The sequence below is a fragment of the Strix uralensis genome, chromosome 1 (genome assembly GCF_047716275.1).
Source record: "Strix uralensis isolate ZFMK-TIS-50842 chromosome 1, bStrUra1, whole genome shotgun sequence".
Classification (NCBI taxonomy): Eukaryota; Metazoa; Chordata; class Aves; order Strigiformes; family Strigidae; genus Strix; species Strix uralensis.
Genome location: NC_133972.1, coordinates 131,602,460 through 131,663,407, shown reverse-complemented (window position 1 = coordinate 131,663,407; position 60,948 = coordinate 131,602,460). Strand labels below are relative to the sequence as shown.

The following is a 60,948-nucleotide window of genomic DNA, read 5'->3' as shown; positions in this document are numbered from 1 at the left end:
TAGACTGGTTGCTGAGCTATACATACTGCAGCAAGTCTTCCACCTGCTGGACAAAAGGCAGCACTAAGCTTCCTTAACAGGAAACAGATGCAACAAATATCTGTGAGCTACACAATGACAAAAAAAAAAAAAAAAAAAAAAAAAGGCAACATCAAGGTTCCCTTGTTCTTGTCTAAGTGCATTAAGTAAATAAATAAAGGTGAAAATGCAGCCATCTGATTAAAAGAATACAAAGAGGTCAAGCATTTGTGGCCGAGGAGGACCTGTTCTACTTTCCCAGTACTCCTCTTTCAATAAACTGCTCCTACAAGGTCTCTTTATTTGTGCTCTTAAAAAGGACCTGCATTACTTGAAATGGAAACACTACAGACCTTCTGCCTTTTGGGCTATTCTGGATTGATAACTGCCCTAATAAAGCAAGTAGAGAGATTTCCCTCTTTCTCTTCTTTGTCTAGCTCAGGCAGTTGGCTAAATCAGAACATCATGTGTTCTGTGATCCTAAACCAGCTGAGCGATTGCCAGACCCCCATGTCCTCAAGCAGACTCAGACTGGATGCCAGACTAAGCACTGAAGGTTTTTCAATCCCAGATCTGCCCCAGAGGGAGACTGTTCCCCTGTGCTCCTGAGGAGATGGGGACGCTGCTGGGACCGGCCGAGGGGTGATACTGTGTGTTGCTGAACTTGCATCTCAAGAAGATGTGAAAAACCCTTTCAACAGTGTACAGCTCTGCACCAAACTACAGGGTGTTATCTACTGATTCAAAGAAACAGGAACATGATCATCACTAAAGTTCAATTCGTTCTGTCAAAGATCAACTCATTTTTATTATGTAGCTCCCTTGAGACTTCCAGCAGCATTCTTCCCTGAGGTATTGCCTAAGCCCTGAGCAAATCAAGGATGCAAATAGAGAGTAGCAGGTTTCATTTGGTGTTATCCACTCTCTTCTAAAACCTACACTTATGAAGACGGGGGAAGGTTGTGAAATTGCAACTACAGTTAGGAAAAGATGGGTTACAAAATCTTGTGAGAATGTTCAGAAATCTTAAATGGGATTAGGAGGCACTACCAATAATAAGACCTGAGCTTTACATGGGATTTATAGTTTTTAGATCTTGAAAACAAAAGTTTGAGAATTTTTGGCATAGAAAAATTACACTCGTTACGCTGCCCTTAATGATAACAAATATAAACAGGGCTCAGTGTTACGAAATTTATGCTTAGAAATTAAAGACCAAATAAAAGGTGCAAATGAAACTGGTTGGAGACCATTTTATGCTGTGAAAGGTACCACAAAACAGTCATCTGCATATATACGTATAGTAGTTAGGCGTTGGAATGGGCTGCCCAGGGAGGTGGTGGAGTCCCCATCCCTGGAGGTGTTCGAGACGTGGGTTGACATAGCACTTAGGGATATGGTGTAGTTGGGATCTGTTAGTGCTAGGTTAACGGCTGGACTAGATGATCTTCAAGGTCCCTTCCAACCTAGATGATTCTGTGATTCTGTATACATGTGCATGCACATGCATATAGAGATGCATATATGTATCATTTAAAGGGTCAGCTTAACAAAGCTAAACATAGTTTAGTGAAACAAGTTGCAAGAAAATTTTTTTTTAAAGCATAATAATTTGGAAATGAGCCAGTTGTTCAAAAAGCCACAATCTGAGAGACAATTTTACAAGTAAATAACATTACATAGAAGAAAATTAATGACAATCATAAAAACCAGCAATAAAAGAACTGTGATGAGAAAAGATTGAGAATGATTTCTAAGTAAACTAAGAATAAAGGCAATGGAATGGTATTACTATCAGTCCTCAGTGATAATGTGGACACAGTAGAAATGTACAATGAATAGTTCACTAACCTGTTTTATGCATGGATAATCAGATGCAGTCATACAATAAGGTTGATGATATTCTATTTTATTTCAATGGTAATGAAGAAGTCTTCTGTAAAAAGCTTACTAAAGTTGGATATATTTTGATCAACAGGTCGGGACCATGAGTTAGAAAAACATATGGCAGAAGAACTCTGAAGAATGCTTCTCAATTTTCAGGTCAGAGAATGATTCAGGACACTGAAAGAAAGACAGTCTGTGTCACTATTAACAAATATAATTGGGATAACTTCAATACTATAGGGCCTGCCAATCTCTTAAAAATCCTTGATAAAACAGTTCCTGAAGCAGGACTCAGTCAATAAAAATGCTAAGAATGGTAATTATATGTTACTTTAGGTGTGTTTACATTAGATCATGGCAATTGGTTTGATAGATTTTTCTGATGACATTAAAAGTCGGGTTGATAATAATAAATAGTGTCAGTGCAACATATTCAGATCATCAAATGAAGGCACTTTCATACCTGCTCCACCCATATGCTGTGCTGGCCAGTCAAAGGTCAGGCTGGCTGTGTAATTCCCATCTGAAACAGTGGCACGTGCTTATAAGCACAATATTGCTCAGCACTGGACTCACATAGCCACATAGTATCTGGACATAAGCTGTGTTTTTAATGGGATTCCATAGGATCAGTTCTTATCTCCTACAACTTAACACTTCTGGAAGAAAACAAAGTCATCACAAAAGATGTGAAGGCTAAGGAGAAGGCAAATAACAGTAAGGGTAGAGTTCACTGATACAGAGCAATCAAGATCACATGGTAACGTGGACACAAGCAATCCCAATGCTTTTTAAGATAAGCAAATGTAAAGTCATGCATAGGAACAAAGACAATGACTTCTGCTCTGGTAATCAGAAACACTGAAAAGGATCATCAAATGAACATGGATTTTTTTTAGACAATTCTGTGCCCAGAGGGGCTACTGTGATTCTGGGATGTTTAAAAAGAGGAGTATGAAGCAGAAGCAGAAAACAGGAGCACAGAAGTTGCATTATCTCTGTGTCTGGCAGTGCTGCATCTTTTTTAGAAAAGCGTAACCCATTTTAAAGCTAACATATTAAAAAGAACATTGATCAACTACAATGACATCAAAAACAAGTACAGGAATGATTCAGAGGTTTGATGGTGCAGGACTCCAGAAACTCAATCTTTCCAGCTTAACAGAGAAAAGCTGAAGCGATTTCTTTAAGTACCCAGATGGAGAACACTGGCACTATAGCATTTTTCAGGCTAGCAGCAAAGATACAGCAAGACTCAGTGGCTGGAAGTTGAAGTCAAATATTCAAAAGAGATAGAACATAAATGTTAATAATGACAGTACTTACCTGAGAGCCAAAAACTTTTTTTTTTCCAATATTGAAGAGTAAATATCTAAGACTGTAAGCTTATTCTGAATATTGAAGTAATATAAAAAATAAATGGTGCACTTATATAAAGCGGTAATACATTGTATCATGTATTATTCAATTATGTATTAGCATAATTTTCACCACAGGACACAGTTTTAAAATTACAATTAGATTAACAGTATCAGATTGTATTATCTAATTATCAATTACATAAAGCTAGACTATTTTATTATAGTAGAAAAATGGCAACAATATTTGTAAAAAAAAATAGATTCAAGATGCAAATGCCTAGATACGATGTCTGTCAAGGTACAGTTCAATTTTTGACCAAAGACTACTAACAATGTCAGACAGTGATTGTTTTTGCTGAGACTTCCAAAACAAACCACCCTCAACCACAGATGAGATCTGGAAAATAATACTTCCAAAAGACACATTTTAACAAAGGAAGGGAAAAAAGTCCTTAGAATAAAATTCTCGGGAAAGCTTACATGAAGGTTTTGCTGTACAATTCATAGAAAAAATATATTGAGAAGATAATGAGTAGTGTAAGCAGATAAACATCCTGATTTACACACCTCAGGTAGGTAAAACTCTCAGTATTTCATTTCCAGAAAGAAAATTAAATATCCAAAATATCTTCATATCTCAATGTATCAACATGTGTGCACTGAATGCACTAAAATGCTGTTTACTGGCAATGATTTGCATTGCTTTGTAAATTCTAAATTAAAATCAAAACAAAAAGGTTAAAATTAAAATATCGTTCCTGTCCTCAAAGATCAATTGTTTGGCCTTTTTTAAACTTCCTGTTTTGCTATATAGGAACTCTTCTTTATCACACTCGATTCACGGAACATGCTATTATTGTTTTGCTTTGCTTTACTCCCCATCAGCAAAAAACTACTGCACCTGAACAAGACACTAAACCCCTTTTCCATGCATGTTTTCTCACAGAATAAACTGACATCAGTAGATTGTTTGCTTTTAACCCTGACACCCCCCTGACCTATTTTTGAAACAAATTTTATTTTAGGATGTCCTGACTCTGATACTAAATTGGAAGACCTGGTGTGAATTTTATAGAACACTATTTCCTTTTATAGAGGATGTTCACAGCTAATCTGTCATCTACAGGGCAGACAGAGGCCAGAAGGCTAGGAAACCAAGACAGGTGGTCTAGCAGAAGCCTGAAACCTAAACTTTTTTGGCATTTTGTGCTAAATTAAATTGCACGGAATCTGAGTATTTTCTCAATGTACCTTGTCCTATTAACACTAAAAAAACCCAGCCCTGTAACAGAATAGGCAAACATCAATCAGAAAAACTTCCTTGCAGAACAGTTCTTGCCCTCAGATAAAGATGGGCCACAAAATCCCAGTTTCCCACAGATCTTTTCACAAGAAGTTACGCCAGGAAATGAAGAATCCCGGTTTGTTCAGGCTCTCCCCGCTCAGCCCTGCAAACACCCACTTGTGGTTCTGTTTTCCACATGCTTTTAAAAAATGTATTTGCATAAAGTCAGCAAGTGATGCCAATCCCTCCTCATTCTATTATCAATAATAAAGTAATTGAATGACATTATTATGCTATTAAGTATCACTTTTTAATCATTAAGAACTTGTTAGCTATTACTTTTGTACAGTGCCATCTGACTCAATGTAAATGCAGCGCACGGCAGCATTGTCACCAAAGCAGCCATAAACAGAAGGTCTTTGACTCTTCCCTTTCCATAGCACATCAGCTGTCTCCAGGAGACACACAGTATGTAGTACCACACTCCTTATTGTCCTGATAAGACAGTGATTCTGAAAACAAAGCATAGTTTTTCCCTTGTGCAGACAAGATAGCTTGGAGATATGGGACCTAAGTCTACAGGAGCAATCTTGGGTCTAGAGCAGCAGCAGAGAGAAATGGGGTTACATTAGTCCACATGGAGCTACTGTGCCAAGATTGTACTACACTCCCTGAGCTAGTTCATTCAGGCAGCAACCAGCAATGAGATTTCTGCTGAGCCCCACAGTGTGCAATGTAGACATCACCCAGATTATGCAGTGGAAACCTTCTCTTGCTCCCAACTTCAACAAAAAGATGTGGAGCAGCCTCAAGTCCTAGTTTGGACTTAAGATGATGCACGAGCTACTCAGCTCAACACTTGCAAATCTACTGCATCCACAGTCCCCAACACCAGTTCAATGAGGAGCCTGGCATTTTCCCACAAACCATCCGAATAGTGTGGAACACCCAAAGATGCTCCAACAGCACATTTGCTCCTTCTCTTTCATGTCAGCCTTACATTATATTGAAGGTCTTTATTTGAGCACCAGATTTGACTTTGAAGGCATCAGTTAGCAAATTTTCACAGAAAAATTCCTCCTGAAGGCAGTGCTTTACAGAGAAGCAGCAGGCTTTAACTTAACAATGTGCTGAATTTAAACCTAAAGGAAGAAATACTGCTAAAAGTACAACCTAGAGTAGTTAACTTACTGAAAAGTTTCCCACTATGAACACAGTAATACTGTTTTCTACTGTTATCATATTAAAGGCAGACACTAATCTAGTATTTGGGGAAGGGGCTTGCAAAGCATAGAAAGACAATACAAATGTCTGTGTTTATGTGTATGTCTGCAAATGGGATGGAAGTATCAGTGTCAGTAAAAATAATTGCCACTACACAAAATAACTGTTCATCTACATTACAGTGTTTCCATTTATTATCTACAATATATAAACTATTTTGCTAAAAAAGGATACACACTGCAGAGAAAGCACAGAAAAATGAGATAGCATATACGTTTTGAAAAAATTCCTGGCTTTCTGTTCCTGGCAATTTCTCTGTCTTCCCAGACATATAAGATAAACATAGCTAGACTGACTTCAGCCCACAGTCCCAAATTCTGCCAAAATCTGCGTGTACAGAGAAAAGATATCAAGAATGAAACAAACAAAAAAATGTTTTTCCCACTGCATTTTTCTACACTATCCCACCTGTTAGCAGTTTCTCACAGGAGTATCTTTTATTTGTAGAGGATTACATTATTTAACTTTTCATTTTGGACTTCTGCTAATAACACCACATGAAATACTGTGTATATCTACCTAAAAAATGCTGCAGCATTCTGAAAAGGTAGCTTCTTAGTCAGTAGTTTTTCAACACTAAGTTAATTTCTGCTGTTAACTTGGGAGGTTTCTGAATACAAGAACAGGATGTCTGGCACAGATGGAAGACAAACGTTGTGAACTTGAGAACCATGACACTTGATCCATAAATGCTGAACTAATAGGCTTTTTTGACTGTCCCTCCTCCCAGTGACCCTATACTCATTTTCTGCACCAACTTCCTCATCTGTTTTTTAAGGTAAAAGTAACATTCTACTAATTAAAAGGTTCTGCAATGATTCTAGAATTTCTATGTGCTGTACTTGGGGCATCCTATTTTATATGTTATATATGTTATCTTGAATCATGCTTTTAAAGCAGTTAAATATAATTTGTCAGCAATTACACACTTATTTTGGATTACCATGTCCTTTGTTAATTAGAATAGTCCCCTAATATATATAAGCTTGCCAAGTATTTTAGCTCTGGAGCTTGTGAGCCTGTAAACTATCATCAACTCCACTAGCTTCTTAATTTACACCTGCTGAGATAGGATCAGCAGACTTGGGTTTGTTTAAGTGAAAATTTCTGTTTGGATTACAGACTGAAGCTGTCTACCCAGAGATGTACACATCGGGATAAACAGCCACCATAGGTGGCCACTCTCCCAATGAAAAACATTACAGAAAGTAGGTTGGACAGATAAAAGAAAATAAATGAAGGTATACTACAAGACAAGCATTTGCATTTACTATATTTTGAACAATACAAAACTAATTTTGTTAAATTCAGCGTTGTACTCCCATAAGCGTTATAAAGTTCTTTAAAGATAAGGTATTGTAATGATGTGAGTTTGTCTATGTGAGAACAGTTATACATAGACCAAAGCTTTCAAAACTGACTAGCAGTTGAGAGCCTATTTGTATCAATTTAATGCCTTACTTTCAAGAGACAAAGTTTTTGTTTTTGAGAAAAACAAATCAGACAAAATTATTTCCATGTATATATAGCATAAACGCAGCTAAAATTATTTTTAAAATAATAGGAACTTTATTTTCAGGTTTCTTATTAATAAGCTTTAGCATGAAGGTTAGTTTTCAGTGAATCTTTCTAGTAGGAAGAAGTCTGTTATTCATGAATTATGAAAAAAAAATCCAGAAAATACCTTAATGATGCTTTTAAAAAAATAAAACAATCAATGAAAAAAAATCATAAAATAGCAATTTTTTTTAAATGAAAGGAGGAGTTGAGTATTATAAAGTCAGGTTTCCAACTAAAGAAATCTGCATTAAGTAAAACTTTACATAATACCATCACCTTTTCTGCAAATGCATTTATGATGAAAACGACTAAATTAATCCAATTTAAAATGTTTGAATTACTCTTCAGAAAATGTACTCCTGACTTACATTGCCTACAGACAAATATTCCATTGCAACTGGCTAAATCAGATACTTGATTATACTGTTGGTTTTCCTAATATGAATCAACTACCATGTTTGATTTAGAGATTTGCTCCCTACTGCAACGTATTTAAGTAAAGTTGGCAGCTAGGAACATAACATGATAACGTGGCCATGTGAAAGGTTAAAATCAACAATTACAAAGTGTTTAGTTGCAAAAACAACCAGTAAATCTTGAGGCAAGCCAGAAACATTTTCTTCTATTTTCTCACCAATTAAGTGAGATCCTCCTTTCTAGTCTGAGGTGCATGTAGGTTATCAGGTGTTTGTGTGCTTTTAGGATTAGCTGTGTTCATAGCAATACAATTACCTTGAGGAACTGGGAAGAGTTTGCAGAGTCTAAGTCCAGCTTTTCCATGTTCCATTTCTCACGTCACAAAATACTATACAGTCAATTGATTTCTACTGACTGCTGCCTGAACATTCACCTACAGCAATAATTATGATTCACGGCTAGAGTATATCAGACAAGGTAAGTGTCTGTGGCTCTAATATATACTAAATTAAATGACTTGCAGTAGGTCATCTCCGTTTCTCAGTCTATTGACTAGGCATGACTATGGAAAAATTCACAGACACATGGGGGTAGACTCAAGAAAAACATCCACAATGGGCAGGCTTTATCAGCAGTAGAAAACTGTTCTAGGACCATCGTATTTTTCCCTACAATTCACTAATTATTTTTTCTTTATAAAGAACTGTTACTGTAGTGGTCCTATAACCACGAGAAATAGTGTGGCCAGCAGGACTAGGGAAGTGATTGTACCCCTGTGCTCGGCCCTGGTGAGGCCACACCTTGAATGTTGTGTTCAACTTTGGGCTCCTTGTAGTGTGTCCAAAGAAGGGCAACGAAGCTGGTGAAGGGTCTAGAGCACAAAACCTATGAGGACCAGCTGAGGAAACTGGGGTTGTTTAGCCTGGAGAAAAGGAGGCTCAGGAGTGACCTTCTTGCTCTCTACAACTACCTGAATGGAGGTTGTAGCGAGGTGGGTGTCAGTCTCTTCTTCCAAGTAACAAGCAATAGGACAAGAGGAAATGGCTTCAAGTTGTTCCAGGGGAGGTTTAGATTGGATATTAGGAAAATTTCTTCACTGAAAGCATTGTCAAGCATTGGAACAGGCTGCCCAGGGAAGTGGTTGAGTCACCATTCCTGGAGGGGATGTGTAGCTGTGGCACTTCAGGACATGGCTTAGTGGTGGACTTGGCAGTGTTAGGTTTACGGTTGGACTTGATGATCTTAAAGGTCTTTTCCAACCTAAATTATTCTATGATTCTAAGGACATGCCCTTCTCTGTTCAACATCTATCACTTTGCTATTAAGGAACTCTCTACAAGACACTGACAGCTAAGAGAGGTACCAAGTACTTCATTTAATAGGCACTAAATCATGGAAAATAATTATCTGATAAATTTTCCAGGTAGGCTGCAGTGGAAAAAAATATTAAAAGTGATTTATTTATATTTTTATACACACACATACACACTCCTTTCCACTGAAACGCATGCAGAAAACTGCACTCTTGCAATACTTAGTTTTGCTCCCTGAATGTTTCCAAATATCATAGCTCCTCTTAACTTGGTAGGAATTGAGTATTATTCTGCCTTCACTTAAACCCCTGATTTTCATCTACAGGCTTATACCAGTTACCTGTTATGGCTGATCTCTTAATTACAATCTTTCTGAAGTGGAGGGACCTTTATATTGTGTTTGATTATATAGTATCTAGTGTGGGGCTGTCCTCTACAACAACGCAGTGGATAGTCTTAAAACAATTAGTCACATTATACAAGTAAAATATAAAATCCAAGCCAGTGTTGTTCAGACAACTTCACACTTGCTGTACAAGATCAAATGTAAATTCAGAGTTTGATCTTTGCTTTAGAAAAATTTTCACTCTAAATTTGCAGAAACAGCCATGCAGATGACCATAGCTTTCTGACCACACATTACAGATATTGGGGAGTTCTGATACACTCTAATGACAAGGTGTGGCCCTGAATGTATAAGTCTTCACATTAATATTAATATTAAAATATTTATAAAAATTAAAATACTATTATAAAATGGAGTCATATGGAGCATATGTTACAGGAACAGATGATGGTGATTCAGCAGCATGTGGCATTCCCTGTGAAATACTGTGTGAACTCTTTAATAAATTAATTTCCATAAAATTATACATCACCTCATGAATGACACAGTACATTCTCTACCACTGCCGAGGGTAGGTGCCTGCTCCTACATAGATGTTCTCAGGATGGGGAAGTGTGTGAGGTTGCTGATGGATGAAATGTGGAAGATGTCTGAGGGGGCTGAGTACCTCAGATTAATTTAGAGGAGGAAGTGAAAGAGGAGGTGGTGGAGTTGTTTGCCGTACAGCTGGGTGAGGGGAATGCCAACGGAGAGGAACTCCCTGTGGCATTCAGGTGTTGCACCTAGTTCTGTTCTTTTCCTGCACAGTCTGTTGCTAACCATTCCCTCACTGCTGGGATCCAACTCAAGAAACAAAAGAGCAGCTCTACTGTCATACCTGTTAACACATTTGAGAACTTCATGTTGTTTTGTTGATAAAGGAAAATATCAAAATGCATGTTATGACAATCTCTGAAATACTGTTTGTTCACACCATATTTTATATTGTGAAAGCAATTGCTTACATGTAGTACAATTCCTTTTGCATTGAAAACACTACTAAAGTGCTTTTTAATGGTACTTTATGTTAGGGGGAAATAAATTGAGATAAATCATTTTGCCTTGTGGTCAAGGAGAACAGCTGATCACATCTTTTCATTTGTGAGTAGAGATTGAAGGTTCAATCTCTACTCACAAATCATGTTTTCAGATCTCTGCCCCCACCCCTATCTTATCTCTATCTTTCTTCAAGTGTGGTGTGCAAACATAGATGCAGCACTCACCTGAGGTCTCATAGCTACTTCGTACAGTGAAATGATTAACTCAGGTATCACACACGTTCGTCTTCATGCTTACCAAGATGACCTCTGCTTTTTTTCACAGTAGCTTTGTTGACCCAGATCATTAGGAATGTCATGAGAAAAGAAAGAGATTAAGGTAATGCATTTTATTTTACACTGCAGGGGACTACGAATGTAACTGCAGTCAGTTATTATGTCTCAGCCGAGATGCAGTAACTCCCCACTAAGGAACAGCAACTGCTCAAACTGTCTGACTGAATCTTTCACACCCCATAGTATTCTGTTAGGTAAGCGGTTTGATTCACATCCCATTGTTGCCTTAAGATTCTCCACTTTCTCTTTAACAGCATTCATAAGGTCAGTTATTCTTTTCTTTATATTTGTGCATTTATTACTTGTGCTTTTCTTAATTGAATTTCTTCTTGTTGATCTCAGGCTATTTCTCTAAATCACCAGGAAAATTTTAACTTCTAGTTTTATCATTTATAATGCTTGCAGCCCTTCCCAGGTTGATAAAACCCAGAAATTTTGTTAAGTATAGCCTATATTAATCTGACATTATTAAAAGTACAAAATAAAGAAATGGGCCTGTATAAGGATTCCATCTAAAGTAACTTTTCAATTTATAACTGAAGGCACTGCCAACTATTCTTAACTGTGATTTAATCTGGACCACATCTCCTCGATTTAAGAGAAAGTAACATAACATCAAAAGTTCTACTATCATCAAGCTGTGTCTACTGCTTCTCCCTAAAACACTCAACCACTTACTCTGCTAATGTAGGAAATCATGCTGAATTGACAAAATATGTTCCTGAAAAATCTGTTTGCTTTCTTTTAGTTTCTTTATCCTCTCACCACTTGTGATGTAACATTAATTGTTTATATCTTTCTGGTTATCAAAGTTAGGCCAAATGATTTGCAATCCTCCAGGTCACACTTTCCTTGAGAAAAATACTATGTTTGTCCTTTCTCATTCCAGGGAATCTTCCTCAGGATTGTGAAAAAGAATGTCATGATTACTCTCATTACCTCCAATTTTTAGATTTTCCACCATTAATTTGCACCAGTTCCAACATCATTAATTTTTAGAAAATTGGAGATTGCATAGCTATCACTTTTGAGATTTTTACTACACCTAACAGTATAAAACTATAAAGGCCCAATACAAACAAAAGCTAATTAGCTTCCCACTTGAATCATTTTTCCCCTCAGTTCTTGACTGTTATTTTTTCCATTACTTGTCCTTCCTCAGTGGCGTGTATTTAAGATGCTATAAATACACAGCAATACTTCAGAGGATGGTCTCCTTGCTCTTGCTGTAAGAGGGAAAACTTGTTTGACAAATGAACTTTCCAAGCTGTGACACTCATAGTTAAAACTGACACTGTTTGCTTTCCTGTTATCAAGGATAACGGAGGTAAACTTTGGAAAGCAGCTAGTTTCTCTTGCTTTAAAGTAAGTCATGAGAACTTACGAAGGTTACAGATATTGGAAAATATCTGTAATTCCTGTATATTACTGTAGTTCTAATTTAGGAAGTATGAAGAGTCAAGTTAATGTGGTTTGTTTATATGAGACATCACAACACTGTTACTATTATTCATCATTTGGCACAAAGGGAAGCTTGGAGTATTTCCAGACAATCTACAAACTGGAGTAATTTCACATAACACTTGAGACAGCTGAAGAGGTAGCATCAGAAACGGGGTTTTATCTAGCTCAGACACTGAGACTCACTCCCAGGTGTCAACTTAAGAACACTTCAGGTCTATGATAAATTCAGCTGCAAAAGGAACTATATATGCTGCATGAGTAATCACATACACCAGCCAAGACCCTGCTCTCAACCAAGGTGCTGCTCTACAAGGATACCTATCTTCAACAGGTCTTATGTCATATTTGTCAGTCTTGTGTTATTGTCTTGAATACCCTTAGAACATCTCAAATGGTGTCAGACCCTTAAGTTTAGACAAGTATAGCATTATTTGGAATGTATGTAGGTCACAAAATCCATTGATTAAGAATACATTGAAAACCCTGAGAGAACATTTCTCAGGTTGCAGATGGGAACATAGCACTCAAGAATGATTACAAACTTTTCCAAAACTTAGGGGTATGCTATGGCCTTATTGCTGATGTAAATTCAAAGACAAAGTTAAAGGCAATCTTACTGTCACCTAGATATAAAATGTTTAAAAATTCTGTTCCTTTAGGTCTGAAAAAGCATCTGAAAAGATTAGTACATACCACAATACATATTTCCCTATAAAGACAGTTTGTTAATTCCCTCTATGAAACAGAAATACAATTTTACATGTGACAGGAGACCATAATGAAAAGTCTGTTGGCTTCTCTTTCAGATCTCTAACCTCAGCAAAATACAAAAATGTTCACACTGACAGAAAAAGATCTGGTAAGTTAAAAACATTCTCCAATAACGTCATAAAAATGTATCTATAGTGATTACTGATCTTCAACATCACGCTTCAGACTAACTCAAAAAGGAGCATCATTAATGGCAGCACCACTGTTAGAGATGAGCAATAATCTTGTTATGATAGTTGAAAACCAAAATGAAAGGCAGGTTGCTTGTCACTACCAAGGCAACTGGCAAAATGTTCTGAAGGTATTCTAGAATCACAGGGTACGAGGTTGGGAGGGATCTCAAGGATCATCTGGTCTAATCTTTCTGGCAAAGGCACAGTCTATACAAGGTGGCCCAGCACCCTGTCTAGCTGAATCTTAGAAGTGGCCAATGCTGGGGAATCAACCACTTCCCTGGGGAGATTATTCCAGTGGCTGATTGCTATTGTGAAAAATTTTCACAATGAAAATTTGAATGGAATAGTGAGTAATGTAGGAAACAGAGCAGTGAGGAATCAAATCTTTCCCTGAGGAAGAGGAGACTGCTTAGTTTCTAGGCTGCAGAGGTGGGGAACAATGTAGGTTACACTGCAGAAGGAATCCCAAGAATTTCTAATGTTTCACTTAAGGGAAAATCTAATCTTAGATGCAGTACCAGCCACACTTGCCACCAGCAGATCACAACCAAAGAAGACTAAAAGCAGGCAGTACTTCTCCTATGTAAAATAAATTCTTAGCAGTAGTACTGTAGCGTTGTGTAAAGTGAAAAGCTATGGTATTAGCTCAATCCAAACTAAAGTACAATAAACTAATTGATTCTGGGTTACAAAGGACAGCTAGCTGCCCTGCTAAGTTTTAGGATTTGTGTAGTTATTTCTGTAATGCTCAGGTCATGTGTGCACAGCAAGTTATATGAAGGCCATTTGGGAACAGTAAGATGAAAATTCTTGCCCAAGGATGTGTGTTGTAGCCAGGGACTGTTACACAAACAGAGGAAATAGCACAGTTATGTCAAGGTTGTCAGGCAACAGAACAAGCCTGAACATGCTGTCTTGCATTACTGCAGTAGGTGGCTTCTCTACAACAGTAAGCCCATATTGACTGAACTATTAGCAGGACATATATTTTGATAGCAATAAGTAGTCATTCTGAATTACTTTACATATACCAAGTCAATCCAAATAGCTCATCCTGACTGGCAGAAGCATTAAGGTTGTTAGGAATGGAAGAATATTCATGTCCGATTTACCCCTAAAGAGTTTCAGCTGTCACACTTAGAATCACAGAATCATTCAGGTTGGAAAAGACCCTTGGGATCATCGAGTCCAACCATCAGCCCTACTCTACAAAGTTCTCCCCTACACCATATCCCCCAACATCTCATCTAAACGACCCTTGATTTTTCAAATTCTGCTAAAACTAGAGAATTATCTATAAACACAAGCAAGTGATTTGCTCTCTGCTTCTAAACATAGATTACATATAGCACATGGCAAATTTTTTTCATAAAGCATAGAAATTAAGATTATGCTGCTACAAATTGTTATCAACTGTATCCTTTCTCAGCCATCTAGTGGTCACGTTCCCTGGTGAGACTTCCCCTGAAGGACAGCAGTATGGCTGTTCCAATCAACCTAACTATATTTTCAGAGTAAAGCACATGCAGGAAAAAGTTATTCAGACTCTATTGTACATACTTGATTTTTGTCTTGTTATGAAAAAGATACAATAGATGAGTTGTGAATTCTGCTCTACATTTTTAAGAGGAAAAAACTTTGAAGCCAAATTACTAACAGTAATTGTCACTCTATGAAGAGCTATAAGTGCTGTAGTTTCTCTATAGTGGGAGGTGCCGCATAGACCCAAACCCTCAACGGCATTTAGCTGCTTCTCTGACTGTTCAGTCAACACTAATATGTTGAAAGCTACTACTCAGATGCCAGCTGAAGACTTGCATGTCTACTGCAAGCCAAAGATAACAGTGCTGATATGCACTCAAAGCGGACAAATTGCTCCAGCTGTGGTTCCATGAACACTACACTCAGAGCAAAACTGGACTAAGCCCAAAAACTAGTATTTTAACTTGGATTAGTGTTATTGGTTTTGTCACCATGAGAAGTGTTTGTGGTACTACAACCTCAGATTTATCAGTCAAGGTAAAGCTCCGACACAGGGTTTTCAAACTAAGTGTGTTCCTCTTTTAGCAGTGGTGCTCTGAGCTTGATCTCCTTGATGCAAATTTTTGTTTAGATCTTTTACTTTCTTCAGAAATTTGAGAGCCTTGACAAGATGGAAAGTGTTTCGCTGAGTGACAGGCTGTTTGGAAAACTGTCTGTCCCGAGATTAAATTCATCTGGATGATATTTTTGTGACTTTTGAAAGACAAAGCCTATTCCTCTACATCTTCCAACCAGAAGAGACTGTAAATGACTGCAGAACAGACTATACTGAACAGACTGTAAGTGACTACATAAACCTATTTACATAAATATGCCAACCCACTCAGCACATCTGGATTGAGGTAGGTATCCCCCATGCTAATGACAGAGTATAGGTGATGCTACACTTGCTGGCAAGTTAGTAAGGAATGCTTTAGGTGCTGTAATTGGAAATCAGACTCCTCGTGTGGATGAAACACACCTGCCTCTGAGACTCCTCACAGGGCACTAAGAAAAGGTTGAAGGAGCAGATGATCTTTGTCAGGCACTTCAGTTTATGGCAACAAAATAACAGCCTTGTTATTTTTCACATCTCCTGTGGAGATTTCCAGACTATATATATGAGAAGGTATAAAACAGTGAGTTATTCCCCAAGACATTGCCCTGACCTATTCAGGAATAGCAGAATAGATCTCATTTTGTCTCAACTTTGCATATGGGTTTCTCATTCCAAGAATATTTATAGTGAAATAAAATAGTAAATTCTGGCTGAGAATAGGTGATTTCACTTGTATCTTGACAAATTCTAGCAAGTTTTCCATGCATTAAATAGCTCTACTGATTTAACCTGTAATGCAAAAACAGTGGTGAATTAAATCCAGTCTTTATAAAGCAAGCCCAGGACACTGTGAATCAAGGTTCTTACATCAACACTAGTGAGTATTTTTGTAATATTACATTTTCAGACATCATACCAAATTCAAAGGTATGAAAAATTGATACATGTTGCATTCATTCTATGTCAAATCTGCCTCACCTTGCTCATGGAAACCACTCCCTGTTTTCACTGTTGACTTTACATGAGCAAGATGACCAGACATTGACATCTTGAAAGAATATGCATGTAATCAAGGAAATATATGTAGTCTAGCTCACAGCAACTTACAGAACTGATATTTTTCATTAAAATAATCAAGGCATAAAACAAAATCAAGACTACATAACCTGACTATACCTTAACTGTTCTCCAGTAAGTAATACTAATCTGTGCATTTGAAGCCAGAATTTGTATTGTATCAATCCATCCAAGTCCATGAATTCACAAATATTGGTTTTTGTTTCCAGTTAATTTGAACACAACCTTTGGCCACAAAAACATATTCTAATATTCTTTATCTTTGTTCAACAGGGGACAAATTTTTGTTTAAAACAGGATGTGTGCAGGATAAATTTTGTTTCTGAACAGCAATAACAAGAAGCTTTAAAGTAAATCAGACACCATAAAGTAATTCCACAATGCCTTGGAAAGAACCCAAGACTTGCTGGTACCTAAATATATTCTCTATGGATAAATGGAGTGGTCACCGTCTATGTGAACAATAACTATATTCCCCTGATAACTCCATGGAATACTCCATGAAATGAGTTTTCTCTCTGATAAGAAAAAGGATGGAAATTTTCTCTGAACTGCTGCTTATTAAAAATGCAGAAGATGCTAGAATCCTACCTTACGTGGTAAAATGTTATTTTAATGAAGAACTTTGTTTCTAAAACCTTACTTCAGCATTTTTCAGTGTCAGGTACATGGAATTATTCTGTATCACACTACAGCTATGATACATAAATAAATTATTTAATGAGAGGAGATAGCCACAATAGAAGAGCCTCAGCAGCTCAAACATTTTTACTTTGCTCATTTCTATTTCACTATAAGTGAAATACATTCCTATAACAAATATTCCAAAATAGTTGGAAAAACACTTGAAACAGAAACTTAAAATTTATTTCATTGTGAAATTCCTGTAGACTGTATCAAGCTTCAGGACAACTGGTGTTTTAAATTTATTAATATATCAAATGGCATTTCTAAACATGCATTAAAGTGTACTGTATTTTTCCTGGTGCTCTTCATTTTGAGATTCTTTTTACTAAAGGACTTGTGAGAACATGATTAGTGCTTCAGTTTTTTCTGTCAGATGACATATACCATAACCTTTGGGTGTTTCAGTTTTTTTCTCAAAAGTTTGAAACATTAATTAATATTCTAAGAGCTGTGGCATTTTCAAATTGTAGAGATACATATGAGTTATATTCATGTTTCAATTAAATTGAAGACAGATACCTTACAACTGCATTTAATCTCAGAAAATACAATGAGAGTATGCCACAATGTACTACCTGCTTTTCTGTTGCTAGGTGTTCCATGGACAGTAAGACGCACAGTGGGAAATCCCCTGTGTCTACACAATCATGTGCCCATTTAATTAAGCACATTTTTAAATCATTGGGGTAAACCAAGGTGCTTATTCATAATTTACCTGACAAGGAGTATAAAAGTTAGCCATTATTTAGGACTATGCTGCCATAGTTAAATTGTTTTTGCTCCACTATCCTAGGCTTTTCCACCTTATACTGCAATCCGTAACCCAGAATTTAAAATCTACGTATCAATTTACATTAATGTAGCAATCCTTCCCCATACAGCCATAAACGTATTGGTTGCTAAAACACTTAATATATTTCCCTTGTCTGAAAATACATATTCATTTTAGAAAGACTAAGATTTTCCATAAGTAAATCAATAGTTTTAAGAATACCTGCAAAGGGAACAATATCACTGTTACTACATTAGTATGGAAACTAATGAAAGCAGTATGGGCTCTGTAAAACAGTTCTAAGGAATAAAATAAAAATAAAATAATTTGGTATATATGATTAAAATATTTCAGAGCATCCACACCCTGATTTCCAGTTTACCATACTGGTAGCCTTGGATGTATGATGACCCCTTTGACACAGTCCCTTTAAGAGTTCCAGAAATCTGCTCCAATAACCCGAGTTGATTGTGACAGACAGAACCACCAGAGATTAACATGCACAACACTTACCAGCCCATAAACTCATGCTGCAGCTCCAGGAAACCAACAGTGAATCAGGGTGAGAAATCCTACTTCAGTCGGCACTGCCCAAACTTTGACATCAGTGTCAAAGTAGGTGCTGCACAGGCAAGCCCCAGCCACCCAACAAGGAGCCAGGCAGCCACACAAACCAGATTGGTACCCGGAGCACACACAGGAAGCTGTTAACCACACTACACATAACTGAGAAAGTCCTCAGTGTAGCCTGTGAATACAGGACAAATTAGATTATCCGTAGGCAGGATTTTCTGAAAAGTATTTGCCTTACGCTTGAACCAATCTAGCGGTTAAATTATGTTCCTGTTTCTAAATCAGTGCCCACCTCTGGTAAACAGCCCAAATGCCTGAGTATTATCCTCAGATGATATTGCACAGAGTACAGATGCCTGCAAATAAAGTTCTCAGACTTTCCATTTCAAGTCAGTTTTCTACAGCTTTAGCAAGACATTTGGACCACAAATTTTTCATCCCAGGCAGCTGGCTCTAGCAGAGTACAGAAGTTTCAGCTAAAAGTGGTCAGATATTTCTGAAAATAAGGCTTGAGGAATTAGGTTCTTTCAACCATATTAAATCAGTCTTAGGACCCTTTTGCAGGAGTTTTTAATACTTAGCCTGGGATAGGCATTGCCTCAGTGTCAAGAGGTGTGACTACCATTGTCCTCTGTGAAACACTGCCCAAGTTCTACAATTGAAACTCTAAAACAGAAACTATTAACTCTACAAAGCACGAGGAGCACTGGACATGAAGTGTGAAGCAGGAAGGCAGGGGAAACAGCTCACGAAGATGGAGCTACCTCATGGGCTAACAGCAGGCACCAACAGTGGGAGGAGAGAGAAAAGAATAAAGATGAGGGGTTGCAATGAGGTAGGAAAGAGGGCACGGTTGGGACAGGAACAGAATCAGGAGATACCAAGGAGTAGGGGTGAAGATAAAGAGAGTGGGGAACTATGAACAGGAAAGAAAAAGGGGTTAAAAAAAGCCAAACAATTAAGGGAAGGGACAGAATATGGGTAGATTTCAGAAAAATTGAAAAAGCATGTTATTTTGATAACGGAAAGAGGATATACAAACCAGGTAGGAGTGTTTAGGCTGTTATGGAAAAGGAAAACTGCTAATGTGAGCAACAAAAAGAACATAAACTAGGCAAAGAATACAGTAAAAGGAGACTATAACAAAAGGAAAGGTACGGAAAAGATGGAGGCAAAGCAAGAGTTGTCATTCCAGAAATGGAAATTGAACCAATTATTCCACAGCCTCAGCATTGTTTTGTTGTCCTGCACTATTATCTCAAAATCCACTGACAATGTTTGTTCCTCAGTCTTCACCTTGTGGCAGGTCAAAATACAGGCTCACACAGCAGGAGAGGATAAAACTGTTATTTGATGAGGCATTCCTCAGTGGCTGCTTCATTTCATGCAGTTGACAGACAAAGTTCTAGGATGAAATCAGTATTAGAAAGCAGGCAGCAAATGAAAGGACCAACAAGAAGAGATCAAATGAGGCAGGAAAACGGTCACCTCAAGGTTAAGGCAATTTAACAATACTTTGGAGAGTTGCATCCTGTAAATACTACAGTCACAAAGTTCTATGTAATAACATATTTCCTTTGAGACTGATTGCATTGCACCAGTCTCTCACTTCACCAAGGAATCAGTTTGGGATGATGTGCAGAAGCATTGAGCTCTCATAACTGCAACTGAAGGCAAAGGGGAATTCGACTTGGGAAGGAAAAAGTGCTGTGCTATAATTATAGAGCATTTTGGTTTCAATCTTCACGTATCATTTCTGTGTAAACTATGAATTGTGTTGGGAGTTCCACAGAAAATGTGTGTATCATTTACAATTAATGCCTATATCATAATATTACTTGCTAAAGGTTAATTAGAGCTGCTCTAGTAAACTTAATTCTGGAAGTTCTTTGATTTCCTAATCTTCAGGATCTCCTAAATCAAGCTTACTTTCCTTACTTTACTTTTACTGGAGGATGTTTTTCAAATTTTATAATGTAATTCAGCTAGGTACTGCGGCTATATAATACAACTATTACAGAAAAAAATGAGTCTTAGAACATCTGTAACAAATCAATATAAGAAAAAAAGAAAAATTCATATTATTTCAATATACCTAAACATCTATTCAGAGTGTATCTAATGTTTGTCTTCACTGTTCTTTTGGGTTTTTGTGCTATGGCATGAGCAAGAGCTAAAAGTTCCTATGGTTTTAGCAGTCTGTAACTGAAGGAGTACAAGTAGCACGATGGGCATCACTAGTGCTGGTCATCTAGGAGCCACAACTGGACTAATCCAACCTGTTCAACTACAAAGTTTTCACTATTAAACTTATACTGACCTATAACTGTAACATGTTCAATGTTTCTTTCCAGACAAATACATCCTAATAAAATGTCCATGTTGTTCCTAAGACACTCACATATATGCAGTCTTATTTCCCACCCCTGATACTAGAAACATGACACTGGCCTTCACACTTCCCTCCTTGTAAAGCTGAGGGAAAGATGTTACAACAATACTAGACACCATGATTTCATGTGAACTTTTTCAGTACTACACTTACATGCAGTTAAACATCACTGAAGTCAAAGAACATAATACAGGTCACTTCTGACAAATAAAATTACACTGTCTGAATTAATAAATACAACATTATCTGCTCAAGTATGTTTCTACTAGATTTGCTTGAAAATAGCACAGCTGGGTCTATGTACATAACAGGTGTTCAGAAAATGTTCATTATCATTTAATTTTTATAAAACCAATTATGAATTACACAAATGGAATTTTTGCAGGACTTATCCATGACTCAGGTCAGAAAACCTAGTGCAAGATAAAGCACATTTACCTAAAAATATTTATATTACAAATGTCATTGATATCACTTTTGAACTGTCATTTGCAAATTAAAATATTTTAAATTCTCTACAACTCTTGTAGGTTGACCCCAGCCAGTGTCTTCAGAAGAGATATCAGAAGTACTGTTAGCTTTGTGCTTACCTGACAGCATTATGATGAGAATGAGATGGAGTTGCACTCTTGCAATGGCAGAAGTGTCACAGAGCAGTACAGCTGAACATGCTAAAAAACCCTACAAAAAACGCAGTTAGTCACATGTTCTGTACTCCAAGAGACAGAGCGCAGCACAGGTCTAACCACTCGGCTATGTAACAGGAATACAGCCACACCTGGGAACAAACTTCTTTGGTCCTGGAGACCATTTTAGAGCTATTGCCTTGGTGAAAGAAAGCGCCCGACAGCATCTCCATTCCCTTTACTCCACCTTAGGCCATGACTGATTTAACGTTAGTGTCCCTTAACGGCCATATGGCCAAGAAGATTGACAGAAACGGCTGTACATGAGTTTATTTTCCTGAAGTACAAAAAAAAAGGATAAATATAGTTAAAACAGCTAATGAAAACATGTCCTGGGCAAACAAGTAACAGTGCTGATGTTGCAAGAATAACGGCAATTTTGGACGTGAACGCAAAAAAGCTGTAAACGTGCTGGCACACCAGTCGAAAACCAGTTTGAACCCTGCTTTTAATACGCACGACAGTAGCATCTTTCCGCCCAGATGGGATTAGCGAAACTCTCCCCAGAAGTTTCAAATAAATTACATAAATAGGAGCGGGGCCGAGCGCCGCCGTGCCAGTCCAGTCCCTGGCGAGTCCCTCACACGCCGGGGTAGCCGCAGTAGTAGACGGCGCTGCTGGCGTCCGACACGGCCGAGGAGACGGGCCCCGCGCCCTCGGGCGCCGGCAGCCCGGCGGCGTCGTGGCCCGCCGCGAAGGGCAGCCCCAGCTCGGGCTTGCAGGCGAAGCGCAGGTACTGCTCGAACTCGGTGCGGTCCACCTCGCCCAGCAGCTCCTCTTGCGGCAAGTGCTCCAGCGGCTCCCGGCACGGCGCCGCCTCGGGCGGCGGCGACGGCTGCCCCACCGCCCCCGGCGGCAGCGCCGGCGGCAGCGGCGGGCCGCGCCCCGGGCCCGGCGGCTGGCACGCCTGCCCGTAGTAGGCGTGCAGCGGCGCCGGGCAGCCCAGCAGCGCCTGCAAGGAGCCGCCCGGGCCCAGCGCATCGCCCGGCGGCAGGTGCCGGCGGAGCGCCGCGCCCGCCGGGCTCTCGGCCGCCACCGCCGCCGGGTGCGGGTACTCGGCCGCCGCCGGGTGCGGGCCGTAGCCGTAGGGCCCCAGCGCGCACTCCTCCTGCAGCCCCGCCGCCAAGAACGGCGCCTCGCCCTCCGCCGCGTCCAGCGGCGACGGGTCCGGCGTCGGCAGGCTGTAGCCCTCGAAGGCGGCGCCCAGCGGCGGACAGTCCCGGTAGTGGCCCCCCGCCGCCGCCGCCGCGTAGCCCTGCTCGGCGTAGGGCAGGCCCAGGCCCTCCACGCACATCCTGCCGCCGCCGGCTTCGCTGCCCAGCCCGGGCCCCGCCGCCTCCGCCAGGCCGTGCTGCAGGAAGCCGCCGCTCTCCACCCGCTTCAGGCGCTTCACCTGCTTCCGCCGCCGCGGCCGGTACTTGTAGTTGGGGTGGTCCTGCATGTGCTGCACCCGCAGCCGCTCCGCCTCCTCCACGAACGGACGCTTCTCCGCCAGCGACAGCGCCTTCCACGATTTCCCTGCGCCCACGAGCACCGTCAGACCCACCGGCCGCCCACCGACGCCCGGACCCGCCGGCGCCGCCGCCGCCCCCGCCCGCAGCCCGGGCCCGGCTCCCCGCCCCCCGGCTCCCCGCCCCCCGGCTCCCCGCCCGCCGGCTCCCCCGAGCACCCCGCTCCCCGCCCGACCCTCGAGTCCCGCCCGCCGGGAGCTCCCGCGCTCACCCAGCATCTTGCTGAGCTCAGCGTTGTGCAGGTCCGGGTTCTGCTGCGCCAGCCGCTTGCGCTCGTCCTTCGCCCACACCATGAAGGCGTTCATGGGCCGCCGGATCCGCGCCTCGCTCTTGCTGCGCCCGCCCGCCGCCCCCGACGGCGCCGCCTCGCCCTTCGCCTTCGCCTCGCCCAGCGGGCTCAGCGCCTCTGCCCAGGGGCAGGGGCCCACGGCCGGCATCATGATGGGCAGCGAGCACCGCCCCTGCGCCTGGTCCTCGCTGCTGGCGTAGCCCGCATCGGGGCTGCTCATCTCGGGACGGGACGCGCCGCCAAGGCCGAACGCTGCGGCGGAGCCGCAGGACTGACCGGACGCCGGGACCCCGCTCGCTGCTGCCGGCCGCCGCCGCCCGGCCCTATTTGAGCTGCGGCGCGGCCAATGGGGCGGCGGGGGCGGGCGGGGGCGCGGGGCGACCCCGGGGCTCCTCCCGGCGCGGCACCTGCGCAGGTCGCGGCGCCCGGCGCGGCTCCCGCTCCCCCCACAACCGGCTGCCCCGCGGTGACGGAGCGGAGGTGCTTCGGTGCATCCGCGCTCCCAGCCGCGGCGGCGTTAGCACCGCGCACGGGGAGAGGGCTCCTCCCGTCTGGCCGCCACTGCCGCCTCTCCACCGGACCCTCTCTCGCCCTTCCCCCTCCGTGCTTTGCCTCTTTGGCACGGTGGTTCCGTTAAATCACGGCGTGTTCGAATTTCGACGGACCCTCGGTCCACCGGAGTATTGAGAAAGTCTGTGCAGACAATACTGTTTGGTTTTTCCGAAAAAGGTCTTTTGGGGTTTTTTCGCGAATTATTTTTATAACTGTCCGACTGCCGTCATTGTGAGCGTCGTCCTGATAAATGGGACATTCTCATCAGCTGTCATAGCTCTTCCATTTTAAGCTGTCTAGTGTTTGATCGCATTTTCAATCGTACCAATAACCCTGTTTTCCCTTGAGTTCCTCGGAAGGTATTTTATTAGTGCCGTATTTCATGCAGGATGAATGCGTAGAAAAACTGCCCATAACGGAGCGCGATCTGCAGCCCTGGCGTGACCCGGCGTGTCTCTGTCGGCCCTTTCCTCACGCAGCGTAACCAACCGTGCGGACTGAAAACATCCGCGCCTTTGTGCGTGAGATGACGGCTTCCTACTTAAACAAAACGGCCGTGAGGCTACGGGAGGGGGAATACTGAATAAGTGGTGCCCTCGGTAATTAAACTGAAGATAACGCCTTTTTTTTCCTCCGATAAGGCGGGCTTTTGGGTGTCAGCCTCTCCCAGCCGGGCGGGCGGCGGGGCGGGCCGTGCTCCCGCCGGGGCGGGCCGGTGCTCCCGGGAGCACCCCCGGCAGCTCGCTGCCCTCGGGGAACCCCTTGTCTTCCCTCCAGCGACCGACACGGGAATTGTTTAAGGCATCGTACGATTTCTTGTCCGGTACCTCTGAGTTCGTGTTTCGCTTGAAGTCGGGACTGAATAATTTTGGGTTCGTTCTTAGCAAAGACCAGCGCTGACGTGGGTTTAGTCCTTCATATTCCACATGGAGGGTGCAACCCCCAAAAGCGAATGCAAATGCCTGCAGGCTGGGAAAGGGGCGGGGGGGCGGAATAAGTACTCGAGGAACGATCAAGCGGCCATTTAAGGATAATGACGATGATGATGATGTCAACCTAAATTGGACAACAATCCGTTCGCACAGAAATTAGGTCAATACATTTACATTTAAACCCCTTAAACTGCAGGAAAGAATGGTTTCTCCGCTCTAGTTTTTAACACACGCACACACAGAGGATCGCTTGTATTCTTTAGACAGTTATTTTAATTTTCCTCAGTATCAAAACAGGCAGCCGCCCCCTTCCCTGCTGTCACTGGGAGCCGATTTTGAGGGAAAAAATTGCCACCCTCAAGGACGGGGCCGAGGGCCAGGCCCTGTCTCACTGCTTTGAGTGGGCTGCCCTGGAGCCCGGCGCCGCACCGCTGCTCTCCGGGACACTGCGCGGCGGCCGCGTCCCCTCATGTCACCCCTTGGTGCCCGCCACCGCCGCCTCCCTGGCAGCGGGACGGAAAGTCTTTGTCGCCAGGAGACTGCCGGGCGAGCGCTGCCGGCGGCGGGTGGCCCCGCGGGTCCTCCACCACCCCGCGGGGAGGCACCGCCTCGTCCCAGCGCCGTGATCCCGGGAATTTCCCGCTGTCCCTGGCCAGAGCGCGCTGGCGAGCCGGGTGCGGGGTGTTTGGGCGGGAGACACGCGATCTCCCGAGCGTGCTGCGGGTTTTCTTCGGCAGACACGACACGGGACGGCCGAATCCCGCAGCGGCGCGAATCGCCTCCCGCAGTTCACCCACGGCAGGTGACAGCCTGAGAGCGGGAGTTTACGGGGCTTGTGCCACAAAGCGGCTCCACCCGTCACCGCCGCCACCGGCAGCACCCCCGAGCGCGAATGGTTTCCGAGCGCCAAAAGGAGGGATCCGGCTGCACCAAGAGGGGACGTTAGGAGAGGCGGCGAACACATCGCAGCCTACTCGAAGGAAGGGTGGCTTGGAAACGAGTTTCAGAAATAACATCAGCATGTGATTCCACCCGGGTTTCGGCCTCGGGACGCCACTCGCGCCCGTGGGACACTGCCGTCCGGGGTGAGAACAGACCTTCAATGGGGGCCGGCAGCAGCGGGGGCCGGGCGGCGCCGCACCCCCCAAATCAGGGAGGGGAAACAAAAAACTCACCCTTTTCCTACACGGGTGCCAACGCGTTCATAACCTGTCGCTTCACAGCGTAGAAACTGCTTATTCACGATGACAATCATTTTCTTTTCTTTTTCTTTTTTCTTCAGAAGGTGTGGGCTTTGAGGCTTTTTTCCCAGCCCGGTGAATAAAAGCGAGGAGGGATTCAGCAGCACCCGAACTAGAGAGAAGTCACTCAGCTATGCACGAGAACCAGGAGAGTTACACAGCATTTGCTCTGGAGCAGGATTCACATCTTAACTGAAATCTCTTTATGCCACGGGCCCCCTGGGGGCTCCCCGAGTCAGTCATTCAGGGTAAAATACACTCACTTAACGGGAGTAACTTGACGGGAGGGACTATGACCCTCTTAAAACGGGATCATCGTTACTAGCTGGGCTCAGTTGCAGAGGCCATACCTCCACGTGGATGCCCGTCGGGGTAACCAAAGTGGCCTCTGCTCCAGTGTGACTCAGTTCTGACTGCTTCCTCCCCACCAAGTGACTTCACCGGCCACTTGATGGTATTCAGCTAGGGGAACCAAATTCCTGGCCTGGATTTCCTGCCGTTTGCCCAAAGCCTTTGCCCATGGGCCAAGCTGGGCAAAGCCTGATAGCTCTTGAGGCAGGGGTAGCTGTCGGGCTGCGACCACCCTCGCAACTGGAGGCTGTGGTGACCCACGTGCGATGAGACCAGGGCAAGACTGGGTTGGCCTCCGTTGTTTGCCCGCAAGGCTCCACTGCTGGTTGCAACCCAGTAGGCATTGAGCAGTGGGGACACATGTCATAGCAGACCTTGACCAGGAATGAAGGGCAGGCCAAACAGTTGACGGTTGGTGACTACCGGCTATGACACCAGTGGGAATCTATTCATCCAATGACTCATGGCATGTCACATGTGTCGGTTACTGATTCTGGCAACCAATTACAGATGTGGCCATAGGTGGACGGGCCACCTTCGCTTAACATGGAAAAGAAGCGTATATAAATCATATGTTTGATAAACAGCAAAAAACAGCAGCCTGCGAGAAGCCTTGAGCAATCAGTGCTCTGTGTTGGATGCAGAGACAGTGGCCATATCGTCAACCACACAGAAGGTGAAAGAAACTGTCCTCATTTTGCAGATGGGAAGCTGAAGCAGGATGACTGAGCTCTGATCTTGCAGGCATTTAATTGGTCAACACAATAATTGTCTGTTAAACGTTAAGCAGATGTAGGCATGTAAGTACTGGATCTCACAGGCCTGTCCGTAAGACCCATCACTTGGTGCAGCCAGAGAGGGTCAAGGCCCACCAGGCCCTGACGTACACTAATATCCAAGTAAAACACCCCAGGAGGTTCTCGCACCGCTTTTCGTTCCCACTTGAATCATGGGGCAATTGCAACAGAATTTGGCAGTGGGTCTGAGAGAGAGCAAAGCCCTGAAGACCATGGGAGACTCACAGCAGTGAGGCCCCAGCCACGCAGCCGGCTCTCATGGCGGGCTGCAGGCAGGGCCACGGGGGACACGGGTGGGGGGGTCTAATATGGGAAGGGAAGGGAAGGGAAGGGAAGGGAAGGGAAGGGAAGGGAAGGGAAGGGAAGGGAAGGGAAGGGAAGGGAAGGGAAGGGAAGGGAAGGGAAGGGAAGGGAAGGGAAGGGAAGGGAAGGGAAGGGAAGGGAAGGGAAGGGAAGGGAAGGGAAGGGAAGGGAAGGGAAGGGAAGGGGAGGGGAGGGGAGGGGAGGGGAGGGGAGGGGAGGGGAGGGGAGGGGGAGGGAAAAGAGAAAAGAAAAGAAAAGAAAAGAAAAGAAAAGAAAAGAAAAGAAAAGAAAAGAAAAGAAAAGAAAAGAAAAGAAAAGAAAAGAAAAGAAAAGAAAAGAAAAGAAAAGAAAAGAAAAGAAAAGAAAAGAAAAGAAAAGAAAAGAAAAGAAAAGAAAAGAAAAGAAAAGAAAAGCTCCTACACTTGCAGTGCGACACCCACATAACGAGCCTGGCTGTGTTAGGAAAAATCGAGATCCGACTACGGACCTCTTGAAACATGACGAATTGGTAAGAGAGGGACAAAAAGAAAAGAAGAGCCGAATACCTTCAGGGCACAAGCGGCCTGCGTGAGCTGCAGAGAGCCCTCACCCTCCCTGTGGGAAGGGGCCTGAAGGCACTGCCCTGCTAATGCCGGTCTTTACCTGGAGAGCGGCTGTTCTGGCAAGGTTAGGAGGACGTTTAAAGATGTCGCCCTGTGTTTTTGGTTTACTTTTTGGAGTAACCCAGACCCGCCAATAGCCAAGCGGATGCGGTTTGCAGGGCGGGAGCTGCCCCGGGTGCAGTGCCGGGGGGGGTGACAGTGCCAGACCCGGCTCTGCCCGAAGGGTACGGCCGAGGGAAGAGACCAAGAGGCACCTCGGGCCGTGGCAGGTCCTTGCAACCTTCTCCAAAACCCCCCGAGGCAGGCAGCCTCCGCTTCCACCGCCTGACCGCCAGAACCGTGTCATGGAAAACACCTGACAAAGATAATTAACCAGTTTTGGGGTCCTTCTTTTAATACCCGATTGTCATGGGTGCTCACGGGATGTGAGGAAGGTTTAACGTTTTCAAAAGGGCTACAGGACAGCTTTAGGTGTACATCATGTAGAATCGGAAAGCCGAGACATGCTCTATGGAAAGCAGGTCTTGGACGGAGCTTCAGAAAATTTTGCTCCCAGTGTATTTATTGGCAGTGCATAAACCTGCCACATTTTGGACATGTTAAAGAAAGTTCAGACAGTTTTTAAAAAAGCTACACATGTGGTTACATACAGGAAAATAACGCTCCTTTGATTTGAGTCTGCAAAAGCTCTGTGCAAAGGGTTGTTGTTAAGATCTGCCTATACATCATCACCACACAGTTTGACACCCAGGACTGCTATGCTGGCCAACCCTTCTCCCAAAAACTATATGTTTATTTAACAGAGTTTATTATCAATCACTTCCGGTATTATAAAAAATAACTAGGTTTTCAACCTTCGTCATGAACCCGCTTACAGTGTCAGGTTCGCTTCAGCTTTCAGCTGTCGGACACGTTGTGGTGAAGGAGAGCGGAGCAAAGCCTGCACCTAAATGAAAAATGACAAGAAATGGTGGCAAACTTATCAAAAGCACAGTAATGAGTTATTTCCAAAATCAGCCAAAGTGATTTCCCCCCAGAAAGCCGTGAACGTGTGCGAAAAGAGCAACACGAATTTAATTTAATCCTGTAGGTTGAAGCCGTATAATAAAAAGAAAAACTGAACGAATACAAACCCACCATTTCTCATGCATTGTTTCCTTACTGGGTTTACGTGTCTATGCTTCGGAAGACGTAATACATTTTTCCAAATCAAAGTACCGAGAAGACATCTGATGTCCTCGTCCCGACATACCTCCTCATTCAGGAATACATCATTTTTCTCGTGTGCACGTGGAAGAGGAGTGAAGAGAGTGGCAGGGTGGGTATTTTAGGTACACCTCTGAGATTTGAAGACTGTGTGAAAAGTAAAACGGGAGGATTAAGAAACCGGAGGGTAGACCATTTTACCGAATACTAAGGGTTTGGACGCACTTTAATTCAAGACTCACTAATAGTATCCAATCGCGTAGTCAATTTTGGCCAGCGAGGCTATGTTCGAAACTCACTGCCCGAGGCAGTTCGCATCTGGGGCTCTGCACGCTGTTTTATCTTTCACCGGTAGAAACATAAGCCCCTTTAAATGTAATTTGAAAATGCACCCGATTTAATTTCCCGTCCTCATGGAAGACAGGTTAATCAGCGGGCAAGTCTGCCACTTCGGGCCCCATCCCCTCCTCCCCAGGGCTCAGTTCCCCAGCTTTATCTTGGGAAGCAAACGACTCAGACGACTGTTACCTCCTCCCCCCGATTTAAGTAATAAACATAATGAATTTATCAGTCCCACCCCACAGCTGGACTCAGTACTAACATCGAAATTAATTAAACCACCTTTTTTTTCCACGGAAGTTCAACCACAGGGTGCATATTTGTCAGTCACACGGTATTTCTATCTATAGTCGCGATGACGTAGCATAAGGAATTTCTTTAGGAAAGAAAAGGTAAGATTCTGCGACGTAGGGTTGAGGGTGCCGCTGTGGTTGGGTGCCCGAGCGGGCTGCTCCCGGCCGGCCGGCTGCCCCCTTTAGAGGATCGTGGCAAAGTTTTTCACCTACTTTGAACTCTGATTTAGTGCTCTCGGCAGTGCAGATCTGCAATCCCCCGCTGCCAGCCCCTGCCCCGGCGCAGCAACGGCAGCCTCCGGGACACGAAAGACATTCTCCCCGGGGAGGTGTTTCACCTAGCGCTTATCCAGCCATTTCAGCAAGGCACTAGGCCTAATGGCATCCGATGTGTCCACGATCACATTAAACCCAGACCCAAAACCCAGCCTACTTCGGTAAGAGCTTTCTTACAGTCTTTCACCATTCAAACAGAAAATAGATTGCTTTAAAAAAAAAAAAAAAGTCAGACACATCAATCGACCCTCTAAGAAACCACGAATACAGTTTTAAAAAAATTAAAGAGCAGCGTGGAGCAGACAGTTTCTGAACACTTAAAGTTTTGTTCGAGCAAGAGGTAGGAAGACTATGTCTACAGAAAGAGTGTCAGGACTTAAGACTTAGTGCAAGGGACATTCGTAAAAGCAGTTTGAAACCCAATAATAACCTGTTAAAAAGGACGATAACATCTCTTCGAGGGGATATCAGCGACCAGTTTTATTATTTTCCCTTTATTTGTAAAAGTGCAAAATTATTCTGTACAAATCCGACATATAAAAACCAGCACTCTGTACAACATTACAAAAGCATACGGATCTCCACCAAGATCCCAGAAACTGTATTCCACGGGCGTAACTAGCATCTCGATTCCCCAGCAGGAACAGTTTTACACGTCACTGTCGGACAGCGACGGCCAGACCTGCACCCCCTGGACGGCGAGGCAGCGCGTCGCCTTTTAAACCTCGAGCAGGTCACGAATACCCCGTGTCAGTTCTCAAGATTCAAATAAATTACATAAATAGGAGCGGGGCCGAGCGCCGCCGTGCCAGTCCAGTCCCTGGCGAGTCCCTCACACGCCGGGGTAGCCGCAGTAGTAGACGGCGCTGCTGGCGTCCGACACGGCCGAGGAGACGGGCCCCGCGCCCTCGGGCGCCGGCAGCCCGGCGGCGTCGTGGCCCGCCGCGAAGGGCAGCCCCAGCTCGGGCTTGCAGGCGAAGCGCAGGTACTGCTCGAACTCGGTGCGGTCCACCTCGCCCAGCAGCTCCTCTTGCGGCAAGTGCTCCAGCGGCTCCCGGCACGGCGCCGCCTCGGGCGGCGGCGACGGCTGCCCCACCGCCCCCGGCGGCAGCGCCGGCGGCAGCGGCGGGCCGCGCCCCGGGCCCGGCGGCTGGCACGCCTGCCCGTAGTAGGCGTGCAGCGGCGCCGGGCAGCCCAGCAGCGCCTGCAAGGAGCCGCCCGGGCCCAGCGCATCGCCCGGCGGCAGGTGCCGGCGGAGCGCCGCGCCCGCCGGGCTCTCGGCCGCCACCGCCGCCGGGTGCGGGTACTCGGCCGCCGCCGGGTGCGGGCCGTAGCCGTAGGGCCCCAGCGCGCACTCCTCCTGCAGCCCCGCCGCCAAGAACGGCGCCTCGCCCTCCGCCGCGTCCAGCGGCGACGGGTCCGGCGTCGGCAGGCTGTAGCCCTCGAAGGCGGCGCCCAGCGGCGGACAGTCCCGGTAGTGGCCCCCCGCCGCCGCGTAGCCCTGCTCGGCGTAGGGCAGGCCCAGGCCCTCCACGCACATCCTGCCGCCGCCGCCGCCGGCTTCGCTGCCCAGCCCGGGCCCCGCCGCCTCCGCCAGGCCGTGCTGCAGGAAGCCGCCGCTCTCCACCCGCTTCAGGCGCTTCACCTGCTTCCGCCGCCGCGGCCGGTACTTGTAGTTGGGGTGGTCCTGCATGTGCTGCACCCGCAGCCGCTCCGCCTCCTCCACGAACGGACGCTTCTCCGCCAGCGACAGCGCCTTCCACGATTTCCCTGCGCCCACGAGCACCGTCAGACCCACCGGCCGCCCACCGACGCCCGGACCCGCCGGCGCCGCCGCCCCCGCCCGCAGCCCGGGCCCGGCTCCCCGCCCCCCGGCTCCCCGCCCGCCGGCTCCCGCGGCTCCCCCGAGCACCCCGCTCCCCGCCCGGCCCTCGAGTCCCGCCCGCCGAGAGCTCCCGCGCTCACCCAGCATCTTGCTGAGCTCAGCGTTGTGCAGGTCCGGGTTCTGCTGCGCCAGCCGCTTGCGCTCGTCCTTCGCCCACACCATGAAGGCGTTCATGGGCCGCCGGATCCGCGCCTCGCTCTTGCTGCGCCCGCCCGCCGCCCCCGACGGCGCCGCCTCGCCCTTCGCCTTCGCCTCGCCCAGCGGGCTCAGCGCCTCTGCCCAGGGGCAGGGGCCCACGGCCGGCATCATGATGGGCAGCGAGCACCGCCCCTGCGCCTGGTCCTCGCTGCTGGCGTAGCCCGCATCGGGGCTGCTCATCTCGGGACGGGACGCGCCGCCAAGGCCGAACGCTGCGGCGGAGCCGCAGGACTGACCGGACGCCGGGACCCCGCTCGCTGCTGCCGGCCGCCGCCGCCGCCCGGCCCTATTTGAGCTGCGGCGCGGCCAATGGGGCGGCGGGGCGGGCGGGGGCGGTGGCGGCTCCCGCGGGGGCGCGGGGCGGCCCCAGGGCTCCTCCCGGCGCGGCACCTGCGCAGGTCGCGGCGCCCGGCGCGGCTCCCGCTGCCCCGCCCCCGCGGGACCAGGGGAGTGTTCGGCGGCACCGGCGGCGCGTTCGTAAGCGGCCCTCGGGCTGCAGCCCCGCTCCCCGCCACGGCAGCAGAGAGCGGCCCAGCGAGGCCGTGCGCTGCCGCCCCGTCAGCCGGCAAACACCCGGCGGTCACCGGCCCGGCCGGGGAGGGACAACCCTGACCGCGGAGACGCGGAAGAGGTGGAAGGGACAGATTATTTTCAGCCACACCGAGACACCCCGGAACGCCCGGGGAGACGCAAGGGGCTGCTGCTGTAGGCACATTTGGGAAGTGACTTGGGAAGGATAAACCAAGCCATCATCTGTACCACACACTTCAGCCTCCTGCCTTCCCCTGCTGCCTCTGCATGTCTTGCCTCGTAACCCCATGCAAGATGGAAACCGCGTGGGACAGTAGGACACTGAATCCACAGCAAAGCCTATGAAACATGTCCTATCCTGCTTTTTCCTACTTCGTAGTAAGGCTATTCAGTATTTACCAAAGGCTCAAATATTTGTTGTAGGTAGGGTAATTTGCCTTAGGTATTATTTAAGTTGAGCTCTGCAGTAGGGATGGCTTGTTGCGTTGCCTCGTCCAGCATTCCTCCGATTTTCCTGAACAAATAAACTGTAAATACAAACACGTTTGTAAAAACTCCGTCGCTTCAGAATAAACACAAATTCCATCTCGCTACCATTTATGTTCTTTTTTGGCATACAAACTAACGTAAGATACGGCGTTTTCACGGGAGCTCTGATTAATATTTACATTGTTGTGTGGTGCTATTAAATGCATCAATGCTTATTTGAGAAACCGCTGAGCTTTAAACTGAAGATCAAAGAGGTTTATTTGGTTAAGGACACCTTTGTTTGGGTAGCCACTTCGGTCAAATAAACCAATATTGTAAGAATTCTCGCTGAAATTAAATGAATGAAGCCAGCGTCACCATTAACTTAGTCTAACACTGAATTTCCTGTTTCGTGCCACGTAAAACCTGCTCCTTTCCACTTGACAGCCAGTAGATATTCTAAACAGAAGAAAAACCGCAGTGGCGAGCGGTAGCTGCTCGGGACTAGAACGGGGGAGGATAATTCTCGAGGCACTTCTACACTCGTCCTTCTGCTCCCCTCTGTTCGAGATTATAAACAAGCGATGTATTTCCCGACTAATGGTATCCTGTATTTATCCCTGTCGCGAGGAATCGAAATCATTGTCAAAAGACTAGTAACTGCCTAAAACCAAACAAAAATAAGGGTCTAGATTGGTTTTGGTTTGTTGTTTTGGTTTGTTTTGGGGTTTTTTTCCGTTCAAACACACGCTCTAGTCCAACACAGCGAGAGGCAGCGATTCAAACCGCTCTGCTTTTCTTCCTCATATCAGATGCTGTAAAAAGCAGCGGAGAAGAAAACAATGTTCCTACACATGTGTATGTGTAAATTGATCGCATAACACCGACGATCACCGGGACACAAGCAGCTTGCAAAATCGACCCTCATCACAGAACTGGCGATACTAACCAGGAAAGCTCGTTGGGAATTAAGTGCTTTTTCACTCGTTTTTAGTCCAGCGCCTTTGGGACACTGCCTTAGGGCGGACCTTTTTAAGGCTAGTGTGTGCCAGTGACTTTAGTTTTACGGCTGAGGTTGTGCCATTGCCCGCCCCGACGTGCTGGGACCCAGAGCCCTTAATCCCAGGCCAGCTGCCCGGGGATGGGTCACGCACCGAGGCATGGCCGATACGCAGAGAAAACCCTGAATTAAACAGGCTCCGAATCGTGCCTGGAGCAAACTCACGCAGAAGGAAAGTGTGCCCATTTTTTCCCTGCAGAGAACAGAATACTCCGCCGAGGGGGGAAAGCGAGATGACTTCCGAGCAAAACAAACCCCACGAAGGCAGCTCTGCGCTGCCCTAACGAAGTCGGTCCGTTTCCACCGACTCCCAGAGCAGTTCCCGGCTCACGCCGTGTCACTGACTCGGACAAAACTGTCCGCCTGGGAGTTTAACGCTTGGAAGAGAGTATTACCTTTCCTACGAGCTGATCTTGTTAAAACCGAAACTGTCCCTTTTACTCTATTAGCAGAACTCTATTAGGAGAAACGTTTTCGTGAGCCGAGGGAACAAATCTTGCAAGAGCTTGCACTGAAAAAGTTCAGCGAGTGGAGGGACTGCTTACAAATACGCTTCACAGCAATTTTGGGGATGTCACTTCCATCAGAAAAGAAAACGTTTTTCTATATAATGAACATGAGGTAATAAACTAAGCAAACTGCCGCTGACTTTGTTTGGGAGATTTGTGCAAACTGTTTCTACAGCTCATTGATCTGGGATCAAAGAAAGAGAGGTGTGTTTTGAATCTAAGCCGAGAAAGTAAAAGCTCCCTGGCTTGTACAGAAAATGTTGGCAGTTTGTGACCCTTTCGGTACCCCTGGCGTCATAAATAGATTATCTCACCACTTTTCTCGCTTTCTGTTTTGACTGTTTAGGTATTTTTGAATTGTAACTTTAAAACACAAGGGACGGCACTGACTCTGACTCAAGTTGCGCTCTCTGCTTACACCTCACCTCCCTGAAGCCTTTAGCAGAGAGCTGCTTCTGACGCTCCTGAAACCTTCGTGGTCGCACGACTCCTGGGGTCATTCGTTAACTTTCCCAACCTAACAATGCCGCCGAGAGTTCATCCTTCTGATTTATTGACCTTTTAAACCCGCCGGTGCGGAGCGCGGGGGCGCGGAGCGGGGATCCTCCGGCGAGAGATGTGTTTCTATTTCAGGTCCATTACAGAGCGCGGTGTTGGAAGTGGTGCTCCCAGCGTTATCAGAGCCGACCACAAATGCCACATGAAAAGCAGCAAACATCCGGAGGGTTTCCTGCAAATCGAGCAGTTTCTCAAGACAAGAGCCTTTTTTTTTTTTTTTTTTTTTTCTTTTAAAAACGTGTATTTAAAGGCAACACGCTTTGCCTCTTTAAAACAGTTCAAAACCACTAAATGAAAGCAGGCCAGCCCGACAACGCTGCATAGCGCAAGAAATCTCTCCGAATGAAGACTTTTCGAGACTTTGCGTTAGGAAAGCGCGGGGATCGCAGAGGCCCTGGTCAGGAATGACCCACTATTGAATGGAAAAAAAAAAATGTTAAAAAAAAACAACCATTGAAAAATGTCCCTTTCAGAAACTCTAACTATCTAAACTGTGTTAACTATTTTACAGCAAAGTAATAGTCCCTAACATTTAAGAAGTCCGTCGGTTTAATCTGCAAATTGCTTTCTAGCAAACGCACACAAACACCCAGACTCGCAAAAAATTTTCTGCTCGTAACTGCCTGCAGCCCCAGAGCGGAGCCGCCGCACTGGAAACACGTAACTCCGCGCTGGGCTCCGCAGTTGCGGGGGGACAGAGAATCAGCTGGGGGACCAGCACGGCCCCGCACAGGGGGCTGCCCGCAGAGGAATCTGCCCGCACATCAGGCTGCCCACAGAGGAACCTGCCCGCACATTAGGCTGCCCGCAGCCTTGCGCGGCAGGTTTGGGGGTGTTAAGCCACGGCGTCCCCGCATTTTAGTACTGAAGGGTGTCCGGCGGGGGGAGCGGGACGTGCGGGACCCCCACTCCAAGGTAAGGGCATTTTCGCCTCCCGGTGGACACGAGTGGGGTGTCGTCCCGTCCCGTTCCCCGCCCCCCCACTCGCCGAGCCACCCTCTCCGGCAGCAGACTGGGAGCGAGGCGGGCGCTGGCAGGGCCGCGCAGGCGTTAGCGCGGCCCCGGCCCCCGCGGCTTGTCCTCAAGCTGCCCCTTCCCCCGTCTGGCTTCGGGGGGCCGCCGCCCCGCAGCCCCCTCTGGAGGACCTGAGGTGCAGGGGAGAGCCTCCACTGCGCCTTCTCCTAGGAAGGGGTTAACTCTGCCGCCAACGGGACTGCTTGGGCTTGGCTTTAACGCGGCTGTAACGCCTTCCCTACCCCAGTCTGAAGGCATAAATCAAAGGTAGGGGAATCGACGGGAAATTACATCTTTAACAGACACGGGTGCTGGGTACTTCTGGAATATCTATTGCAGATAGATAATACGTGGACCCAAACAATTTCCAATAAAGTCAACGGCAAATGCTTCTCACTTTAAATGACACTGAAAGGAAGTCTAGAAATGGCACTTTCCTCAAACTGCAAATAACATAATCTAGATCCAAGGCTCATCCCCGTTATATTCATAAATTTATCTACTCCTTTAACATAACTATTAATTCATGAGACTAAGATCACAGACCTGTTGCATTTTCCTCTGTTAAATAAAGTGCCAACAGTTTCATTACGTAAGGAGTTCCCAACTTCATTACGGTTTTGGTGCCCTCCGGTTTGAGAATGAGTTGCATAGGACTACGAAGCAGTACAATAGCTGGGGCCAGATAGAACACCCCTACACTTGAATTTCCAAGAACAGAAATCCTGTTAGTTTTCATACTTAAATACATACAAGTCACTAAAAAAAAAAAAGGAAAAAAAAAAGAATGCTTTGTACAATGCTGGAGCCACTCCAAAAGATCAGGGATCTGAACTGAACTAAGCAATTTGGCCTAGCCTTTGCTTGTATTTCTGCTGGTCTTATGTCAGCATAGCTACTGCAAACTTGTACTAATGTGAGATTTATTCTGTTATGCTAGATGCTAAAGTGATGGCTTAGTGAAGGACAGGTCATGTAACTGTACGATTAAAAAGCTGATCCCAGTTACACTGGAGTGAAATTAATTTCTTCGTTAGCATCAGTCAGCTCCCAGAGTATCCTTAACAAGGCCAGGAGAACGAATGTCAAGATATTCTCTAGAAGGTAGGCTATGCTACTATATTTAATGCTACTGCAGTCTTGTAGAATATATCTATAGATCGCTTTTTTTAGTAGGAAGCAATATTTCACAATAATTTCAAGGTGTAAAGTTCTTTGTCTTTAGCCAGAATAAAATTGTTACATTATACAAATGAAAAAGTAGCTAGGGCTGGAGCTGGGCAGTTACTGTTCCATCATACCAATTACAGTCACAGAATAGATGAACTGGCGTTTTATCATATGGAAATAATCCCATGCTAGCAGTTTAGCAGAAGTATGTTAGTGATACTAAAAAAATTATTAAATGATGACTAAATCCAAATGTCAATGGTTTACCATCTGCAGTTCTGATGAATCAGCAGTGATGAACAAGTAAGATCAGAGAGAAATTAAGAAATTATTTAAACCCTGAACAACTCTAAAGCTGAATAAAACCTTTTTTCCAAGATGGAAAATATGATACATTTATTTCAAAAGAAATTCCTAATCCCTGAAGTTAGAAGCAGTGGTAATGTTGTTTAAAAATACCTGTTCTATTACATGACCAAAAAGGGCATTCTTTATAACCAAGACATATGAATACAAAATTTGATGCTGTTTTTATCAATCAAAGTATCAAAGTCTTTAAGGTTGTAATTTTAAAATTTGCCCAGTGGAAATGCTCTGAATTTTCATTATATCTTTGCAATTACATTCAGTGATTAAGTGCACTACAGCTTTTGATATCTGACACTTATCTAGATAAATAAACTACAAAAAGAAAAAAACCCAGACAGCTGGAAGGTTTGGGAAATTAAGTTGTTTTCATTTCTTGAGAACTGCAGCTGTTCTGTTTTCTGATATTTATTTTCCTTGAGTACTCTTAATGCATAAAGTGAATTTCAATTTTCATATTAATTATTTTAATATTAATTTATTAGTATTTTTTTATTTTAACATTAATCAACGTTCCAATTATGTTCCTTTGAAACATCAGATAAAGTTGTAGGTTGTAGGAAAAAGACACCTGCACATCTTCCAAATCCAAAGCTGTCAATCTGATCATGTTTCTGACACTATTTGCCAAACTTGCAGCACTTTCAGTGGCAGACATCTGCTTGCTTTATAGGGCACAATGAAGTCTACTATTTCTCTGGCTCGAATCCATTAATATCCAATATTCTGAATACCTTTGACTACCACTGAGTGGTGAGAGAGAAGAGAACAGCCCCTCATGGAATCATGCCTGACACAGCTAGCAACTGAATAAAAAAGACAAGCTGCAGAAACCTCCAAGCTCAGTTGAATAGTGCAGGTCGGGTTGGTTTTGATCAAGTCATTATTACCTGGACTTGAGAAGATATGTTTAGAATTATCTAGCTGCACTTCAGCAGTCACACCTATTTTACTTGCGTGGTCTATTTCTGTTTGAATAAAACCTAAGACTGAAAGTCCCCTTTCCTCCTGCTTTGTCCTCTTAGCATCACCTTTTTATCTTCACAACACCCTTTGAAGGGTATTTACTGAAAGGATGAGAGAGCAGTTATCACACAGAACTGAAAACTTAAAAAAAAAACCCGACCCAGGAATTTCAATAAACTTACTCTGTAGCTAGATCAAGAACTAGAGATCCTCACTCCTACTGCAAACAACCTGCAAGATCTAAGACAATTTCTACCCAACTATCTCCAGTTTACCAGTTCCATTAAGATAGGATGCCTGTTTAACAGAGCTCTAGATGTTCTGAGAACATTTAATTTAGATACCTTGCTTCAATGATAAATTTAATGATCTTATCAGTTTTTAAAAATCCAGTCAAATCTTCTTTAGGAGCAGTTTATGTAGTACCTTGAAGTACCGTGTTGACAGCCCTCTACCATTAAAGCCTGGAGAGGTTTGAATTAATGAAGAAAGGTGGATGACTATAGAGCTTTAATTTCTGGGTTTACATGTGTATAAATATACTTGCTGAAAAAGCAAAGCACGTTCATGTTTTTTTGGTTCAGACCAGCATCCTGCAAAAAGTAAAGGTAGTAAGTTGCTCAGCACAGGATAAACTGAAAAATGCCAGAGAAATATTAACCAACTACACGGGTGATTTCCTAAGCCCAGAGTTGGAACTGAAGCACACCAAAATTATCTTACACAACTGTCATACCTAACTACCCATAGGCATCTGTTTCCAGCCATCAGTCTCTTAGTCTTCCCTCCCATTTACTGTTGCAAGTCTTATGCCACTTCAGGAAATAAAGACAGCAAATGTTGACAGTTGCTAGCAACACTTTATATGCCAGTGCATGTGGGTGCTCAAGTACCGTCATAGTCCATTTAAAAATAAAATCTGAGTAAGACAAGCCAAAACGCCTAGGTAGTTCAGTTGACAACCACTCAACCACTCACCAGAGGGAGCCCATTTTCCCCAAAAGCCAACATCTGTAGTACAGTCAACCTGCTACCTGCTGGGGCCTCAGAACTACCCCTCTAAAAACTCTACAGCTGCTGGGAGGAGTAGCTGCCAGCCAAGGGAGCCACACAGACATACCGTGAATGGGAAAGTACAGAGCTGTAAAGGATTTTGCAGCTGCTTGCTTAATACTTTCTGCAGCACAAAAGGTACTTTAAGAAGATGCTACATTTGTCTTTCATATAGAACATTTCTGAGGGAAACTAGTCATATATCTGCAGCATGTCGCTGACAGATGTAAACATTTTATACTGTCCTAGGTAGCCTTCTCGTTACTGTTCGTTAGACTGTATTTGTGACATATTGCATTGAATACTTTAAGCTAGGTCCTTGCAAGGAAAATATTACTTTTTCAATAGAAAAATAAAAGCTTTTCAAAGAAAGACACTTCTCACTTTATCCTCCTTCAAGGAGAAGAACCAGCCTTCTATATGTATTAGTAATTCTCACATATTCTTTAAAGTCCTACTGAAAAAGTAATCTAATTTGCATTACAACTAAGCACAGAAAGAAGTCTGAGCTCATAGGTAATGCTAGAACATGTCCTGTTCAGGAAGGACCTTCAGCTCCTTCCAGAGCCAGATCGTGTGTGCATACTCAATGTTTGGAACAGAACATAATATAGAGGTTTCTTGGCAGCTTTCAGAACCTAACAGAGCTGCAAAATTTGTTTTTTCTTGGTGTGGGTTTTTTTAATCTTAGGCCAGCTAAACACAAGATCCGTTCAGCAGTAAAACTACCCTGCTGCCTATCTAAACAGGAAAACCTTGTTAGTGAAGATGTAGTTACATCAGCAAGTATGTGTTTCTGGCACTAGAAGATTACCTACAGTTGCATACCTCTTGGTATTTGTCCTTTTTTACCTTCAATATCATGAAATATTATTAAGATACTACTTCTGCTTTTAATGTCTTCTTTGTTCTTTACATTAATTTCTTAATTACCGATTAATACATTTCCTCAGCACTTTTCTTCTTGCAGATTCTCCTAGCCAGCAATCAGTAGATGCCACAACACAAACCTGAACTACCAATAAGTAAAAATCAAGCCCTATTGACTCTCTCCTTTCCATAAAAAGCAAATGTATCGGTGCAATCAGTTGGGGGTTTTGGGGTGGGGGCAGATTTTTAAATCTCCCTTTCAGCTTTGCAACAGTGCAGCCACACATTTTTTGCCACTTGTCAGACTAATCCAGTAGCAAAATCCAAGCAACAAAGGTTTGCTCTGGGTAAATAATAGATGTACATAAGTTGCCAATTAATAGTTGTAAGAATTATTTCAAACTAATTCTTAGGATTTTCTTTGTAGCCTGTTGCTTCAGAAACATTCTGAAATACAGTCAACTAATTTTAATTTAAATATGTGATTACAGAACCAAGGCAGGATGTATCACCTGTCTTTGGAAGGGTTTCATATTAATGGGGACTCGCTGGTCTGTCAGCTTTCCCTAACTAGATACTGAACCTTAAAACAGCACTGGCTAGACACTAGACTACCAGAACTTCACTTTACAGGAGCACCAAATTCATCTGAAATTGAAACAAGAAGATAAGATATTCAGTTACTAAATTACATGCAGGCATGAGTATGGAATCTGGGGATTCCCTCTGACAGATGCATACAGGGTTTATGTTTATATCTCAAGAGAGCTCTTACTGTTAAGCACATAAAATGGTAAAATATTCAATAGATATTTTTTCCATTAAACACTTAAGCTACAGAACATTTGATAGTATATTTATTGATTCTATGTGTTTATAAACCACAGCCTTTTATGTCATTGGTTCAGCCTGAAATTTCAAATGTCATGTTTCAAAATTTCCTTAAAAGCAACCACTGTTGCTAATAGTTACCTGCAAGTGGTTAGTAAACATGCATTATCACTTTCTTATTCAAAGAAAAAAATTACTCAAAGCTACTTTTTCCTTTGCTAGAGATTTTCAATAAAATAGAAATTTAAGAAATCTGTATTTGAAAATTAGTAGATTGTCATATGCATTCAGATGCTGTTCCAAACAGAAGCAGATTACTTGCACAGCCCACAGATTACTTACACAGCCAAAAAATAACAGTGTTGCAGCAGTGGGTGATTAGACAGCTACAATGGCACTGCTTACAAATACTTTAAATAACATGTAACATTTAAGTGTGTAGTTGCCTAAGATGTATACTTAATTAGGATTAAACAAAACCATTATTATAAAGATTGGAGTCACAGACTGCTGATTATTGGTTGCTTTTACAAAGCACAGTTTATTATTCAACTTTACCCACATAAGAAGAGTTTATAGGTTCACATATATTTAACGTATTGCCAATACAGAATAACCATATGTTAAGGTCGTTGTTTATACAGGTGTAGATCAAAATCTATCCTGCGATACTGAAATAAGAGGTGAGTCGAAAGACATACCTCTATGACAGAATTTGATAGCAAATATTGTGAATAAATTACTTTTTCAGCTCTGTAAATTTCAGTGATATATCTTAGTAAATAACTTAGTTAAATATATTTTCACAGAAAGAATTTAAATAATAATGTGAATTAGATATAATACATGGCACCAAAAGTAATTTGGGCGTATCACTGTGAAGATCACAAAGCATTCAAGGTTATGTTTTAGATTTCTATCCAGAATCAATAAATCTATCCTAGTTACTTTACAAGCATGATACGTTCACTAGGGAAAGTTTTCTTTCAAGAACCAATTATTACCCACCGCTCTGTTAAAAATAATTTAAAAAATGGCTAACCAGCTTGCATCTTAAAAGAAGGGTTGGATGCAAGGTTAATAATGTTAAGACAATTTTCCAGAAAGTAAACAATTCAAAAATCAATTGTATAAATTCCACAGCAACAAATTATTAAAAAAAAAAAAAGTTCTCAGTCCGAAGTGTTTAACCACCTTTTTGGGTAAATCTAAGAGGAGGAGCTCTGACCAGAGCCCAGTTCCATGGAATAACTGTGTGTCTAAACAGAAGAGTGGTCCAGGAAGGAAGAAGCTGAGAGCTACCATTTCAGAAGATTCTGAAGGGTCTACAGCTGAGCACACCAAGATCACAGAAGTAGCTGTGGCTTCACCCCTTTGTCACAAGTTAAACTGGACATTATTTTGAACAGCCATTGTATCAAGAACTAAAGCAAGACACTAAGGGGATATACCACTCCTTGAGAGTTCCTGTGTGACTGCAACACTAGATGATCAACTAAAAGTCATGTTTATCAAGCCTCTACCTACTACTCTTACCTTGCTATTGAGAACATTCTGAAAAAAAAGAATTCATACTTTTTCCAAACCCAGCTTTTGTATACCATCTCACTACAAAGGGCATTTATATGTTATTTTTCATCCAACAAATGCTTTTCAAAGACATGTTAATATTACTAACACTGTTCTAGACCTTTGGGAACTCAGATGTTCTGACTAACTGGACCAAAGTTGCAGCAGAGTAGAAAAAGGCTGTAGATCATGTGCTTCTCCTTTGCCACTCTCCCTCTTTAAGTGCAGTTCCATGCTCAACCTAAAGATACTGGTCTCAGATGCCCTTTCTCCCACATTCCTGCTAAAACTCTGGGAGAATCAGAGCATCATTAGGACTCTTTCGCATGACTAGTCAGGGATCAGCAATAACAGACTGATTACAGTCAATTGGGAAAAGGGTAGATCAATGGTCCAAAAGAAAATTAGTAGTGAGGAACCCAAGCCAAATTTAAATCTTTACTTCTACTGTGCATTCTGTGAGCTATTTTGGAACTGCAGCTTAACTCTCTGCTAAGCTTAATTACCTTTTTCCATATTGATCCTAGAAAACGGTAAAGTGGCAAATCATACAGAGAGAACAAAAATGGCTATATTTGTATATAAATCAGCACTTATTGTATAGTCACATGACTACATAATCAAAACTAGTGTACCTGATTTTTCTCATTATTTTCACTACAAAAAGCACAATGGCAGGCTGAAGATTGATTATAAATGAGTATCAACATCTCTGACTACAAGAAAAGCAAACTAGCAAATAATGAATAGTCAACTGACTTTTTATAGTTACTCTAATAAATAAGTGAATAAATCAGATATAATTATTCCTTTTATAAATTTTATTTGGTGCCAAAATATACAAGATACAAAACTCTTAGAAAAACAAATTAAGAAATATTGAAAAATTAATTTATACATCTAAACACTCAAATCTGGATAATACAAAAAATCTTGGTCATTTGATAAGAAAATATTTTTACTTTTTTATAAAAATAAATGCATTGATACTGCTGACTAAGTATAGGTAGAATTCTGATTTGGATAATTTCTTTTGACTCTTCATAGTTTTGTTTACACAGTGATTTCATACTGCCTAATTTCAGGTTCTTATCTTAGAAAACTGAGATATTTTATTAAAGATAAGTAGGAAGAACCCCTTGGAAGAAGTGCTGTATTTTTTTATTTTGTCTTTTTAAACTCTGGGTAATGTCACTTGTGAATTATTAAACTACAGTTGTATCCCCTCCAAGCAACAATGATATTTCTGTGGTAAGGATTCCCTTATATATAACTTGCATAGAAATTTTGAATCCTAAGGGCCTCTATAAATATGTATAGTCATTAGAGATACACATTGCTTGCACTAAGTTTCACAGGTATCTTTTCTTTTCTTGTAGTAAGACTTACACAGAGGAGAATTTCCACAGTAATTTTTTAATAAGTATTTTCTTTGCAAAACAAAAATCGGAAATTGTTTATCAATGGCTCACTATCAAAACGGAAGGACAAATAGACTGGAATTTTATATAGATGAACCAGTAGTAAAACTAAACTTTCTACCGAGATGACTAATAGAAGAGGGCATACATTTATTAAACTTGCAAACTTCCAGCAGTGAGGAGGGTTATCAAGAAGTTTCAAGACAAGACTGTAATTAAAATTACCTTGAAAATTGCACAAATAGCCTAAACATAATAGGGTAAAATTCAACACAAACACATGAAAGGTATTTTAATGAGGTAGGAATAATCTATGTTAAAGATGAGGAACTTAAAAGCAAGAAACAGTACTGAAGAAATAGATTTGGGGAGTAATTGTAGATGACGGTTTAAACACCAGTCAACAGTGTCATGCTGCTGAGAGGAAAAGAAGAGAAAAAACCCATCACACTGGGCTATGTAGATATGTATGCTTTCTGCTGCCTGTGAAGCAACCTTTCCTTTCTCCTCAGGGAAGAGGAGACAAAATAACAGTCTTTACATTCCTAGATGGTTGATGCAGTACAGATTAATATCCACAGAGGATAGGACAGGAAATCATGACACACTTAAACTGCATTAAGGAAAATTTAGCTTCAATGATAAGAAAAATAGTCTAAAGAAGGTGAAGACACTTAGACATCGGAATATGTTGCCTATGGAGAAAACAACCCCCTCCATTTTTTATAAATAGAGAAAAAATATACTTTAAAACAAGGCAAATATGTTTTAAAACCAGGTGACAAACACCTGTTAAGAATGGCACACCTACAGTTGATCTTGCATCAAGTCACAGAATCACAGAACGGTTGAGGCTGGACGGGACCTCTGGAGGTCATCTGGTCCAACCTCCCTGTTCAAGCAGAGCCACCTACAGGGCCCAGGTCCATGTCCAAATGGCTGTTGAATATCTCCATCGATGGAGATTCCACAGTCTCTCTGGGCAACCTGTGAGGGGGGCAGGCTAGTCACCTCCTGAAGTTCCTTCCGTCCTTAGTTTTCTAAACATTAATGAAAAATTATGCTAATATTTAGTTTTGACTTTAAAACTAAATTGCTAATTTTTCTTCATTCCATACTTAAATCTTTGTTTTACTATTTCAGTTTCATAGACAGCTTTGTTCATTTAGGAATTGCTATTCAGAAACTGCAGAGAATAGAAATCTTGTCCTGTGTTACACTCAGCCCTCCACAATATTTAATAATCTCCCTCTGTAGATCCCTAGAACAAAAGAGCAAATTCATCAAGCTGACCTGTTTCTTGCATAGAATTAAAAAAAAAAAAATCTAAAATAAAATTCAATAAAATATCTTATATCCAGGAAGTATGTAAATAATCTCTCAGCAGTGTTCTCCTCAAGAAGAAGTTATAACTATACAATTCTGTTTTCACATTGCACACTTAGATTATGCTAATTCTTCACAGTTTAATTTTCAACCTCATGCATAAAGTACATTAGTCCCATTGGTCAGCCTTGTGATGAAGAGAAGGCAGGTATTTCAGTCATTTTAGATATTAAATGCCTCATGAGCTATTTAATATTTCCAGTGAACAGGACAGCATAAATCTGCATACACATATCACTAGTTGCTCACACAAAGATGTGAAAAACTAATACTAAAAGTTATAAGGGATACAGAAAGTAACTATATGTTGAAAAGCTCATTTTTCAAGTGAGTTTCAAGGAATTTTTTCTAACTCAGATGTTGGTGTTAAATTATAATCAATACTTAAGTTTGAAAACCATTGCAAATAAGAAAATGACAGAGATATCTTTCAAGGAAGCATACAGTTTCTTCCTCACTTTTTAATAATCCAGAATCAGATACGTTTAGTATTGACCTTGCAATTTATATCTAAGTACATGACAGATCACAGGCGACTAACATTTCTGTAAGCATCTCTATCCTACTATGGTTCTCTTTTAAGATATTCTGCTACATCCTAGAATGCCTTTCCTAAATAAACTCCAGAAGGTAAATACTTAAGACAATAGCAAATGAGGGGTGAATGAATGTAAGAACATCAAAGCGTGTCTCTACAGGAGAAGCTTTGAACCCAGGTTAAAATGTCACAGGGTGCTACCTGAGCACTGCATTTATCAATTTAATTCCTTCAGAATCAACAAATAAACTTTGTGACAAAGATAAAGAAAATTTAAACCTGTATTTCTTTCTTAAAGCTATCTTTGAAGTTACCTTATACCTTAATGTATAACTACCATTTTAGACACACATTTTAAAACATTTAAAAAAAATTCCCAGCAAGGTAATGAAAAGATGCAGTCATACTGAGTCCCAGACACATCTCAAACCCCAATTATCATCAAATGGTAGAATAACAGTAAAACTATTTTTAATTTTATTAAGAATTTTGGGATATAAATACCAGTTTTCCACTCAAGGAGCACATCTCTCTTTCCAAGATGAACAGCTACAGACATTAAAAACAGAACTTTATCAGACAAAGTAAATTACATTGCAGAAACTCAATGAGAAATTCACAGCACTAAATAATATGCCCAGATTTATCAGCCAACCTTTTAAAGTAGAAACTTAAAACTGTGCTTGTGCATCTAAGTATTAGTAACTAAAGCCTGATATCTGTACTTTAAACAAAAAGATTTATTTAATTGGTACTGGTTCTTTGTACAGTAATCCATAACTGAGATGTGTTTCTAAAAGTCTCCCCCCAAAATCACTTCCTTTACTGAGGCATCTAAACAGTATGTTTTAATTTGTTAAATCTTGGTACAATCCTATCCCATGAAAAATGCTGTCACAAACCCTCCCTGTTCACACAGTGGAAGGATGGGCAGACAGCCCGTTATTGTTTTTCTGTTTCTTTTTTTTTTCCCCCTCCACTTTGACATTGTCTGAACTCCAGCAGACAAGAATACTAGCTTCTGATGCACAATGAAGAGAGTGAGGAAAGGGAAGGTCGGCTTTCTCATGCTTCCCATAATTAGAAGAGTCAAAGAAAAAAATGTGGCCTGTGATGATGTAACTGTAATTTAGAAAAAGTCATACATTTTTCAGAAGATGGATGCATAGGAATAAATACAATGGAAGACTATATTGGCACTCAGGATGTTGTTGACTATTTAGAAAGCGTACCAACTTGATTTACTGTATAGAAATTTCTAGTGAGAAATTTTCATTCTTTTCAAACAAAAAAAGCAACTTGTGTTTTTTTTTTTTTCTCCCAGAGCACACCAAGAATGCTCCCAAGAACTAGTGAATACAACAATTTTTAAAAAAAGGTTCTGGTAATAGTCACAGTTTTAATAACTCACTGCTATACTTAGGTATGTACGTTCACAGCATCAACCACTGCCTTTTTCACTTGTTAAAGAGACTAATGCCAAATCCCACATAAAAACATGGCTTCAGCAGAATCCTATAACTTCATGTTTGTAATTCTCTTTCAGCCCACTGCCCTCAGGTGTTTGGAATCAAGTCAGTGATGAGTTTAACTAGGAAGAATATGTAAAATACACAACAGTTATTGAAACAGGTAGACATGGAATTGACACTGAAACAGTACATTTCTGGAATTTTGTTTATACCAGTGTGGGAATAAGGAAACACATATTGCATCTTTGAAGGAGTGAAGGGACCTCAGTATCCCAGATGATAAAATGTGTAAGATTAATACACAGTGATAGTTTTTAAAGGCATGACTAATTTCTCTCAAGTTGTAGGACTTGGAGTACCATGGTGGTCTGGAGCGGGGTACAGATAGAGAGTTTTATTCCATACTCTGTCATGCTCAAACACGCCTTCCCTGGAGAAGCTGTGTCTATGACCAAGGACAGCATAGAATGTTTGGTAAGAGACTTCTAAAAAATAGTGTGAAAATGAAACAGCAAAAAACCACAGGATTTATTTTCTCACAAGTATTAATAGAAGTTTCTTGAAAATTCCTTTTAAGTAGTATAAATTGCATAGTTATGCAAACAGTATATATTTTCTTCAAGTATTGTGGAACCCAACAAGTCAAGGCTTCAGTAAATATTATAGTCTAACACATATATTGTTATGAAAAGTAGCCTTTAAATTGGACCCCTATGTTCAAATGCTGCCTTCTTGAACTCTGACAAGCTCTACTGTTTGGTATGATTTTCTGATAAAAAAACTTCCAAAGAGTTTATGAACAATATATGTACATTCTTGTTTGAGAAATACCTGGCAACAATGCTGTATAGCAATTCCAACCAGACTATCTGTGTAAAAGATAAGCAGATTTAGCCAAACATGCCGGGATTGCAGTGCATACAGAGAATCCTGAAAAACTTCCAACTTCAGAAATTAGTTGTTTATTTTGGAGCACCTATATCAGTAACAGCAAAACATGCCACAAAGGTACGAACTGCCCATCTGCCTTACAAAATTGAAAAGGAATGTTTTGCTTTTAAACCTGAGAAGGAATAAACTAAAGGAAATGAAAATGAACTGTCATATGCAGATCCACACAGTAAGTTAACAAAAAGATTCTAACAGCTAACTTACAGAGCCTTTAATTTTTACCACCGTGACAATTCTAGGATGTTTTTGTGTTTGAAAAATTAAACTGTCTCTTCACTTTTGAAAGGAAAATTTTGTTGATACCATTCCACGTCTTCTCATATATCCTAACCCTGTCATCACGACTTTTTAATTTGACTTCATGGTGATGTTAACACCTTTATGCATTAAATAAAGCAAGGTACCTTTTAAAATGAAGCCACATATACTAAGCAGGGAAAAAAAGAAGGATGCAAAAGTTGCATCTGCTTGGCTGACAGTTACATAGCTGACAATGGGCTGATAACCTGCCCAAGCACAGAGCTGAAAATTGCAGCTCAGAGAGCAGAGATGGGAGCTGAATACCAAAATTAGAACAATCATCTTCTTTCCGAGTGAGAGACAGCCTTTCACTACATAGGTCTCTTTGGATGTCTGTTCCACTATCTATTAATCACTCTTTGGTTAGTGCTTTCCTACAGCATCTCAGTGATGTCTACCTGGATTTTTATCATTTTTCCACAATTCTGTTCTTCTTGTGTGTTAGAAATAGATTTTGATACATTTGATACATTTCTGATTTTGTCTAAATATATGCTCATTCTAGTCAATGGGCATATATTTAAACATATGCCCATTCTAGTCACTAATATCACTATTCTGATTTTGCTTGTGTTTTATTCACTGTTATTCCAACATCACGGTTTTTCCACCATAGTGTAAAGTATATTTATTTACTAACCACATCTCTTTCCTATCAACCTGGTTTGTTTCCTTTTCCTTTGGTTGTTTTTGTTTTGGTTTTTTTTTTCATTCTTCAGCTTGGATTGCCTGGGTTTGCAGCAGCTGACTGACTTACGATGACACGAATGGTACCAAAGCTGGAAAAGAGAAATTCAAAGCCATGCAATATTTAGGCTTAATTCTCACATCAACATGCAATATTCTTTTATAAAGCGAGATCCTGAAAGTAGAGCTCTCCAAATTCCATACACAAAAGTGGCACACTCTCTGTGAAAATATTCATTGTAATACTACCTTTTACTACCAGCTAGTTAAAAGGAGATGTAGTTGGGATGCTTAAATGGAAATAGCTTGATTGCTAGAGCTCATATAATAAAAATGTAGTGTTTCAGCAACGCAACACTAATGAAAAGTTCATAGCTAATGAAGAGTAGGAAACAAAGGATACCTGCCACTGGAACCAGCCAAATGCCACCAATATACTAAATAAAACTTAGAAAACTTTTATTGACTAGCAAGCTCAGCATGTTGGAATAATAAGGAAGTTTGGAATTTCCTCTCTCATTTGGAGTGTCTTTGCAGAAATATCAGCTGGTAACTACATCAGACTGTGCTATGTATAGCTTTGTTGATTTACAGAGGTCTTTAGAAAGCACACGCCCAATGTTTTGCTTCACATGAATAACCCTTATAGACAAACTGCATAGCATACCCGAAATTCGGAGAATGAGAGAGAACATTACTTTTTAATGTTTAGGACATTAAAAAGGATACTTGTTTAATTTCAGCATTATCAAATTGAGGTAATCTAACAGAATTAATTTCTAGTTATGAAAGCTATTCTCCAGACTTCCAAAGGACAACATCTTGCAACAAAGATGTTGCAACGAAGAAAGAGCAGTTATGAGGAAAAGGAGGAACGCATTATTTCATTCCAATCCCTACAATTAATGTAATTTATCTGCTTCATTTTTTCAAAATATACTTTGAGTTTTTCAAGAATGTTAATTTTTTTTTTTTAACTGTTATTTTTGATAATGGTAAGTGAAAGCAAATGGAAATATGAAAGCAGATGGAAACACTAACTAAACAATTGAGTGTTGTTCTTCAAATATTCCAAGTTATTTTAATGTTTTAATTATTTGCACTACATCAGTACCTTCAGAGACTGGGTATAATGCCTTTCTTTACCAAAACACATCCATTAAAAAAAAAAAAAAAAAAAAAGGAAGATACACTAAGTATTAGTAGTCCTTTTAAAATGATATGGAATAGAGTTAGAGGTTAGATGATTCACTTCATGTCATGTTGGAAAATCTGTGGCAGAGGTCCAATTAAAACTTGGTCCGATGAAGAAAAAATGCAGTCAAGTGGTATTCACACAAGCAACCTCATTAACATAAATGTGTGGTGGCTGCTCTGCAGCACAGTAAGCCATCTCTCCCAACCAGCTTGCTTTCCTCCTTCCTTCTTCACATGCACAAATTTTGCTCAGCTGTCAATGGGAGAGGGTGAGCAAAGGAGGAGGAAAGAATCAACACTGATTGCTGAATAAATAAGCACACAGTTATGATAAATTAACATTGCTCATGGAATAGAATTCATGTAGTAATTCAAGCATACTTCAGAAAATTCCTAAAAAACTTGAATGCAAAACTGCATTTTGGACTGGATCCTGCATGATGCCTACCAGCCATGGAGAAGTGTTTAGCATTTCTATTCCTGCTTAGCATTTCTGCAAATCTGCAGATTTTTTTGAAGTTACAGCAAGCTTCAAGGAAAGAAGTCACAGATCTACAGATAACAGAATGATTTCTGAAAGCCATTAGCATGACTTCTCCTTTAGCAATAAATACTGTGTGTATGATGAAGGGTTTACTTTCCCAGAAGTGCTTATGGGACTAAAGATTGCACAAAAGGGCTGTGAAATGTGTTTCCCTCAGTTCTGGCTCTTTGGTTCCTGGAGCCTCAGGTCACATTCAACTCATAGTTCCTATCAAGCTTTTCCCAAAGGACCTCTGGGCTCCTGCAGTAGCCAAACTTCCCTGAAACAGGAAACTCTATTTACACTGATGTCTTAAAGCCTGGTGCTCATCCATAAAAGGGAAAAATAATACTTTTAGGAACTGTATTTTTCTTAACCTTTAACAGACCACAAGTCTAGTCTAAAATGCACATGCTGTAAAAGTGAGTTTTCACAAAACCAAGAAAAACTCTTTCTGAATGAGTAAAAAAACCTAATTCCCCTGAAGTGCCTGCAGCATTCTGACAGTATACAATATCTTGACGTCAATGTGGAACAGAAAAATACAAATTAATTTGTCAGTTTTCACTGTCTCATATGAAAGAAAGGCCATCTATAAACATTAAAAGAATAAAATGTTAATATATTTTATCTGCATAATTTTTTATTTTTATTTTGATGCAGGTAAATTGGTTTGGGTTTTGAGTAGTGAGTGGGCAAACTCCTGTTTCAACTATCCATTCACAGGGGAAAACCTAAGCCTTCCTTGAGGAAGAGCCCTTACAAGCAATTCCACCAGGAACTGAAAATAACTCTCACAATGGCAATGTGACTTCTGAGCAAAAAGATCCTGTAAAATCTGCTTCATACGTGATAAATTGCAGCAGACTACTGGGAAGGTGAGGTAGAAGTAGGTTCTTTTGCCTGCTTGTATTACATGTTTCTGTTCCTCACCTGTCTTAATAGACTGTTATTTCACAAAGAACATATGTAACTTCCATTTGTCAAGCAGCTTTTTGGTTATTTTTTTTTTTTTAAACTGCCATTTTGCATAGAGGAGAGTAATCAATTAAAAAGTAATTTTTAAAAAATTGAAGGCTTGCTATGACTTAATTAAATCTTAAGATGCTTTTTAATTTGCAAATAAGTTTAACTTCACACAGATATGAGTTTTGATTTGCATTTTGATCAGTTCAGCACCAAGATCAAGATTTCCTACATTACTACAGCTTATATTCACATCTTCTGTCTTTCCTTCCCACACGTCTTTTGTTTACTGCTTTCTTCTTCGTCACATCTAAAGTGAGTGAGGCTCCCAGCTCTGTAAGTTTCTGTAAAATGCATTTTACCAACCATATAAAATAATAGCATCTGTCCTATGCAGGATAGTTGTGCTGAAGGCTGCTGTGAGATACTGAGAAAAAGTCCTTCTGAAAAGCTGTTTGAGTTGCTTGCATGAATGCTACTGAAAATAAGCCAGAGAGTTCAATGCTGTAGGCATCTGAGTTTCCATATAAAAAGCCTAAACTGCAAACTTTGTATTCAGACTGAGATTTTGTTTTGAGAATGCACTGATATTTTCAGTGGACATTCCTTAATTAGCACTATTCTCCTTCCAAAATCAGTGTATCAAACTGAATATCTATTAAATAAAATAAGATACTTCACTTTTGAATTCCTATTCATAGTTTCACAGAAATCTACTTTCCAAATACAAAGAGATTTCAACTCCTTTGTTAAACTTCATTTAGCACCAGTGAAGAAACTGAGGCCCAGACAATGTAATCTGATTACAAAGTGAAATTACATTTTTTAATCTAGCTGTAAAAAACAACATGAAAGATAAAGGTGCTGTTACAGTAGCGTATTCTTAGTGATGCCATTATTTTGCTTGAGGTTGACTATTAAAATTTCTGGTTTAAAGCTGAAAGTTAAAGCATAAAATCACCTTGCTTACTAAGAATGGCAGAGTATCTCACATGACCTTTTCCAAATTATATTTTACTGCAGATCTTTAACGTTTTAACTATGACTCTTCAGATGAAAAAAACTATTTAATTTGGTTCCAAATGCTGGATAATTCTTCGCCTCAGACTAGAAGTCTGGAGAGATCACAGTAAGGAGATTAAAGAAAGCAGAGACACACAGGGATTTTCCATAACTTTCTTTCACTAATCACAAGGACTTGACAATGTACCATCTCTAATCTGTCATCTAGGAAATGAGTAAGGTCCTAAAAATAATTGGGAGTATCCCAAGGTGAATAAGTGCAGGTCTATGAAAAAAAAATCATATATTATCTCTGTATAACGTTGCTCATTTCTTTATTTTGGCATTTGTCCATCTCTGTCTCGTTCTTGTGCTGAATTCTCTTATCTCTCTGAGCCTCATCATCACCTCAATTTTACAAGCTCTTCAAAGAGGCTGGTCTGATTTTTCATTACTTCCTATTACTATATTCTTATTTAAAGCTGAAATGTAAGAAGAGATAAACTTACTATTAATAGCAAAAACTTTACTAAAACGTTATTCTCCTTTCAGGTTTTAAGTGTCCATAATATTGTGCATGAAGTAAGAGACATTGCCCATTACTATGTAAATGTTATATTTCCATCTAGATCTTTAAAAAAAGATTAATACTTTTAATTCTACCAGATTGTTCTGTTTTACACTCATTCTTTTGAACTTCTAGTTATTTTCTTGATTTTAAAAAATGAAGTCTATGAAGAGGGCTTTAAAGTAAAGTTACCAGGTGAGGGGAACCTCAATCCATCCCACTCCTATGACCTTGATGCCAGTGCCAGCAATAGATGCCCAGACCCTAGAGAGGGGTCACAGGTCAGCAGGAGAGCACCTGAGGAGCAGCACAAAGGAATTCCAGCCACTCCAGCCAGCAAGTCAGCTTATTCGGGGGCCCAACTTAAATGCCTCTGTGCAAATGCATGTAGCATGGGGAATAAACAAGAGGAGCTAGAGATGTGTGCATGCCTGCAGGGTTACAACCTTATTGGCATCAGGGAGAAGTGGTGGGATGACTGCTATGACTGGAGTGTTGGAGAGGCAAGATACAGGCTCTTTAGGAAGGACAGGCAGGGGAGACAAGGAGGGAGTGTTGCCCTCTATGTCAGTGACCAGCTGGAGTGTGTGGCGCTCTGCCTGGGGATGGATGAGGAGCCAACCGAGAGCTTAGGGGTCAGGATTAAAGGGAGGGCAGGGACAGGAGATATTATAGTGGGGATCTGCTACAGGCCACCCAACAAGGAAGACCAATTGGATGAGGCACCCTATAGACAGATAGGAGCAGCCTCACATTCACAAGCCCTTATCCTCATGGGGGACTTCAACCACTCTGGTATCTGTTAGAGGGACAGCACAGCAGGGCATAAGCAATCCAGGAGGTTCCTGGAACACATTGATGATAACTTCCTTCTCCAAATGACAGAGGAGCCAACAAGGAGAGGTGCTATGCTGGATCTTGGTCTCACCAACAAGGAGGGGCTGGTGGGGAGTGTGAAGCTCAAGGGCAACCTTGGCTGCAGTGACCATGAAATGGTGGAGTTCAAGATCCTTAGGGCTGTGAGAAGGGTGCACAGCAAGCTTGCTACCTTGGACTTCAGGAGAGCAGACTTTGTCCTCTTGAGGGATCTGCTTGGCAGAGTGACATGGGATAAAGCCCTGGAGGCAAGAGAGGCCCAAGAAAGCTGGTTAATATTCAAGGATTACTTCCTCCAAGCTCAGGAGTGATGCATCCTGACAAAGAGGAAGTCAGGTAAAAGCAACAGGAGGCCTGCATGGATGAACAAGATGCTCCTGGACAAGCTCAAACACAAAAAGGAATCCTACAGGGGGTGGAAGGAAGGAAGGACAGGTAGCCTGGGAGGAATACAGAGAAACTGTCCAGGTAGCCAGGGATCAGGTTAGGAAGGCCAAAGCCCTGACAGAATTAAATCTGGCCAGGGACATCAAGGGCAACAACAAAATCTTTAACAGGTATGTCAGTGATAAAAGGAAGACTATGGAAAATGTGGGCCCTCTCTGGAAGAAAACAGGAGACCTGGTTACCCTGGCAAGGGCTCCAGCCATACTGCCCAAGATAGGGAAGATAAAGGCAAGGACTGGGAGAATGAAGAACTGCCCACTGTAGGAGATCATCAGGTTCGAGACCATCTAAGGAACGTGAAGGTGCACAAGTCCATGGGACCTTTTGAGATGCATCCATGGGTCCTGAGGGAACTGGTGGATGAAGTGGCTAAGCCACTATCCATTGTATTTGAGATGTTGTGGCAGTCAGGTGAAGGTCCCATGGACTGGAAAAGAGGAAACACAACCCCCATTTTTAAAAAGGGGAAAAAGAGATACCCAGGGAACTACAGGCCAGTCAGTCTCACCTCTGTGCCTGGCAAGATCATGGAGTGAATCATCCTGGAAACTATGCTAGGGCACATGGAATATAAGGAGGAGATTGGTGACAGCCAACATGGCTTCACTAAGGGCAAATTGTGCCTGACAAATCTGGTGGCCTTCTACGATGGGGTTATGGGTCTCGTGGGTAAGGGAAGAGTAACTGACACCATCTACCTGGATTTGTGCAAAGCATTTGACTCTGTTCCACATGACATCCCTGTCTCTCAAATGGAGAGATGTGGATTTGACAGACAGACCACTCAGTGGATAAGGAATTGGCTGGGTGGTTGTACTCAAAGAGTTGTAGTCAATGGCTCCATGTCCAAGTGGAGGGAGATGAAGAGTGGTATTCCTCAGGGGTTGGTATTGGGACTGGCACTCTTTAACATCTTTGTTGGCGACATGGACAGTGGGATTGAGTGCACCCTCAGCAATTTTGACAACACCACCAAGCTGTGTGGTGCAGTCGACACAGTGGAGGGAAGGGATGCCATCCAGAGGGACCTTGACAGGCTTGAGAGGTGGGCTCATGTGAACCTCATGAAGTTCAAGAAGGCCAAGTGCAAGATCCGGTACGTGGGTTGAGGCAATCCCAAGCACAAACATAGGCTGGGTGATAAGTGGATTGAAAGCAGCCCTGCAGAGAAGGAATTGGGGTATTAGTGGATGGAAAACTGAATATGAGCCAGCAATGTGTGGTCACAGCCCAGAAAGCCAATTGCATCCTGGGTTGCATCAAGAGAAGTGTGGCCAGCATGTTGAGGGAGGTGATTTTCCCCTCTACTCTACTCTCATGAGACCCCACCTGGAGTATTGTGTCCAGCTCTGGGGCCCCCAACATAAGAAAAACATGGACCTGTTGGAGCAAGTCCAGAGGAGGGCCATGAAGATGATCAGATGGCTGGATCACCTCCCTTATGAGGACAGGCTGAGAAACTCAGGGTTGTTCAGCCTGGAGGAGAGAAGGCTCCAGGGAGACCTTATAGCAGCCTTCCAGCACTTAAAGGGAGCCTACAGGAAAGATGGGGAGGGACCCTTTATCAGGGAGTGTAGTGATAGGATGAGGGGTAACAGTGTGGTGTGTTTGTGTGACTGGTTGGGGGTTTTGGTAGCAGGGGAGGGGGCTACAGCAGTGGTCCCCTGTGAGAAGCTTCTTGAAGCTCCCCCAGCTCCAAGTCGGACCCGTCTCTGGCCAAGGCCGAGCCAATTAGTTGCACCTTCATGATAACATATTTAAGAAGGGGAATCTGGGAGGAGGAGTTGGAGTTGTGAGGAGGAGGAGTTATGAGGAGAACATCTGTGTCAATACCAAGGTCAGTGAAAGGAAGAGAAGGGTCTTTTCCAACACAACCCATTCTATGATTCTATGCCAATTACATAATAGGTATTATCCATACACAGGCTTTTGGGTTTCAGTTACAACCTATACAACAAAGCTGAAAATGTAACCGTTTGGTTAAATACAAATGGTGTTACTAATTTAAAGTTGCAGTTGAGCATGTTTATAAAGCTTTGTTCTTTTAAAACTCTTAACGTACCTAACGGACTCAATTTTCATGTAAACATTTGTAGTTTACTTTCACTAAAACTACTACAAAAATCAAATGCTTATTGATACTGATCCAAAAATACTACCTTATAATGACTAAAAAACCCAACTGAAGTTGTACAAGATCTGACAAATTTTACAAAGGTGGAAAGTGGTAGCATCGAGAAGAACAAAATGTCTCTCTGATATGACATATATCCATCTTTTTAGATATTTTCCCACAGAAATGGAATAAAATATTCAAGATATTCTGTTTCATATGTAAAACAGAGGCCTAGAAAGCCTCAGCTTTGAACTCCCTTTCCTTTCCTCTCTCATCTGCTCTCCGTTTCAAGTTCCGAAAATATGTGGGAGACAGGAGTTATAAAGAGCATACCCAATGTAACTGCATTATCTAGACTTACCTCTGCATTAATTTGGACCAAAACTGTATGTTCATCATCCAACTAAAGCATAGATTTGCAATCTAAATCATGTAGTGCCTCTCCACCTCTGACTGAGGTATTAATCCTTGTACATCATAGTCCCAAATAAACTTTTTTCTATCCAAATATGCAGTCATGTTATGAGTTATCTTTTGACTTTCTGCAATTATTTCCTACATGTTTTGAGTCACAAACCAAAGAGTATCTAAAACAATCATTTTTTTAAATGGCAATCATTACAATATGTAGACAACTGTATCAATTAGCAATCACAACAACATCTAGTAGCTTGAACTTCTAGGTTTATAGACCTAGACAGACAAATCTAGCTTTAATAATAAAATTTATGCTTAACAGTTACAGTTGGAATATTATTTCTAAAATGACAACATACGTTCAAAGTAAAAGAGATTAGTTTTCATTTAGTATCTGGCTACATGTTTGTCAAACATCTGGACCAGGTTGGAGTCATATTTAGGAAATACCAGAAAGTCCATTTATATCATAGAATCATTGAGTAGTTTGGGTTGGAAGGGACCTTAAAGATCACCTACTTCCAACCCCGCTGCCATGGGCAGGGACACCTTCCACTAGACCAGGTTGCTCAAAGCCCCATCCAACCTGATCTCAAACATTTCCAGGGAGGGGACAGCCACAGCTTCTCCCAGATCTTTAAATATCCTAAATTACACACTTAGCCTTAACATGAATATTTCCCAGCATGTTGTATTTCAACAATATAACCCCATACACATAACACAGCTACCCTTGCTTTAATATTATCTGGACAGCATTAGACAAATAAAACAGTTCTCCAATCCTTCACTAAAGGACCTCAATTCTGTCTTTTGCATGGGCACAGGACAGTTGTACCCAAATGTATCACATTTAGCTGAATCTCTCATGATGCCTAAGATTTCAACCTGCTCCTTCACTCCCACCTGGGACGTTAGGTAAAAAGCTCTGAGGCTTTAACAAACAAATAAAAATTCCAGAACTTGTGAGAAAAAAACACCTATTTGTAGTCAAAGTTTTTGTATCTTTTTTAAACAGCTTTTTACCATTCTTTCAAATAATTTTAATTAATATTAGTTTCAATTTAGTGCTTCATAAAGCTGTACTGTATGAAAACAAGACTGCTGGCCCTAAAAACTTGTCATCTAAGAATAATTTTGCAATACACATTCTATTTATATGCACAAGCAAAGAAGAAAAGCATAAAATCAACATATGTTTACTGGGAATTTGACTGAAAATGACAATATTGTAGCCAATGTTTAAGTGCTATGTTGGTTTATTTTTAAACATTATGTACTGCATTTAGGTGATCAACTATTAAACTGTCAAACAAATCTCTTCATGGCAACTAGACATTATGAGCCTTTTGCTAGAAGTGTATTTTAAAGAGGAACATTAAAGAGGAAAGGGTGGAGGTATGGAATGGGTTTGTTTAAAGCTAGTGGCCAAATTCACATATAACGTGACACTACTGACTTCAAATTTTCGCTAGAGATAAATTTGGAGTAGAGATTTTAAAGTAGTTTCAAGTATTCCATCGTCATACACAGAGAATTGTTTTATTGGAGCCTTTTCAGAAATACAAGGTCTCAGTCATTTCCTCTTCCCTTTATTCCCTCATTCTTTCTTATCTTAATTTATAGTGATGTGTTTATAATAATAACTTAGTGATACAGACATTGGTTAAGCAGCAGGAACCATCTGAGAGTTCATCAGTCACATGAAGACTGTCTTTTGCAGTTGTCCTTGACCTGGGTATGGGAAGTAACACCAAAGCAGGAGGCCTCGCTAATGAACATTAAACCATCCATAAAATTGCCAGCCTAAATTGTCTGTAATTATGAAATCTCCCAAGAACTGTATAGCCATTCTTATGTTTTATTATTATACTAAAAAAAAAATCTAAATCAAAACTTTTAAAAAAGGTTCCTGGAATTTAATAAAATCTTTCAACTCTTAACTGATTGAAAATAGTAATGTATGACCACTTCCCTTCCTGACTTGACTTTAGAGGTGAGTAATACTTGGGTCTATAAATGTTTTGACAATCACATAAATTCGGTAGACATTATTATTTCCCCCTTGGAAAAATATTCTATTCTAACTTAAGTAGCATAATACAAGCTTTTCCTTTAAAACCAGAAGTTATGATTCTAATGAGCAAATATTTCAACACATCTGTAGAAGTCTTTGTGAAAATGTACAGCACAACACTGTATGCAGTTGTACCAGGGACAAGGCAAGGGCGGAATACAAAGTCTGATCATTTTTATAATAGTTATTAAAGTGTGTGCTATGCAGATATAAGTAATATTTCAAAAATATTATTTCAGCAGCTGGAAATTGCAATGAACATGAACTTGTAGGAGTCAAAGAAATCCTCATTTCAAAATGCTGTGACCTCAATTTATGGAAGGTTGAAATGTGGTGCTTGCAAATACAGCTACAAAAGGAACCACTGTCTGAACCAGGGACAACTTTATGCTGACTATGCAGCATATTTCACCTGTTCAATATTTCACCTGTGTGATATTTCATCTGTTCCAAAAGAGATGGTTTCCAGAATCAAACACCTACTGTTTTCTTTTGCTGTCTTCTGCTGTAAGCAAGACAGAAAACAGGCTTTATATGTGGCTGCAGTCCATGCTTCCACCTCTTCCATCCTTCTGTTTCTGGTGTTAACAAATATTTTTCCTCAGAGTAGGAAAATATTCTCTCCCTTCCTCCCCAGCAGCCCAGGAAGTCAAGGCCAATGCAAGACTGGAAGGAAAGGTCAGGAAGTGGTAGAAAAAGTACAGATCCTGTATCTCAACAGAATGAGACCAGGACAGTCCTA

At 42.2% G+C, this 60,948-nt stretch overlaps 2 protein-coding genes across 2 annotated transcripts; both read right to left on the bottom strand.

Annotated features, from left to right (window-relative positions):
* Positions 1 to 21,777: 21,777 nt before the first annotated feature.
* LOC141954313 (transcription factor SOX-17-like) lies at positions 21,778 to 23,637 on the bottom strand. Its single transcript, XM_074893702.1, has 2 exons — positions 23,245 to 23,637; positions 21,778 to 23,040 (listed from the first exon to the last, which is right to left on the bottom strand). The coding sequence occupies exons 1-2, from the start codon at positions 23,540 to 23,542 to the stop codon at positions 22,103 to 22,105; spliced, it is 1,236 nt and encodes a 411-aa protein (XP_074749803.1). The 5' UTR covers positions 23,543 to 23,637; the 3' UTR covers positions 21,778 to 22,102.
* Positions 23,638 to 30,679: 7,042 nt separating this feature from the next.
* LOC141954309 (transcription factor SOX-17-like) lies at positions 30,680 to 32,546 on the bottom strand. Its single transcript, XM_074893688.1, has 2 exons — positions 32,180 to 32,546; positions 30,680 to 31,984 (listed from the first exon to the last, which is right to left on the bottom strand). Exons 1-2 carry the CDS (start codon positions 32,475 to 32,477, stop codon positions 31,047 to 31,049), a joined length of 1,236 nt encoding a protein of 411 aa, XP_074749789.1. The 5' UTR covers positions 32,478 to 32,546; the 3' UTR covers positions 30,680 to 31,046.
* Positions 32,547 to 60,948: the final 28,402 nt, after the last annotated feature.

What these genes read in the sequence shown, in the direction of transcription:
- LOC141954309 (XM_074893688.1), bottom strand. Translation starts at nt 32,477, where the DNA reads ATGAGCAGCCCCGATGCGGGCTACGCCAGCAGCGAGGACCAGGCGCAG. An exon ending in TGAGCTCAGCAAGATGCTGG is followed by an intron (nt 31,985 to 32,179) that starts GTGAGCGCGGGA and finishes TCGTGGGCGCAG; the next exon opens with GGAAATCGTGGAAGGCGCTG.
- LOC141954313 (XM_074893702.1), bottom strand. Translation starts at nt 23,542, where the DNA reads ATGAGCAGCCCCGATGCGGGCTACGCCAGCAGCGAGGACCAGGCGCAG. An exon ending in TGAGCTCAGCAAGATGCTGG is followed by an intron (nt 23,041 to 23,244) that starts GTGAGCGCGGGA and finishes TCGTGGGCGCAG; the next exon opens with GGAAATCGTGGAAGGCGCTG.